Here is a 62,248-nt window from a genome sequence, read left to right as displayed (position 1 = left end):
TGGCAGGCTTGCTGACATCGCTCTCACGATTGCTGCCTCTTTAAGATGATTCAGTGGAAGTTGATGCTGTGTGTGCTGTTTTTTGTGAAGTTTTATGGTTGTGGATACTATGTTGGTTAGTGGATGTCATGATGCATAATGGGGTTGATAATGAGGGGGGCAAGTACTTGTGGAGCTCACTGTTTGGTCTTGTACATTGGATTTGCGTATGATATCGTGTGTTATTACTTTTTGTACACATGATTGCAAAATGCATAACGAGGAAATCTCCATAAACTATAGAAAAGAATTGGGTTATGAAGTCATTCCTTTCGTTGTAGACTATGATTTGTGAAAAAAAAATGCGGTACAATTAATTGACTTCTGGCTTTTTCAAAGAGAATGGTTGATTGGGCAGTTATGATGCTTCACATGAGTGTTGACATGCTAAACTTAGATGCAGATAAAGACACTAGCAGCATATAAAAGAGTGGTTGATGAGTTCTGGGAATTATATATACAGGCTGGCTCAGCATGTCACGGGCGTAGCCGACCTTTTAGAGCAGCGACAAACTTGATTTGGGGCTGTTTGGTTCATGTAAGGGACAAAAGTTTATGAGCGATTTAGATTCTCTATCACTTCAAATTCACTTTTATACTCATAATTATCTATTGTTTTGTCCGTAAGTGTAGTATATCCTTGGAACTGGTTGCTTATGAGGTAAAAATGATCCGCAGTAAACTTCTCAAACTCAAGGATATATAATACACACACATCTCCACCTTATATGCTATATATGTTAGAGCTTGTAATGATTTACACCTCTCCTCACCTCGTAAGAACGTCTATTTACTGAGAGGCTTATATAATTTTATCGCAACTGTATTTGCAATGCAAGTATTCATTACATGTAATTGTGCACCGTTACAATTGCTTCACATGCTTCAATTGCCTTTTTTGTTGGTTCATCTTTGAACTTTCATGGATAGAGATCCTCTACATTATTAGAGAAACTATATAATTCACAAATCGAATCTCTTACTAAGTGGACCCCATGAATGATATTAATTATTTTAATTATATAAAAAATATTTAATTTTGGGGCCCACTAAGATACACCTATAGTATTAGTCCACATAGTTAATCGTAACCTTTCTCCACAATCAACATCGTAAAGAATCGGGACCCCACTTTTACGACCTGCAATTTCAATTGCAGTTATAGATGCTTACCTTTAATTGCAACTTAGGGGCTATTTGGTTGGTTTCCCTAAATATAGGAAACCCATTTCCAAGCTTAGATATTGATTTCCATGTGTTTTTATAGGTTTCTCAAAGTTTGTTTGGTTCAACACAAAATAGGCTTCGAAATATATTTCCTCACACATCCATTGTTGTTTCACATCTAAAAAAAAGGAAACTAAGAATAGAAATGTCACTTCTTATTTTCTCTAGTTTGGATGGAAGAAGCGCACAATGAGAAAAACAAGATGTGCTCATCATAGTGAGGTTACCACCAAAAAGAAACACGCACATAATAAAAGTTCATATTCATTTCAACGATCAAATTCTAACACCACTTTAGAGCTGCTATAATTTTTTTTGCAATCAATCTTAACAAATAGTCAAAGGCCATGTTTTTCAATAAAGAGTTACAACTTAAATTAACTTTCTAAAACTTATAATTAAACCACATAACAAACATAAATTTACATTTTATAATTGCTCATACTAACAACGAGGTAAAACCCAAGCATTAAGTTTTATAAAAAAATACAAATTTCATGAGAAGTCGTGCCTCGAGTTACAGAACTCAGTGATGAAATAAAACCTGAAAGAATTCTCATCTTATATGTGAATTGGAAACAAACATGCCAAAAATGTTAATAACAGATACAAGATCAATTTGTACAATTCAAAGAAATATAATGTTAAAGCAAACATAAGGGTAAATTCATAACAACATAAGCAACTTTCCAGGTGAAGCTTAAGCAACAATTCTAAAAATGGCTTCTGCTATGACAACAGTAAAAAAACAGCAAAGTTAGCACGAAATCCACGTAACATATTCTAATTCTCTTTGGACCAAAAGAAGGATCATCTGAGAGACTCAATAGTTACAAAAGTAATTCCAGAAAAAGAGAACCACAACATTATGCTAAATAATGGTAAGAAGAATGATGGTAACAAGAATGATAAATATGATTCAGTTTCTAACTTATAGGAATGATTTAATACAAATCATCATAGACATATGTAAGCTCAGAACTTGAAGATAATCATAAGTGACATCCATCCAATACTTAAGTGCCCATGTAGTGCTTGATGTGTAAGAGCTTTATCAATAACATTATTGATAGCCATGCTAATACATGAGAGTTCATGTAGGTTGTTAAATCATAAATATTGATCAAAAGCATGATTCACATCTACGACATACATGAGTCTCAATGTAGGTTGCATATCATAATATTTTTCATTATCATCATTGCTTGATGTCTTAGATAGTATCTATGCATGAAAGTGTCATGCTCTATAAGGAAAACAAGTATATTGGCAATTGTTAAAATTTTCAAAATCTAATGAGTGCTCAGAAAATGACCAACAAACTACAAAGATAGTCATACCAATACATGAGGTCTAAATGTAGGTTGCTATCCTTTAAAATTGGCCAAACATCATAGCAACAACTCATGTTGATGGATAAGAAATTAAATATTTGTTGCTTCCGTTGGAGGATCCTGCAACAATGAGCCAGGATTATTAGATAATATATTCAGATTTATAGCTTAATTTCCATACATGGGCTTTTTGGTTTGTTTCCCTAATTATAGGAAACTCATTTGCAAGCATAAATATTCCTTTTTATGTGTTTTTAAATATTTTTTTAAAATTTGCTTGGCTCATCACAAAATATCACTTCTCATTTTCTCCAGTTTGGATGGCAGAAGTGCACAATTCTAAAAAGTAGATATGCTCACCATAGTGAGTTTACCATCAAAAAGAGAACTAAAAGCATTGAAAAGAGGCTCACATTATGAAATAGGTAAAATTTTGGATACAGAAAACTTAAAGCATTGAAAAGAGGCTCACCTTGCCAAATAGGCAAAATTTTGGATATAGAAAACTAAAAGCATTGAAAAAAGAACTAAGTGGTTGATTATCGCTGACAGTTGAAATGAACAGAAAACTTAAAAGCTAGTTCAAGATAGCAAAAGAAGGCTCACCTTGCCAAATAGGTCCTAAATTTTGGACCAGAGAAAGAAATCCAAGCACTGAAAATGCCCTGCTACTGAAAAATTGATTAACATATTTTATTATATTTTACACCCTCATTATCTAATTATTTCAAGAAATAAATCTACTAATATCGACATTTTAGCTTAGTTTGTACAAAAACATGTAAACCCTCAAATTCTCTCTTTTCTATCTATTATTTCAGAATTGTCAAAGCCAATGAAACTAAGAAACCCAAGAAGAGAAGCCCAAGAAGAAAAGCCCATGAAACAAAGACCAAGATAAAATCAAGTCAAATGCAATATAATTTTGAAAACCCCATGAAGCCAAAGAGTATGAAGCCTATGAAGCCAAAGAGAAAAAAAATCAAATATTTCTTCCCTATTTTTGAGAAGCCCATGAACAAGAAACCCAAAGGAAAAGCAAAAACCAAAAAAAAAATGAAAAGCCCAAAAATCACTTTGAGATCATGGTTGCAATCCATGGGTTTTTTATTTTTATTTTTTGTAAAAAAATGGGTATGTGTCTTTGGATTGTGGATAGGCATGGGTATGAGTTTTTGGATTGTGGATAGGATATAGTATGGGTTTTGGATTGTGGTATGGGTGTAGTATGGGTTGAAATATTATATTTTAATTATGAGGATTGGATATTTTGGTGTATAAGTAGAGGAGAGTATGAGAGTTTGAGGGGGTGAAAGTTTTGTATGAGGAGTTTACTCTTGATTGAGAAACCCTCAAACTTGTAATTTATTTTACATTTAATATAATCTTTGTTCACCGGAATTTAAGTTCAAGGAGAGGAAAATCCCCATGAAGTTAAGTTTCTATTTTTCACTTTCTTTTGTATTTCCTTTCGTAGCTTAGATTTATTTCTTGCTTTTAATTCATGTCTTGTAATTTCATTCATAGATTAGATTTTTCCTCTCTTGTACTATTCACCTTGAGGCTAGAACCCTCTTGCGTTTAGTTTTTATTTTTGTTTATTTTTCATTTTCTTTAATTCACCTCGAGGCTAGAATCCTTTAGGGAATTGCATTTTCTTTTTTTTTCCTTCTTTCTTGTATGATTTTATTTATTTATTCTTCTCCCCTCTAAATCAAAGTTTTATTTTGGACATAATACAACAAACAACAAATCTTCAAAATAAAAAAATGTCTCCTTTTCATTTACTTATTTCTAACCACTCCTAATTGCCGCACACAACATAAGAACCGAATCTAATTATTTCTTACAAACACCTTTATCGTGGAATCAATAACTTTTTATACTTAAACTTGATTGGTTGTGCACTTGCAACATTTTGGTACATGTTTTTGTTCCATCAAGTTTTTGGCGCCGCTACTGAGGAATGGTGTTTAAGTAGGATTTTAATTATTTTGGTTCTTTAACTTGTGTATTTTCTTGTGAAGGAACCACTTTGAGCTTAAAGATTACAGATCGGAGATCGAGGAATTAAAGATTTTCTTTTAGTAACTCTTCTTTCTAGTATTTTCAATTTCACACTTTTTGTTAGCTCTCCACAATTAGAGACAATCAGGACCTAAAATTAAAAAAAATTGTTAACCATAATAAAAAAAAGAGAAGAATTTTTTTACCATCCTTTTTTAGTTGCTTTTAATTTCTAGGGTTGCATTGCATATAATAGTAGAAATTCTCCAAAGTGATTTGAGCATCTTGATTTGGCACACACTTAAAAATATTTGTAAGGCAAAACCCCCTAATCAAGATAAGGTGAGGGATTTCATCACCCTTTCCTTAGCCCAAAAATCATTAATTCCTCACTACATAAACTCAAGCCTTTTTAAAACTCATTAGACGTTGGCCCCTAAGGATTCGAGTTTATTAAGGAACAAGGAATCCCTAAGTGAACCGATTCAAGTTTTCTTGGATAAGTTGGTGTCTAAGGCAAGGTTTAGGGGTTGCGTAAGGCGTGCTGTAAGGAACGAGGTACTTAATTGATCTTTGATTACCCTCTAGTACTATCCTTACCTGTCTAACTGACTGAGTAAAATTTTGATCTTTTAACTTAAGGAATTTTTGGTTAGGAGCCGGTCTAGCTGAGATAGGCTTAACACTAGAGTTAGAGTTATTGAAAATTTATTGTTGTTGATTTATTTTAGTTAGGTTTTTCCTTTTTCTTCTCATAACAAAAAAACTAAAAGAACTAACTTTTGATTTTTCTTTTAAAAAAAATTATAAAAAGAATTTGTTTGGTGTATACAAACGTGGATTAGGGATAAAACAAATCGCTTAATTCATTTTGAACCAATTGTAGAAATGACTAATCCACCAGTTCTCCAAGATATGTGCTATCCCATAGGAATGCAATCCCTTCATGCATTAAGCTCATCGAGGTAAATGGAACTAACTTTGAGCTTTGACCGTACTACATAAACATGCTTCTCAAATTTCTAGGAAATAAAACTGAAGATGCAGTCAATTCAGATTTATTTCATTTTCTCTCAAGGACAAGGCAAAAAAATGGTTGTATAGATTGCCTACAAATTCCATCTCCACTTGGGATGAACTTGTCATCACTTTTCTCAAGAAAAATTTCCCAATCCATAAAATGGTTAAGCTTAGAAACATCATTCAAAATTTTAAAATTGTCATGGGGGAGCCATTCTGGAAGTACTTTGATAGGTTTAAGGATCTTCTCATCCAATGTCCTTATCACGGTCTTGAGAAATAGCGATTATGCGAAGTCATCTATGAAGGATTGGACTATTCTTCAAAGACTTCTTTAGAATCTATGTGCCAAGGGGATTTTATGAAAAAAACACCGACGAAGCTTGGGAATTTCTAGAGAGTCTTTTAGGGAAAACCATGCAGTGGGAACACTGTGATGATATGGTTTCATCAGTTGTTCAACCTAAGTATAGTGGTCATTCCCTAGAGTCAAACATTGCTGCTGAAGCAAAGATAGCAATAATTTTGCGAAGGTTAGAAGCCTTAGAAGTTAAGGAACAAGCTCCAGCTCAAATCAATCATATTTCTGCCCAAGGTTGTCACAATTGTCATTCTCCTGCCCATGTTTCAGAGGAATGCCCTCTCCTAGGAAACACCTAAACTTTAGAATAAATGAACGCTATATTCCAGCATCCTAGGAATGATCCATTCTCTCCAACCTATAATCCGGATTGGAGAAATCACCCAAATTTTGCATGGAATCAAGGAAACCCCACCGGAAATCAAAATTTCATTCCCACTTCTAACCAACAATTCCCTAGAGGAAAGATAACCCCATTTAATGCACCAAACAACTTTCAATCTAATCTACCTTTTCCTCATCCTCACCAACCCATAAACCCTTCAGGTCCTAACAACAAAAAACGTCTTAGTGTCTTAGTAAAGGGTTTAGAGGCGATGATGAAAGCTTCTACACAAACCAACAACATTTGACCCAATCATCCACCACTTTGAATTCCTTCATGCAAACAACTGGCCAAGTGCTCAACGCAAACACCCAAACCATAGCCAGGTTAGAAACCCAACTTGGGCAACTAGCCAATGCCGTGAGCGAAAAAGAGAGAAAAATTTCCAAGTCAACCTGTTGCGAACCCTAAAGATAATGGATCCGGTTCAAACTTGGAGAAATCACCCAAATTTTGCATGGAATCAAGGAAACCCCACCGGAAATCAAAATTTCATTCCCACTTCTAACCAACAATTCCCTAGAGGAAAGATAACCCCATTTAATGCACCAAACAACTTTCAATCTAATCTACCTTTTCCTCATCCTCACCAACCCATAAACCCTTCTGTTTCTGACCACGAAAAATGTCTTAGTGTCTTAGAAAAGGGTTTAGAGGCGATGATGAAAGCTTCTACACAAACCAACAACATTTGACCCAATCATCCACCACTTTGAATTCCTTCATGCAAACAACTGGCCAAGTGCTCAACGCAAACACCCAAACCATAGCCAGGTTAGAAACCCAACTTGGGCAACTAGCCAATGCCGTGAGCGAAAAAGAGAGAAAAATTTCCAAGTCAACCTGTTGCGAACCCTAAAGATAATGGATCCGGTTCAAACCAATCAGCCCATGTGAATGCAGTTCACACCTTGCGATCAGGAAAGCTGATAGATAACCAAGTTTGAATGCCACCGGATCAAACTCCTTTTCCCATCCAACACACTCCTTCTGATAAAGTGACTCCTTCCGATGACCAAAAAGCTGAACACGAGAGTGAGCCTAATATAGATAGGTATATGCATGTTCCCCCCTTTCCAGACAGACTCAAACCTAGGAAAAACTCCCCATAGGTTGAAAAAATCCTAGAAACTTTCAAACAAGTCAAGATCAATATCCCTCTCTTAGATGCAGTTGAACAAATTCCCTCTTATGCAAAGTTCATAAAAGATTTGTGTACTAAGAAAAGAACCACCAATGTCCCCAAGAAAGTCTTTTTAGCTGCCAACCTTAGTGAAATATTTTCTAAACCCATGCCTCTGAAATATAAGGACCCTAGTTGTCCCACAATTCCATACGTCATAGGAAATACTCACATTGATAAAGCACTTCTAGACTTGGGAGCCAACGTAAACCTCCTTTCTTATTCAGTCTATCAACAGCTAGGTGTAGGAGAACTTAAACAAACACGATGCACCCTACAATTAGCTAATAAATCCGTGAAGATTCCTAAGGGAGAGGTAGAGGATGTTTTGATCAAAGTTGGAGAGTTTATTTTTCTTGTTGATTTCATTGTCTTGGAAATGCAGCTTATTTCCAATCTCAAAAGTCAAATCCCAGTTATTCTAGGAAGACCATTCTTAGCCACCTCAAATACTTTGATCAATTATAGGACCGGTCAAATGAAACTATCTTTTGGGAACATGACTATTGACCTTAAGATTTTTAACCTAGGAAAGCAGCCCAGTGATCCATCTGATCAACCCATGGAAGTGAACTTCATCCAAGGAATATCCAGTGAGTAACAAGAGGGAGAGTGTGAGTCAGATTCATGTATATCTGACTTAATTTTTAAGGAGTCTTTTGATGACGAATTAGGGTTAGATCCGCTGGTCAATCATGTATCTACAATTGGCTGGCAACGAGAACCTTTAGAGACAGAATACCGAGTCCAACTTCGCTCATCTGTTGAGAAACCCCCTAAGTTAGAGCTCAAACATTTACCTGAAAATCTAGAGTATGCCTACTTAGGGGAGAACGAAACGTTACCAGTCATCATTTCTTCTGACTTAACTTCTAATAAAAAAGAAGCTCTCTTAGATGTTTTAAGAGAGAATAGGAAGTCATTGGCTAGACCATGGCTGATATCAAGGGGATTAGTCTAACCATTATTCAAGACCGAATCCATTTGATAGATGATGCCAAACCTTCTAGAGATCCTCAACGTAGGTTGAACCAGGTGATGAAAGAAGTGTTAGCCTCTTAGTTTTAATGATATTTAACAAACAAATTATATCTAATATTGTTTGTCTAGTGTTTGTGTTTTGTATTCATTGTAGACAAATAATAAGTTGGAGGATGGATAAAATCGAGCATTTACGATCAAATCCAATGGAGGTTGGCGGAATAGTGGAGTGAAGCTACGCAATTCAAGTTAAAGATTCAAGTTCAAGCTTCATTCATAAGTGTACCAAGTTGAGCTCATCGAAGACCTATAGCTTGGGTAATCTAGTTTAGGAGTTTATATTATGTGTGTTAAGTACTTTAAGCTCAATCATATATACACACTTTAATTGTGGTTTCTATGTATATATATAGTTATATATATACATATATGTTTTGGTTTGATAGTTTTCAAGTTTTAATATGAAACAATTAAATACAATTAAAAATACATTTCTTGTTTCATACTTATATGCATATATATGATTTCATCAATATTAATTTTATTTAGTTCAATGAAATCATATTTATTGTTTTTGAAAAGTTTGTAAAATATGCAATTTTGTGAAAATATTGTATTCTTAGTTTTTGGACTTAACAATAATCATATACATCTTTTATTAAGTCTACACAATTATTTTGTATTGTTTCAAAACATGGTTAAGCTAAAATGTCAAAACTCATGTGTTTACGTTTTTATGTTTTGGACATATTTGCAAAATGATGATATTTTACAAATGGGAGATACTTTTTGAAAACTAGTTTTTGTAACATGTGTATTATCATTTTTACGATCATTTTCCAAAGTTTTATAATTTTTGGAATTTATTTGATATTTTTTAACAAGGTTTCAAAGTTGAAATTTTCTGTGTACATGTTTATGAGTCGACTCATGAACAGTATTGAGTTGACTCAGAAACTGCTGCATGGTTTACAATTTATTTCTGATGAGTCGACTCACAGCATCATGAGTCGACTCATCAGGTTGAGTCGACTCATGCATGTCATAAGTCGACTCACAAACTGTGCTGGAAAATGAGTTTTGTTTCTGATGAGTCGACTCATGATCTTATGAGTCGACCCATGGTTTATGAGTCGACTCATGACTTTTATGAGTCGATCCATAAGTTGGTTTTTAGCTTGTAATGGTTACTTATGAGTCGACTCATGAACAGTACTGAGTCGACTCATAACACTGTAACGGCTATATTTTCAGACTGTACTATTTTTGGGTTTTTGGTCTTTTTACCTTATTTTCTCTTGGCTTTAGGATTCCTATAAATACCCCCACATATCCTCGATTCTATATCCAAGAAAAGTTTAAACAAGTTTTTAAAGGGTGTTTAAGTGTGTTTAAGTTTGGTTTAAAGTTTGTTTGGTTTGTGAAGAAGCTTTCACAAGTGGAGGAGATCAACTATATTGTTTGAGCTCCATTTTAATCCATCCATGCATCTTGTTTTTCAGAGAAGAATTTCTAAACTCAATACTAGCTTTGTATTAATTATTTATTGTTTATCATTTTTATCAAGCTAGGGTTTTATATTAAGTTATAATTGACTTTCCCATTGCTTACACACACAACTATTGAGCTTATTGTATTTGCACATATTGTGTAATTGGGTTATGGGGAGTTGTATCAATTGAGAGTGAGCTTAATTGAGTTCTTGTCCATTGTAGAGAACAACCAAAGTTGTATTCATGTCTAATTGTGTAGATCACCTTATAATACACTTATACATCAAGAGAAGTGTGTGGTGAGAGACGGGGTCGTCCCAAGAGGAGTGGGGTAGGTAACAATACCTAGAGAGAGGGGTCGTCCCAAGAGGAGTGGGGTAGGTAACAATACCTAGAGAGAGGTTGTAATTCCTAACACTTGAGGAAGACACGGACTAGAGACCAACACTTGAGAGGGTGTAAAGTGGGATTGCAAGAGTGTGAGATTGTAAAGTTTTCGGTGAACTAGAAAACTGAGTGTGAGGTGTAAACGTTATTCAGGTGAGCGTAGAAAACCTGGTTGTTATAGTGGAGATCTCCTCGAGGTGAGGAGCGGAGACGTAGGTCGTGGGGACCAAACTCTGTGAACATATCATTTGTTTGTGATTACATTGGCGCACTTATCTTTATGTTTATATCTTATATCATCTTTGTATATTACTTGTTATTTATATTCCCCACTATCTAGTTTAGATTATTTACCCTTATGTTGTTTGTATATCCTCGTATATATCTCATAGTATATCTCATTGCTAGGATATTTTTCTTTGTTCATATTGCATATTCTTACTCATAACATATTGTATATCTATCTTACAAGAATAATTTATTAATAAGTTTTAATTAGCATAAAATCAGATTAGATTAGCACAAGATCCTAATCACCCACCCTCTAGGGTCTAACAAGAAGCTATTAGGAAAGATATTCTAAAATATCTTGATCATAGGATCATTTATCCCATTTCTGATAGTTTATGGGTAAGTCCGGTTCAAGTTGTCCTAAAGAAATCTGGGATCACCATGATCCAAAATGAGGCTAATGAGCTGATTTCCACTCGTACCAAACTGGATGGCGAGTTTGCATTGACTAGCGAAAACCAAACTTAGCCACTCAGAAAGATCACTTCCCTCTTCCCTTCATTGACCAAATGTTAGAGCGATTAGCAGGACACGAGTTCTATTATTTCCTGGATGGATATTTAGGTTACAAGCAAATCCCTATCGCTCCAGAAGATCAGGAGAAAACCACATTCACTTGCATATATGGAACTTTTGCATACCGACACATGTCTTTTGGGCTGTGTAATGCACCTGCCACATTCTAATATTGCATGATCAGTATTTTTTTCGACATGGTAGAGAGATTTCTCAAAATTTTCATGGACGATTTTTTCATTTTTGGTGACACATTTTCTGAGTGTTTACATCATCTCAAACTGGTCCTAGCATGGTGTAGGAAGAAAAATCTGACTCTCAATTGGGAGAAATGTCATTTCATGGTCAAACATAGTATTGTCTTAGGACATGTAGTTTCCAACAGAGGGATCGAAGTAGACAAGGTCAAGTTAGATCTTATTTCTAACCTTCCTCCTCCTAAAATTGTCAAAGATATTAGATCATTTCTTGGTCATGCTGGTTTTTATCGACGTTTTATCAAAGATTTCAGCAAAATGGCTAGACCCTTGACCAATCTTTTATCCAAGGATATATCATTTGTTTTCTCTCTCGAGTGCCTCAAAGCCTTTGAATATCTAAAAAAGGAGCTAACCACAGCTCCTATCATTCATGCACCAGACTGGACCTTACCATTCGAACTGATGTGCGATGCATCTGATTCTGCAATTGGTGTTGTCTTAGGACAACGGATTGATGGTAAACCGCATGTGATCTATTACGCTAGTAGGACTCTGAATGATGCCCAGCAAAATTACTCTGTCACTGAGAAAGAGTTTTTAGCTGTAGTCTTTACCTTAGAAAAATTCAAGTCTTATCTTATCGAGTCTTTGACCAAAGTTTTCATAGATCATGACGTACTTAAGTATCTTTTAACCAAAAAAGATGCAAATGCACGACTCATTAGATGGATTCTCCTACTTCAAAAGTTTGACATTCAGATTCTTGATAGAAGAGGAGTAGAAAACCCTATAGCTGATCACCTCTCTAGACTTCCAAATGCACCAACATCAACCATCCCTATCAACGAACATTTTCCAGATGAACAACTCCTCCAAATCCAATATGTTCCATGGTTTGCTGATATTGTGAATTACTTGGTCATGAAATAGATCTCTTCTTATTGGTCCAAACATGATAGATCTCGTTTTCTTTCCCAGGTGAAATACTTTTACTAGGATGATCCATATCTATTCAAATACTGTCCTGATCAGATCTTTAGGAGGTGTGTTACTTTTACTAGGATGATCCATATCTATTCAAATACTGTCCTGATCAGATCTTTAGGAGGTGTGTTCCCACTGAAGAAATTAGGAGTGTTCTATCCATCAGATCTTTAGGAGGTGTGTTCCCACTGAAGAAATTAGGAGTGTTCTATCCTTCTGTCATGAGCAAGCATGCGGGGGCCACTTTGGCCTAAGAAAAATAGTTGAAAAAATTCTCCAGTCCAGGTTATACTGGCCCACTATTTTCAAAGATTCATTTGAGTTTTTTAAAACATGTAACCGCCGTCAACTCTTAGGGAAAGTTACTAGAAGAAATATAATACCCTTACAACCCATCTTAGCTGTTGAACTTTTCGATTTGTGGGGTATAGATTTTATGGGACCATTTCCAAATTCTTTTGGAAATATCTACATTCTAGTAGCCGTCGAGTACATGTCAAATTGGGTTGAGGCAGTAGCTTGCAAGACTAATGACAATAATGTTGTTGTCAAGTTTTTGAAGGAGAATGTTTTTGTGCGGTTTGGAGTGCCCCGATCGATCATTAGTGATAACGGTACACATTTCTGTAACCGTTCTTTTGAGGCTTTGATGAGGAAATATTCAATCACACATAAACTGTCAACTCCTTATCACCCCCAAACCAGTGGTCAAGTAGAGCTCATAAATAGGCAGATCAAACAAATCTTAGAAAAAATAGTTAATCATAATAAAAAAGATTAGTCTATAAAATTGTGTGATGCTCTGTGGGCATATCATACAACATTCAAAGCAAATTTAGGGATGTCACCGTACAGGCTCGTGTTTGGAAAAGCTTGTCATCTACTAGTGGAGTTGGAACACCGAGCATTGTGGGCTATCAAACAGTTGAATTTTGACTTAGACTCGTCAGGTAAAAACAGATTGCTCTAAATAAATGAGTTAGAAGAAATTCAAAATGATCCATATATAAACTCAAAAATTTACAAAGAGAAAACAAAGAGTTTTCATGACAATTCAATTTTGCGGAAAAATTTCACTCCATGATAAAAGGTTTTACTCTACAACTCAAAATTACATATTTTTCCTAGAAAATTAAGATCAAAGTGGTCAGGTCCATTTAATATCAAACAAGTTTTCTCACATGGGGCTGTCGAGATAGAAAATCCTAAAAATGGTCATATTTTCAAAATTAATGATCAACGCTTGAAATCATTTTTAGAATATTCTACGCTCGGAGAAGAGGAGGTTTTGGTTCTCCATGAACCACATTATTTGTAAAAAAATTGTAAAAAAACAAACAAAAAAATTAAAATAAAAAAGGTATATATATTAAAAAAATTAGTTTTATTTTGTTTCCTTCATCCTCACCATAAAGGTAATTGCAGATTTTTATCATCATTGTTCTTGGTCGACCGAACAACTGTAAGTACTTTAACTCGTATCTGCTTTACTTTGTGCATCATGGAGTTTGTATTGAGGACAATGCAAAATTTAGGTGTGGGGGTGGGAAGTAGTTACTTTTTCCTCTTTATTTTACCTTTTTGTATATTTTTCTTCTTTAAAAAAAGTGTCATTTGCCAAATTAACAGAGTTAAGTAGTAATTGATCTATTTGATATAACTTTAAAATTTTTTAATTGGACATTTAATTAAAACAATAGAATTTTTGCATGCTTAACTTGGAGTTGAAAATATTTTTTTTCAAGTAGCCATGATTTACATATTTTTCACATACACACACACATATATATATATATAAACTAACTAACTTTGCAAAAGAAGAGTGCGGAAAATGGGCACCAAAAAGAAGAAAAAGACTCTTGAATTCAAAGTGATTCTATCTTATAAATCCTAAGTTGACCGAGTAATTAAGCCCAAGAAGTATTTCCATATTTAATGATCTAAGCCTAATTGGGTTGGAATCCATTGGCCCAAAACTCGTTAAATGGTCACTTAGAAAACCCGACAAAGTGGAAAAATCACCAAGATATAAAAAAAAAAAAAATAAATAAAAATAAAATAAAATAAAAATAAAAATACTAACAATGTTTTTATATATATGTGGTCTTGAAAAATAATTTTTTATTAAGATACTTGAAAATTATTCAAAACAAAAAGTTAGCATGTTCTTTTTAAAACTTTTAATTTAAATTTCTAAGTTTGACTTGGTTTTGTATTGTTATAATAAAAATATTTTCTAGGAGATTTACCTTAGAGTTATATATAAAAATATTTTCTTAAGTACTAACTAGCTTCGATTAGACTTTTTAAATTTATCAAGTAAAATCAGTTATTTACTGACTTCCTTAATTGGCAAGTTGACCAAATTTTGTGGGTATATTCACTGCAAACCCTCACGAGACTACAACTCGTCCTATAGGGTAACCTAGGGGTTTTAAGGCTTATTGAATGCGCTAAATATAACCGCGATTCCTGCGAAAGTGAGTTAGGATTTTTAATTTCTTTCTTTGCTAGAGTACTAGCAAAAGTTTAAGTGTAGGGGTATTTGATTAACATATTTTATTATATTTTACACCCTCATTATATAATTATTTCAAGAAATAAATCTGCTAATATCTCATTTTAGCTTAGTTTGCACAAAAACATAAATAAGTATTATTCAATATAAAAACCCTCAAATTCTCTCTTCTCTATTTATTATTTCAGAATTATCAAAGCCCATGAAGCCAAGAAACCCAAGAAGAAAAGCCCACGAAGCAAAGATCAAGAGAAAATCAAGCCAAATGCAATATAATTTTGAAAAGCCTATGAAGCTAAAGAGCATGAAGCCCATGAAGCCAAAGAGAAAAAAATCAAATATTTCTTCCCTATTTTTGAGAAGCCCATAAACAAGAAGCCCAAAGGAAAAACAAAAGCCGAAAAAAATAAAAAGCCCAAAAATCACTTTGAGCTCATGGTTGCAATCCGTGGGTTTTTGATTTGTTTTTAAAAAAAATTAGGTATGGGTCTTTGGATTGTGGATAGGCATGAGTATGAGTTTTTGGATTGTGGATAGGATATAATATGAGTTTTGGATTATGGTATGGGTGTAGTATGTGTTGAAATATTATATTTTAATTACGAGGATTGGATATTTTGGTGTATAAATAGAGGAGAGTATGTGAGTTTGAGGGGGTGAAAGTTTTGTATAAGGAGTTTACTCTTGATTGAGGAACCCTCAAACTTGTAATTTGTTTTACATTTAACACAATCTTTGTTCACCGGAATTTAAGTTCAAGGAGAGGAAAATCCCCATGAAGTTAAGTTTCTATTTTTTTTCTTTATTTTTCACTTTCTTTTGTATTTCCTTTCGTAGCTTACCCCATGAAGTTAAGTTTCTATTTTTTTTCTTTATTTTTCACTTTCTTTTGTATTTCCTTTCGTAGCTTAGATTTATTTCTTGCTTTTAATTCTTTCTTTTGTATTTCCTTTCGTAGCTTAGATTTATTTCTTGCTTTTAATTCATGTCTTGTAATTTTATTTATAGATTAGATTTTTCCTCTCTTGCACTATTCACCTTGAGGCTAGAACCCTCTTGGGTTTAGTTTTTATTTTTGTTTATTTTTCATTTTTTTAAAATCACCTTGAGGTTAGAACCCTTTAGGGAATTACATTTTCTTTTTATTTTCCTTTTTTCTTGTATGATTTTATTTATTTATTCTTCTCCCCTCTAAATCAAAGTTTTATTTTGGACATAATGCAACAAACAACATACCTCCAAAACAAACAAACGTCTCCTTTCATTTACTTGTTTCTAACCACTCCTAATTATCGCACACAACATAAGAACCGAATCTAATTATTTCCTACAAACACCTTCCTCGTGGGATCGATAACTTTTTATACTATAACTTGATTGGTTGTGCACTTGCAATATTTGGTACATGTTTTTGTTCCATCAAAAATGCAATCAATAAAGGTGTTGAAGGATACACAGTGCCGAGACTAAATATTTCAAATCATGATCCAATCCAAAAAATATTTATCCTCTCAAAAAATAATTAGTTCAACACAAGCCAAATACCACCAAGAGACGAGATTCTGTTCACGCATCTCACATAACTTTCTTTCTCAATGTAATCCTCAAAACACATGAATGCTCAGATTTTAAAGTATTACCTAACTTCAACAACTAAGATAGCTACGGAAAGTGTGAATATATTAAAAGAACAAGTCTTGGAGTGTAATACCTAAGTGCTCAGATTTTAAAAAAGAGCCTCTATAAGAATCCCTCATTCAAAAACACTATTTTCCAATTTGTCAAAATACCATGACAATGAAAATCATCATAGACATATGTAAGCTCAGAACCTAAAGATAATCATAAGTGGTAGCCATCCAATACATAAGTGCTCATGTAGTGCATGATGTGTAAGAGCTTTATTAATAACATTATTGATAGCCATGCCAATACTTGAGAGTTCATATAGGTTGCTAAATCATAAGTATCGATTAAAAGCACGATGCACCTCTACAACATACATGAGTCTCAATGCCGGTTGCATATCACAATAATCATTTTTATTATCACCATTGCTTAATATCTCAGATGGTATGAATGCATGAAAGCATCATGTTGTATAAGGAAAACAAGTATATAGGTAATTGTTGAAATTTTCAAAATCTAGCGAGTACTCAGAAAATGACCAACAATCTATAAAAATAGCCATACCATTACACCAGGTCTAAATGCATGTTGCTATCCTTTGAAATTGGCCAAACATCATAGCAACGACTCATGTCGATAGTTAAGAAATCAAATATGCAAGTTGCTTCCGTTGGAGGATCCTGCAACAACAAGCCAGGATTATTAGATAATATATTCAGATTTATAGCCCAATTTCCATACAAATGTTCACATATAACCCAAGCAGGTGAAGGTACAGTTAAGTGGTGCAACAACATTGATTAATATTAAAAATAAAATTAAAAAGATAAGTAATCATCGACATATATGCAACAAAGTCACATGTTAAGTTATCAAGTCATATATATATCATACACATAAGCGGCTAGAAATCTAAATTTATGAGCATCCATCACGCTCAAATACATCACACAAATTAGACATATTGTTTGTCTCAAAATTAGCTTAACTACAAAAATAAGTCAAAAGTATGGATGTAGATATCAGTTAGTACCCAAAAAATGCTACCAAAATAAAACTAGTGCCATGTTACTAGTTCTAGACTTGCTTCTCCATAAACTTGTCCAACAAATCCCTTTGTCCAAAGTCAGTCTTTCCAATAAATCGCCTCCTGTCGAGTTCACTTTCAACAAGTGTGTCATAAAACCTCTCAAGTATTTCAATAGGATAGCTTTCTTTGTGGGCAAAGATCGCTTCGGACAACTTTTCAGTCCAATGCATGTTAACATTCTTGATAGAGGATGCAATTTTTTTTACCTGATATATCATTTGTTGCATGAATTCATTATCAATATCAGACCTTCCATTACCATTTCCCTTACTAGTCCCTCCCTTTCCATTCTTTTCATTTTGCAAATTAGTTGTAGGTTTGGCTCCTTTGGGAATAGAGGTTTCCTTAGCTTGAGTTGGTGAATCATCTTCATCCACATTATGAATATGAGGTGAGTGTTAATTGGATAGAGGACTGGCACCATCATCTCCAATATTAATTAGAGCACTACCACCAAAATATGTGTTAAAATCCTTGTTGTAGTCTCCTTTAGCTTGATCGACACCGATAATAATTACAAGGTCCTCATAGTGAACTAGGGGCTTGTTGATGTATTTTTTAAGCTTGGAACTACTCAAATTTTTATCCTGCATAATACAACATGTATTAAACTCTATTTTAGCAAAATAACATTGTAAAAAATATGAAAGGAAGATAGGGTGTAAAGTTTAGAAATACCTCACTCCTATCAAAACAGTCTTTATCCATGATGATAGTACTTGTAGATTCATCCCATCCAGCCCCACTTAGATTGCGATAGAATTGCATATCATGGAATCTTGTTCGAAGACTTTTCATATGGTTGATAACATGCTCAATTGTAAAACCACCGTCAAAGTGTTCATTCATATGAACAACCGCCATATTGAAAGCGGTCCTCTTAAAATTTTTGTCAGCTTTCTGCCCAAACTTTACCATTTTTGTAAGAAATGGAATCAAAATATCATCATGTTTACTTTGCCAAAACTTGTGTGAGCCACTTTTACCTTTAACAATAGGCTCACTTCTTCCCTTTGAAGCATCATTCCTTTTTCTTCTTCTTCTTTTTAGAAGTGCCCATTCTCTTGCTACCCCTTTATTCTAAAATGGTTCCCCTTTCAGTGTGTGGATTGATATGAACCCCACTAGATAATGGAGTATGGCACTGTTGTTGCATGGAGGTGGGACCACTAAGTATGTGAGTAAATGAGATTGGTGGATGTGTCATATGAAAGTAACCACCATCATAATTGACCACATTATGAAATACATTTGAAGTATTACCAAATAGTGGTGATTTGTAGGGCATGAACCCCATATTGAAACCACTAGTGACTAGAATAGTCGGAGTTCTAGGTGGTGGGGATGGTGTGGCCGGATTGCTCTTGTCAATCCCTTCAAAACTAGTATTCTCAGCCACTCCTATAGAAAATTAGAGACAAATATAAAATTTAAAATATGGAAATGAAGCATGAGGATGAGAGAGACTAATAATAAGCAAGTCAAATAATAATAAAAACGCATTAATCAAACACATTCACCAACACTTGTAGCATTACATAAACTAATCGCGACACGAGAATATAAATAATTTTACAAGCATAAGTAACAAAATGTATTTACCGATAGAATTAAAAACAAAAAGAAGGTACTTGACCCAAAATATCACTAGAAAGTATTCCTAATTAAGTTCGCATGCCAATTTCAGTGATGTTCCCACGACGGTGGCGTTCACAATAATCAATCCACATCTTCCAAACTATTTGATCTCTACGATTCTTCCATTCGGTTCTTAATTCTACTTGCTCTCATTAGGTTTGAGTTTGAGAGAAGTCAAGAATATTGTCCTCTTCTTCATTTTCCATTTCACTAGCCTCCTCTTCAATTTGTGTAGGTTCATTGAGGATATCATCGTTTGGATCAACAGTAGCAATATAATTATGAAGAACTGTGCAAGTCAAGACAATATCAACCTGTGTCTCAAATGGGTAATTAGGTTTAGTGGCAAGAATCTTGAAACGATTTTTTAATATTCCAAAGGCAGATTCAATCTTAGATCTTAAAGACGAATGTCTAAGATTGAATAGCTCCCTTCTATTATTAGGCGTTTTCCCAATTTGTTCTTTCAAATGATATTGAACACCACGGTAAGGGAGATAAAACTGGCATGGTTGTGTAACCCGTATCACACAAGTAGTATTTACCTAAAATTATGATGATGAAAATATGTACATTAGGTCATGTTTATTTTGAAACTGTGTTCAAATATTCACACGTATTTCTATAAAGTTAAAAAGTGGATGAAGTTACCATCAAAGACTCTCAAACCATGAGGTTATGGTCTAGATAATGCATCTTGTAGGATCCTATAGTCATTTGCGGAGCCTTCCACCCTGCCAAAATATATGTGAATAATTTATTAGGGGTACAAGCTGTCAGAACATTTTGTGTGACTCCTTTACAACCACGAAAAAATACAACAAATCTAGCCGGAAGCAAAGCATCAATATGGGTCTCATTGATCATACCAATGCAATCTTAGAGAGTATATCGTCAAATAAATATGAAAGCATTTTAAATATAGAGTTAAATAAATATATACTTATTCATAAACTATAAATGATATACCTTAAAGTAAGGGTAGTATCTATGGTTGTTAAGGATCTCCTTCGGTACTTCATTTGGCGCTTGTCTCATATACCATCCACGTATGTGATAAATTGCTTCAAGCATTTTGTTAAAATATCTACTTACGATCTCTCCGGATCTAATAAAACATGACCTTATGATGCGATTTTTGGTTTTATGACCCAAAATATTCAACGTCGTGGCAAGTTGTTCCTCTACCGTAACATGCTGGGAATCTTTTAAAAGTTTATTTGACCTCATAATTCTTGCAAGATTGTGGAAAGTCCCACTCCGCATTCTGACATAGGTTTGATAACTATCTAAATATCCATGCTCTTTGTAGTGCATGTGGTCAAGCCTCCTTTTTTTAAATTAATTTTTCAATAGTTGGACTGCTACATATTCTTCTACGTCTAGCTTGCACCCTACGCATGAATGTAACTAAGATCAATATGATAGATAGTGTAGCCCCAGAGACAATGCTCACTATCATTTCTTCATCAACATATTCCCCATCCATCTACAATATCCATATTAAATCAATTATCAGTTTGAATGAAAAATAAAGTAGTACACATGTGACAAATATTTATAATGTACTATATGATCTGAAGATTAAACTGCAGTATTGAGAACCAAGTTTTTGCTATAAAATCAAAACAATTACTAAGTAATCTTATCTAAAAAGCTATCTTTATATTCATGACTTGAACCAATTTCATAGCTGGAACCAATAAGTAATGAGATCACAATAATCATTTTCTTCCTAAATAGAGGATTTAACATAAAGATTAGAGCACTAAAATCATAGTCAAAATAGAAGATTTGAAGCAGTATTATAAAATCAAGATTTTGAAGAGCATGAGGCACTATACGCAGTTGTTTTGAACATGTCTTTGTCGAAGATGAGATAGTGAGCCCATGGTCTGCACATACTTAGGATATAACAAATCTATTCTATATAACGAAAGAGGAGTACACGCGGAACTAGTATATATAATGCTTGGCATATATAGGAAAATTAATAAATTATATAATTTAAGAAGTGCTCAAAACTAATAAGTTACCACTAAACGGATAACACACCATTCTTCCATAGCCCATGCATTCTCGTAAGTTCTAACGACACAGACATTGGAGATCACACATCCTGTATCTATATTGAAATCCCTCATACTATTTGCATAACCCATGCATTATCACGGTCACAAGCTACCCCTATGTATAAATATGGTGTCATTTTCGGTGGTAACCTATGACATGATCGGATTCAACATGCTTTAAATGTTATTACAGATATGTAAATTCTTCCTCGTAGATAAAATCTTAATCATGAAAACAAATAAATAACTCGCTAGCTCACTAGAACCAATATTTCCCTAGAAATAGTTTCTTACCTGCATCTCATACATGTCAACAAACAAACAACCAATTTAAATTGAAAAACGACCAAAATCCTAAAATTAACAGGAATACATAACGAAAATCATTCTTAGAACCCCCAATTAGTTGTTGCCGATGAAATGTATAAATATGTACTCAAACAGCATCAGGAAAAGCTGCAGTTTTGGGTTGGAAGCAAATTATACTTGAGAAAGGAATATTGCTACATTCTAATACATTAAAAGCAATAATTTTTATATGAATTTCAGAATAATTAAAACTTATTAAACAGAATAATGCATGATCACTTGGTCCACTTTGGAATTTAAAACAGAAAAAGATTTTTAATACAAAAAACTATTGCGGTTATTAAAAAGAGGTATTTTTTGCATGTGAATGTAAAAACTTACTATGAAAAAAATAAAGATAATAATAAGAAAAAACTAAAATTGTTAAGAAAATTACCTTCAGAGATTTTTTAAAGTAGCTCGATTAGGTTTCCAGAAGGATTAGCCCCAAATCAGTTAGATCTTAGAGAGATTAAGCAATCAAGAAGGCAAAGCAATGAATCGACCTTTAAAATAACCCAAATAGAAGGCCGCCAAACTTATAACCCAGATTTGAAGATTCTTTACCAGTGAAATAGCCAATTATTTAGCCCAAACAAAGCTTGAGTTTCTATTGAAGTAGCAAGAGAAGATTGACAGTAGACGAGGGATCAATATCAGGTAGGATCAATGGAGGGATCAACTGACATATTTTCCCTCAGTTTTTTTGGCGGAGAGAGGCGGTGGAAGGCACGAGAGAGGGGGGAAAGAAAATGAAGAAGAAGAGGAAAGGAGAGAGAGATAAGGCGGTGATAATAACAATCACCTTTTGTTCCCATTGTTTTCCAGTCGTTCCCGCGGTTTTTAGCTGGCAAAAATATTATTAACATTGTCCTTCTCCATCCCATTTCTGAGCTTAAAAAACAAAAATGGGCTATTCCATTTTTTTGACGTGGCAGATGATTTCCAACAAATTTTTCCTTAAATATGAGGTTGAACCAAACTAGAGAATAGAAAAACTACATGGGTTTAGATTTCCTACTGTCACTTGGAAACCGATTTCAGCCTATTTTTTTGCCAACCGAACAACCCCTTATTCTCAACTGCGACCACTACTTTTTCATCACATGTTATACTGCACATAACGCATATGTTTAGAACATATAAGCCAAGGGTGCTCTTTAATAAAGCTAAGCATCATAGAAGACATTATGCATGACATTTTACTTTTTCCTTTTTTTTCTTTTTTACTTGTTTCATGATTTTGTTTTATAGCCATGTGCCAATTACATAGTTGCTGATTCAGATCAAGTAAAGTGAATTTTACGAAAGATTGAGAGATTGAACTTTACTCACAAATGGAAGGGAGATTGCTGGATATTCATGTCTGAATATAGTCTCACATCCGATAGGATAAGAAAGAGTGGTGAGTTTAAAATAAAAGTTGGGGTGAATACCTAGTAGCTATAGCTTTTAGATTAAAATTAATTCCTAGCATTTGTTTAAAACTTATTAAATCTAGGTTGAAGTTTAATGCGAAACTCTAGACATTTGGTCAATTTAACGGAAGCGATAAGGTCTAGTTAGCCGACGAGCGAAGCGGTGGAAGATCCTAACGGAAGCGATGGAAGATCAATAGAAGATATATCCATCAACTCTAAGTTGAAACCGATTACTCCCCAGCAATTTTGCCAATAGGTCTGAATGAAAAATGGTTTTTTTCCCATATGCAAATCAACCATATTTTCTTATTTAACCTCAAAATCTATATATACGTCTCAACCGGCCTTTCCGCCCCACCACCCGCCGCCAACCACAGTAATAAAATTCCCCAGAATGCGGGGAAACCGTTACCCAACGCCCAAAAGGCGGAAAACCGAGGGGGAAATCCCAGAAGCCAAAAGCGCTTCAGCCGAGCTCAAGCCCCTCAAAAATCCCTAAACCCCCCTAAAACCCCAGAAGACTGTCTGAATCAAAAAGAAAAAAAATCAGAATAAAAATAAGAAAAATGGCGGACGGAGAAGAGCCTACCTGCCCAACGCTTAAAAGACGTCCAAGACTAAGCCTCGATCCACGATTCGCTCCGAGGCGAGACCGATTTCTCTCTCTGCCTCTGGCTCTATCTCCCCATTTCCGCTCCCCCTTCTTCCGTCATCATCCATCAGGTTTTTTTTTATTTAAAAAAAACCCTAATTCCCTCGATTTCTGTGTCAATTTTTCACGGTGCCCATTGAGTTGGAAAGTTTTCTGCGTTACTTATTGTGGAGATCGATTACCGTGAGAATATTGAGTCTTCCTTTTTTGCATTGGATTTGCTTTATATTGCGATGTAATGGATAGAACACATTGTCACTGGGATTTGCATTGATAATGTGAAAATAATACGATGACGAATGAGAGGAAAAATAATCTAGAGAATTCTCTACATAATCGTATTAATCCTTCTCATTGGGTCCTGGGATAAGGTTTTTGTCTGTCTTATGACAATTTATTGTGGCCCAGACTTGCGATAGGCTAAAACGCGGGTGGATTCACTGGCGAAATCGGATCTCCTAGCTTTACCTTTCTTTGGCTTTGACTCTTGAGTGAATGGGGTATTGGCTACTCGTATATATCTGATTATTTTTCAGAAAGGACCAGGCCATTAAATCAGGAGATTCATGGTTCTTTCGCAGTTAATTGTCCTGCTTTAACTTTGACCTACCGCTTGTAGAAGCTTTGAAGTGGACTATAGCTGTTTTTGTTCGAGCCTAGTTAGGATTGTGGTGTATCTGCAAAGCTACAACTACTCAGGGCTGTGGCCTATATGCAAATCGAGGACAATTACTTGATCCTCTCTTTCTCCTTGATCACACTCGTGCTAGCATTAAGATCAATTTGGGATTGCGACGCCGTTAAATGAATGAATTCATCTCTGTTGGGAAAGGATTTGGAAGAAGAAAGATAACAAGGTTGCTTTCTCATGTTCCTGACATATAATCTTCATTACCGTTCTTTTCCAAAGTTCCTTCTCGTGTACTATGCCGTCTCAAGTTGAGATCCTAAGCTCTAGGTGCCAGCTTCCTCTCAACTCATTTTGTTGTGCAACATCTAGGGGTGGCCAGTACGTGGATTAACTGGACATTCTTCAATGTCATAGGTCTGGAAAATTTATAATGCTTTTTCTCAAAAGAGATTGGATGTTCCGGGGACATGTAAACACATATGTATGCTCAAAAGAAAAAATGAAAAGGTATGCACTTGTGGTGGCATAACAAGGAGCAAAAATGCCATTAATATGTTTTTTTCAGATGGATTTCCAAATTAATGACACCGTAATTGACATACTATTATATAATTGAGAAGTGTGAAGATAAACCTATTGATGGGATTGCCATGTCATATTATCAATAGAGAATAAAATCAAGTGGAGAACAATGACAAGTGCAGAGGGTTATGCAATGTCTGGATGCATAAATGTATATGACATGCAAAGCTGTCATTTTTCTTTAAGGACACTATATTTGGTTCTGCAGTGATGAATGTATTTATTTTTATATGTTTAGACCACATGTTTGACTATGACTTAGGCAAATTTGGCTTTTACAAATTTAAAGAGTCATTGAAACAACTGCCTACTGTGAGTAGGATTTGCTAGGCATTTTCTCACCAATGAGTTGCACACAATATGTGTGCTGCATTTAACTCGGTGAGAACTTAAAGATTTGCCCAAGATTTTCTTACCAATTGGCCGATTGTATATGAGGATAACACTGCATTTTGCTAGGTGAGAATTTAATTGATCCTTTCACCCAGATTTTCAGATTTGCACCATCAAACATCATATCATTTTCTTATAGTCTTATCTTTATTCAGGTAGATACTAGCAGTTGATACTTTCTTTTCTTCTGAAGTCTGCTAAGGTGGTAAAGGGTAGGCTGGGTGGAAGCCTGGAAGTAAATTTCAAGTTCAGGTTTAGAGGGAAAGAAACATCAGTCACAATTTAACAAGGTTATCGATAGCGGATAGCGTTGCGTAGCGGTGAGGCATAGCCAAGGCTATTTGGGGCTATTGCGGTAAAATAGTGGTAAAAAGCGCAAAGTCAAATAGCCGGTCCAATTTAGATATGTATAAATATTTAAAAAAATCTAGAAAATCTAAAAGTGCATATGTGATGATTTAAAGAGAGAGACATATAGTCATTATATAATACCGAAGATGACTGGAGGAGGAGTCAAAGAGTCGTTGTCGTCGAGAAGAGGAGCTGAGCAGTGAGAGGATTGCAGTAGGAGGAGCTCACGGCGAGAGGAGGTGAGAGGAAGTGTTGAGGGAGGTGCCGAAGGCTATGGGAGGCGACAGAAATATGTCGAAAATCGCGGGAGGCAGTGGGATGCAGTGGTTGCAGGTAGGGTTTAATTTTTTTTAAAAAAACCTCAAATCACTTTTAAATAGCGGTAAAAAAGCGGATTTTGCCTATAATCGTCCGCTATTCACCGCTATGGCGCATTATTGGCCGCTTTTGCGAGTGGAAAGCGCATATTCTGCAACATGTCACTGCTATTGGGTGATAACGTAGCGGGAATGGACCGCTAATGCTATTTTTACCGCTATTTATAACAGTGCAATTTAATTTCGTTTTCTTCCATTTCAGAATCTGTGTGACGTGTTGAGGATTAAACATGGAAGTGTGCCATCTTTGTGTGTGTGCGTACGAGCGTGCGTGCGTGTTCGTGTGTGTTTGTATGCACGTGCGTGTGCATGTGCGGGTGCGTGTGATATTCTGACCCTTACCAAGAAGCATGGCTAGAATCTAGATTCTCTTAAGAGACACATCTTGGCTAAATGCCTCCATTCCCCACCATTCTATGAGATACAACTTATGACATGCAGGAATTGTGTCTCCACATGCAGGAATTGTGTCTCCTCATATAAGTAGTCTCTTCGATTAATTTTCACCAATTTTATTTGCCACATCTTTTGTTTGTAGAAAGACATATATAACCTGATGCCAGTTATTTCTTATCCTTTCTTTTATGTTTCAAATTGATTTTCTAAGTTCTCCATTTCTTCTCTTTTTCAGAATGTACAAAATGAATCATATTATCAATGTGACATCTGATCTATTACTCATAATCACACCTCTGCATTAATTAGCCAAGATGACCAAAATGGAAGTTCTGGATCATGTCTACATGTATTCTTAAAGAAATTTGTTCAAAGTGCTATTTTCTTCTGAGATTTTCATAAAAATCATGATCTTTTTCTGCCGGCTTGTGTGTTTATGAAGGCTGCGATTTTCTTTTCACTTATATATGAACTTGTCGACATGTATGTTTACAAAAAGGAAGTTTGCCATGCGTCAACTTAATTGTAATAACTGAGCAATTGAAAATTTATATCCTTTACAGGAAGCAGGAAAGAGGATAATAGTACTCAAAGATGTTATTCTATGCGCCTCTTTGCTAATTAGTTTCTCTTTATTTTGATCCACGTAGAGCAGTACGCTTTTCAAGAAAGTAGATCCCTATAGTTAGCTAGAGTTGTTTATTGATCATTTTATCCATCATGCAGATGACTTCTGAAAGAGATTGCAAAGTTCCATTCCTTGCTTTGAATGAGGAAAACAAACTAAGCCTCTTCCCCTTGATGTTCTTACACACTGACACAAAAGCTCAATCACCTGATAGTTCCTCTGTGTGGATGAATATTCCACACATATGTACCGATATTGATTGTGCGCGGGAAAAATGGGTTCATGTTGGATGTGAGGTATGTTGTCTAGTAACTGCTTCAATCAGGTAGGTAATAAGAGATTTTACATGAAGATATTTTTTGTACTTGCACTTGAAGCCTTCATTTTTCTGGAGATAATATCCTCACAAATAACTTCATCAACTTACTGTCAAGGTAATGGCTGCCTAGTTTTTAGTAATGAACAACTGTATAGTGAAGTATCATATGTGAAATGATCGAATGTGATGGATCATAAAATTGCAATATGTTTGTGGTTTATTGTTTTCCCCCTTTACATGATCTTATGGTGAGGTTGTGCTAAATTTAGCATCTAATCCTGTATGCTTAATAGTACAAGCATAAAACACTACACTGTACTAATGTAATTGGTGTCTGTATATTTAGTACAAGCATAAAACACTACACTGTACTAATGTAATTGGTGTCTGTATATTTTAAAAATACCTGTGTGTCCAGTTAATGATTTTCATTGCATGTCAACATCAGGTAGCTGCAAATCGTATGCGTCTTCATGTTAATGGAACTCTAGTCAGAGAAAAAGCTCTAAGTGTTTTGTCGAAGGATCAAAATTATCAGGATAATGTAAAAAAGATAGCTTTGGTTGGTAACAATGGAGACGTTGAGAAGCTTCATGCTTATGTTTATGATCTTCGACTTTTACCTATATCAACATCAACAAAGGATCATTTCATAAAGGTGCATACGAGGAAAGGAAATTCTCATTGATGAGGTTTATTTATGCTTTTCTTGTTTATTATTCATTGCCTTTGCTTGCATGTAACTAAGAATCACATTTTATTTTCTTTCAGAATCCACCAGTGAAATTGACCCTTGACGACTCATGTATCGCTGATGGAATTGAAGAGGGAAGTGATGGCGTCTGGAGCATCGTTGGCGGAAAGGTTAGAAAACTTTAGGTACTCATAATTTATTGAGAGAATTGTTCAATCTCCACTATGTTGAGCAAAAGAAGACAACTAAATTCTTTACTATAACAACTAGTTCATGATTCAAACTGGATATTCGCTTTAAATATTCAATATTGACATATATCTTGCATCACTAAAATCTTCCACCATAATTTTTATTCCCTCGCATATAGTAGTAGTTTTCTTGTTAAAGTAGCTGAGAAAAGTCTTGTAGGTAATCATATTTCACTAAACCCATGTTAAGGCTTAAATAATATCATCATTGATAGACAAAACAATGCTCCTATATCTATAATTTTCCTTTTGAAATGTTGTAGCTTGCTCACCTACTCTATTAAAGAGATAATACTGAACATTTGAGTGCTAAACAGGGAAGGAAAACTTGGCTTTGAGACAACTTCATCATGACATATAAAAACATAAGCATCTATAACGTAAAGTAACAAAGCAATGTCAATACCCATTAATTTATAGGATTGGCTCAGAGCCTAATACTGATTTTCCGGGCTTTCAATGCAAAACACGAGTATATACGACTAGTTTCAAATGTGCTATGTGGGGCTATATTGGTGACAAGTCTGAAGTTTCTCTTAGTTGATGTTCACATGTTACGTGTGTGTGGGATAAACTAAAGAAATGTCTCTGAATCCAGATATAGATGTTTATATTTTATTAATTCTACTAGTAATTTTACTATAACTATACTTTTTCTCTTATTTGGTCTATATGGTAGAGTGGTTGTACCATTCTGTCGTTGCAGGAAGATTTAGGGAGTGTCAAGTCTTGGGTTGCGACTTTCTTATATCTGAGCGTGAGTTAATCCATCAAACAATAATACCAGTTATCTACAATATAAAATTTATCTGACACAGCTCACAAGTTCAATTTCAAGTGTTATCCTTGACAATAAGTAATATTTTCAACAGCCTATATTCTTGGGTTTTGACTTGTACATCCATTATTCTTGAATTCTGCATTCAAGAAACTTTAAAATAATTTAGATTAAACCGAAGCATCCGCTTGATGGTACTTGGCACTCAAATGCCAGTAATTTGATCTTCTGAAGAAACTCATCCCTGAGCTAAGTTGCACTGAAACAATCATTAATGATTTGAGCAAGCCACCGTGTAGTAACCAATTCTTTTGATCAGTAGCATTTAAGTCGTCATTATGTATTACAAACTCCGCCAGTGTTGTGCTTTATTTCATTGCCCGCATCGTCTGTCCCAAGCTAGGATAAAGGAGGAGGGTTGCATTAGGTAGCCGTCAACCAGCGTAAAACATAGTCGGATCCACATGAAAAATGAATTCTATAAAATATTTGTTGGGGTGTCTCCATTGCGACGCATTGCATCGATGCTATTCTGATGCAATGGTAAGTAAGCAATGGTGATTTGCTAGCGCATCCCCCGGAAGAAACTCGTTACATCAATGTTACCCTGATGTAATGACAAGTAAGCAAGGGTATTCTAAGAATCTACAATCCTCTAATAGGTTGTCAAATAGTATTAGGTGTAAACTAGAACAATGAAAAATAGCAGGAGACTTTTACAGGAGAATAGAATTAGGTTAGGTACTTGGAATATAGGTACACTTATCGGTGTCATGCTTAGAAGAAAGACGAGTAAAATTTATTTACAAGAAACTAGATGGATAGATGAAAAATCTAGAGAAATTAAAAAGACTGGATATAAACTTTGGTACACGGGAAAAGAGAAGAATAGGAACGGAGTGAGAATTCTTGTAGATAACATAAAAAAAGTATTGTCGATGTAAAAAGAGTTGGAGATAGAATAATACTAATAAAAACTATATTAGGGGTAGAGGTTATTAATATTATTAGTGCTTACGCACCACAGGTAGGCTTGCTCGAGAGTTCTAAAAGGGAATTTTGGGATAGCTTAGATGAATTGGTATAAGAAATCCCGTTAGAAGAGAAATTATTTATAGAAAGGGATCTTAATGGGCATGTTTGTAAGAATGATGACTGATACGAGAGGATACATGGAGGTTTTGAGTATGGAGATAAGAACGATGTGAGAGAATCTTTTTTAGAGTTTGCAACATCATATAATTTGATAATAACAAATACACTTATTAGAAAAATGGATAAACACTTAATAACCTTTAAAAATGATTTTAATAATAGTCAAATAGATTTTTTTCTTACTAGAATGGTGGATCGGTTAATATGCAAAGATTGTAAATCTATACTAGGAGAGAGTTTAAGTACACAACATAGATTGATGGTCTTAAACATATCTATTAAGAAGTGGAGTAGAAAAACTAACATGAACAAGCGACTAAGAATTAAATGGTGAAACTTAAAAATGAGAAAATTTAATACGTTTTGAAGATACATGAAACATAGATAATGAGACTAATATTATGTGGAATAGCATGTCTTCTTATATTAGAAAAGTGGCTAAAGATATACTAGGAGAATTTAAAGATTGTAGTTTAGACGGTAATGAGAGTTGGTGATGGAATGAGAGTGTGCAAAAGGTTATTAGAGAGAAGAAAACTTTATATAAAGAGTGGCAAAAGTATAGGAGTAAGAAAAACTCAGAAAATATAAACTAGTAAGGAAGGAAGCAAAAAGAGCGGGGTTAGTGAAAATAAATACAAGGCTTATGAAATTTTTATAAGAAGTTAGAATTTAAGGAGGGAGAGAAAGATGTATATAAGCTTGCTAAGATTAGAGAAAGGAAGAGTAGAGATTTGGGTAATATTAGATGTAGTAAAAGTGAGGATCAAAGATTTTTAGTAACCGACGTGGAAATAAAAGAGAGGTGGAGGAGTTACGTGTTAGACCCTAATGCCACTAGAAAAGAACCTTAGGGGGGTGAATATGGTTTATGTTAATCTAATCCGATTTAATACTAATAAAAACTAATTAACAAATATCCTAGTAAATTAGATATGCAACAAGATATATATTCAAGTATATACAAACAATGGTAAGTAAACTATAAACAAATACAAACAATATAGTGCATAAATTAGACAATGAGAGAATAGCGATAGAGATAAACAAAATATAAGTGCACAAGCCGAACTCAAACACACAAGAAATGATCACGGAGTTCGGACCTTTCGTCTTACGTCTCTGCTCCCCACTCCCGGGGAGAAATCCACTATCATATCGGGTTTTTAACGCTCACCCGAAAATGTTTACACCTCACACTCGGTTTTTTAGCTCACCGAAAACTTTACAATCAACACTCTTGTAATCCCACTCTACATCCTCTAAGTGTTGGTCTCTAGCCCGTGTCTTCCTTAAGTGTTTGGATTTACAACCTCTCACTAGGCTTTACTACCGACGCCACTCTTCTTGGGACGATCCCGTCTCTCACTACACACTCCTCTCGGTGTACGTGTATTACAAAGTGTATCATCACAATAAAAGCTCAATACAATAATTTGTTCTCTAGTATGGATGAGAACACAATGATACCTCACTCGCTAAGACACAAACCCACAACCCCAAATTATACTATATATGCAAATATAATAAGCTCAATCCTTGTGTATGAACAAAGAGAATCAAATATAAACTCAATGTAAACACTAGCTTAATGAAGATGACAAACAACAAATAATTAATGCAAAGCTAGTATCGAGTTTAGAAATTTTTCTTTGAAAAACAAAATGAAGAGATGGAGATTGAAGCTCAAACAATGAAGATGATCTCCTCAACTTGTGAAAACTTCTTCACAAACCAAACAAATACTAAAACAAAGTTAAACCCTTGTTAAACTTTTGTAAACTTATAAAAAATAATTTTTTTAGATCACTCAGAAGTTATGAGGCATGGGGTATTTATAGGATTATAAGGGAAACCCCACAAACCAAGAAAACAAAGCAAAAAAGATAAAAAAAACCAAAAACAGCACATTCTGTAAAACTAGCCGTTAGAGACCGCCAGTCGACTGATGAACAATATTAGTCAATTGATAAACAGTTTTAGTCGACTGATAAGCTGACCGTTACAGACAGTTCACAGCTCATCGGTCGACTGAAGAACTCATCAGTCGACTGATAGTTTATCAGTTGCAAAAATAAATTTTTTTAACAATTCTAGACGAGCTCATCAGTCGACTGATAAACTCTATCAGTCGACTGATAACAAGTTATCAGTCTGATTAAAACAGTAAATCTGATTTTTGAAGTGCTTTTAAAAATAGCAAATAAATTCTAAAAAATATAAAACATTGGGAAATGATTGTAAACATGATAATAAACATGTTACAAAAAGTATTTTTGGAATTGCACCTCCCAAATGAGAAATCTCTTCATTTTGCAAAAAGGTCCAAAACATGAAAGCTAAACAAGACATGTTTTTGACGAAATGTTTTAAACAAACTTTTAAAACTTTGTAAAATAATTTTATAGACTTGATAAAAGATATAAACTATAGTTGTTAAGTCTATAAACTAAAAACACAATATTTTTCAAAATACAATAGAATATGAAATATATGAATATGTATATGAATGTATTCTTGTTTCATATCTATATAACTAAACTAAAATAACTTATCCACATGAAAACAAACATATTTGTATATAAACATAAATTTATTTGTTAAAAAAACTTTATTTGTGGATAAAACCCAAAACGGATAAACTTATAAAATGTGTGTATAATATTGAGCTTGAAGTATTAAACACACATAATATAACACCTAAACTAATTTACCCAAGCAATCTTGATCTTCAATTTGAGCCCATCTTAATAAACTTTGCGGATGAAGCTTGATCTTGAATTGACTTGAATTGTATATGGCTTCATACCGATATTCCGCCAACCTCCATTTGATATGATCGTTATGACACAATCCATCTAACCTCCAACTTGATTGTTTGTCTAGAATAAATATAAAAACACAAACACTAGACAAATAATATTAGTTAATTATTTGTTAAAACTTCATCAAAACAAAAAAACCAACAATCTCCCCCTTTTTGATGATGACAAACAATTTATAAAAAAAGATACATAATATGCATGATATCGAATGAATATTCAAATTGTAATACTCATGCATAAAACTAACATAAAGAAATACTCACAATGCATGATATCGAATGAATATTCAAATTGTAATACTCATGCATAAAACTAACATAAAGAAATACTCACAATCCACTTGTTTCTCCCCCTTTGGCAACATTAATACTCATGCATAAAACTAACATAAAGAAATACTCACAATCCACTTGTTTCTCCCCCTTTGGCAACATCAAAAATAGAGAAAAACCAAAGAATAAAGAGCAAAAGCTCTCCCTACATATAAGCATAGGTGAGTATAACACAAAATAGGGACACGAGCTCCCCCTATCAAAATGTCTTATGAAATATATGAAGTGAATACTAAGACAAACATGTGAGCAAACATAGAGAAAAACATGCTAGGCAAAACTCACATACAAAAAGACAATATGAACACATATAAATATGTCATTGTGAAAATAGTATCTCATTATACAAACATAAAAACATTATATAAATAGATTTATGATAACAAGAGAATCATGAAAAAAGTTTTCAAATAAAAACAATTCAACCAAATAAAATCATAAATCATAAGTAAATCACAAAAGAAGCAAACCCATATATCAAAATGGCTAGAGAGACAACTATATCAAGCTCTTAAGCTTGTTCCAACCCATATAAAGACTTTTAGTACCCGGTAAACATAATTTGGGAAATAACACCCAATAAACCCGGGGGTTGCTCAAACACAAACTTCTCATGACAATCAAAACCAAAAATCATGAAAACAAAAGAATTGATAAAAAATTTATTTTCATATTCAAAAAATTTCAAAACACATTTTTCAAAACCAAGAAAAAAAAAATTAAAAATCTTGGTTTAAAAGGATTTTAGCACCCAAGCATTCTTGGTGCCGGATTGTTTAAGAACATGACCCCTATTATTAAAGCTCAAAGCCCTAGGATAATGATCCCGTTTGGGCGCATGTGATGCACGAGATTGGTCATAGTAATAATTACTCAAATAAACCATCCAATTGTAATAAGTGCAATGAAAAGGGTGCACTTGCTTATGTTGATCATTTATTTGTACACGTGTAATATTTGCAAACAAAAATGGTTTCTTAAAATTTTTTTGCAAATGTGAAACACTATTTAAATCAAAACAATATTTGGCTAAATGATCAAATCTTCCACAATATTCACACTTAAATACATGAGCATGCTTATGATGAACAAAAAGTGCATGTTTATGTGAGTGTGATGAGAAAACTTGATGAGATGCACATGGAGCAATAACATTAATATTCTTTGGTTTATGCGCATCATAGCAAAATTTAGCTAAATAACCTTTACGATCGCAATTAGAGCACTTATAAACTTTGCTATATATATGTGCATAATGAGTGGATGATTTTGACTTATTAGACTTAGCACACATATTCGCAAGCTTCTTATGATTCTCAATGCATGTAGTAAGGGTTGAATCTAAGGACGAAATGCAATTTTTAACATGATTCAACTTATTTTTTGGCACATATGCATTAGAAATAGAAGTAGAAAGAGCATGATCATTCTTAAATAAATTAAATTCATTTCTAATAGTTTCTACATCTAGCATAACATCAATCTTAGCATGAGATAGGCTAGCAATTGATGATGTTAAATTTTTTATTTTTTAAATTTAATATATCATTGTTTTCTTTAAACTTTATATTCTCTTTTTAAATGATATCAAATTTAGAAGCTAGCGTCTCATGATCGGATTTTAAATTCATATGTTTGCTTTTAAGATCAATAAAATTATTATGCAACTTAGTGTAGGCATACATTAACCTATCATATGCACAAACGAGTTCATTAATGGATAATTCACTATCGGATTCCGAATCGCTTACCACATTAGGGTTATCTCCTAGTGATCGTGTGCATGATAAAGATGATGTTCCAATAGAACTTGAAGAGGAAGCCGTCAAAGCTCGTCGGATCGCCTCCAAGTTCCCTTGATACGCTTCTATGAATTTCCATAATGTGTAAGCGCTATCAAATGAATCAAGCTTGTTAGAAAATGATGAGTCAAAAGTATTATGTAAAAATTCTAACAAAATCTTATTCATTGTAAACATTCTTTGATCATTTTTATTCCACTTGGATTTCTCCGAAGTGGATACAATATAAGCACCATCAATAATTTTCCATAAATCAAAATGTCTAGATCGAACAAAAAATTTAAATTTAACACACCATTGAGCATAGGAAAAATTATCTATTCTAGGAACAATATTAATGGCATAACCTAAACTAGGAGCACCGTGCATACCCATGATCAAAAAGTGCAAGCAAGATATAATAAATCTTAAAACTAGATTAGCACAAAAAGATAACTTGGATCTTTAACTCAAGACGATTAAACCTTAAATCAAAGAGCATCAAGCTCTGATACCAATTGTTAGACCCTAATATCACTAGAAAAAAACCCTAAGGGGGGTGAATATGATTTATGCTAATCTAATCTGATTTAATATCAATAAAAACTAATTAACAAATATCCTAGTAAATTAGATATGCAACAAGATATATATGTAAGGATATACAAACAAGGGTAAGTAAACTATAAACAAATACAAACAATATAGTGGATAAATTAGACAATGAGAGAATGACGATAGAGATAAACAAAATATAAGTGCACAAGCCAAACTCAAACACACAAGAAATGATCATGGAGTTCGGACCTTCCGTTCTATGTCTCTGCTCCCCACTCCCGGGGAAAAATCTACTATCATATCGGGTTTTTAACGCTCACCCGAAAACGTTTACACCTCACACTCGGTTTTCTAGCTCACCGAAAACTTTACAGTCAACACTCTTGTAATCCCACTATACAACCTCTAAATGTTGGTCTCTAGCCCGTGTTTTTCTCAAGTGTTTAGATTTACAACATCTCCTTAGGCTTTACTACCGACGCCACTCCTCTTGGGACGATCCCGTCTCTCACCACACATTTTTCTCGGTGTACAAGTGTATTACAAAGTATATCCTCATAATAAAAGCTCAATACAATAATTTGTTCTCTAGCATGGATGAGAACACAATAAAAGCTCACTCTCTAAGACAGAAACCCACAACCCAAAATTATACTATATATGCAAATACGATAAGCTTAATGCTTGTGTATGAACAAAGAGAAAATCAAATATAAACTCAATGTAAACACTAGCTTAATGAAGATGACAAACAACAAATAATTAATGCAAAGCTAGTATTGAGTTTAGAAATTCTTTTTTGAAAAATAAGATGAAGAGATGGAGATTGAAGATCAAAGTCAAACAATAAAGATGATCTCCTCCACTTGTGAAAACTTTTTCACAAACCAAACAAACACTAAAACAAACTTAAACTCTTGTTAAATTTTTGTAAAATTATAAAAAATAATTTTTTTAGATCACTCAGAAGTTATGAGGCATGAGGTATATATAGGATCATAAGGGAAACCCCAAAAACCAAGAAAACAAAGCAAAATGACAAAAAAACCAAAAATAATACTCTGTAAAACTAGCCGTTAGAGACCGTCAGTCGACTGATGAACAATATCAGTCGACTAATGAGCTGGTCGTTACAGACAGTTCACAGCTCATCGATCGACTGAAGACCTCATCGGTCGATTGAAGACCTCATCAGTCGACTGATAGTTCATCAGTCGTAAAAACAAAAACTTTTAACAATTCTAGGCGAGTTCATCAGTCGACTCATAAACTCTATTAGTCGACTAATAACAAGTTATCAGCCTGATTAAAACAGTAAATCTGATTTTTGAAGTGCTTTTAAAAATAGCAAATAAATTTCAGAAAATATAAAACTTTAGAAAATAATTGTAAACATGATAATAAACATGTTACAAAAAGTATTTTTGGAATTACACATTCCAAATGAGAAATCTCTTCATTTTGTAAAAAGGTCCAAAAATGAAAGCTAAACAAAACATGTTTTTGACAAAATATTTTAAACAAACTTTTAAAACTTTGTAAAATAATTTTATAGAGTTGATAAAAGATATAAATTATAGTTATTAAGTCTATAAACCAAAAACACAATATTTTTTAAAATACAATAGAATATGAAACATATGAATATGTATATGAATGTATTCTTGTTTCATATCTATATAACTAAACTAAAATAACTTATCCACATGAAAACAAACATATATGTATATAAACATAAATTTATTTGTTTGAAAAAAAACTTTGTTTGTGGATAAAACCCAAAATGGATAAACTCATAAAATGTGTGTGTATAATATTGAGCTTGAAGTATTAAACACACATAATATAACACCTAAACTAATTTACCCAAACAATCTTGATTTTCAATTTGAGCTCGTCTTGGTAAACTTTGTGGATGAAACTTGATCTTGAATTGACTTGAATTGTATATGGCTTCATACCGTTATTTTGCCAACCTCCATTTGATATGATCGTTATAGCACAATCTATCCAATCTCCAACTTGATTGTTTGTCTAGAATAAATACAAAAACACAAACACTAGATATATAAAAACATAAACACTAGACAAACAATATTAGTTATAAATTATTTGTTAAAACATCATCAAAACAAAAAGACCAATATTTTGTTTAGCAATTGTTTAATGATAACCAAACAAGTGAGTAAAATAGAGATTTTGACCACATAGTAAATTATAAGAACTATAGATATTGTTAAAAAATTACGATTAGCGAGGTTAAAGATGCTCTAAAAAAATAAAAAGTTAAAGAGCCATATGGCCGGACGATATCCTTATTGAAGTTTAAAAATGTATTGGAGATATAAGCTTAAGATGGTTAAATAAACTATTTAATAAGATTATCGAGTCGAAAAGAATGCCAGATGAATGGATGATTAGTACTTTGATACCGATATATAAGAATAAAGGAGATATATAAAGTTGTTCAAATTATCGAGATATAAAACTCATGGGTCATACTATGAAATTTTAGGAGAGGGTAATTTGGCAAAGACTAAGAAAAGAGACAAGTAAATCAATTTGGTTTTATGCCTGAGAGGTCAACTATGGAACATATACATATTTTGAGACGGTTGATGGAGAGATGTAGATAGAAAGAGAAAGGATATATATATGGTTTTTATCGATCTTGAAAAAACTTATGATCGAGTGCCTAGAGAGGTAATATGGTGGGTGTTAGAAAAAAATATGTATCTAGTATATATATTGATTATGATTAAAGATATGTATGATAAAGTAACAACTAGAGTAAGAACTAGTGAAGGGGAGACTAAATCATTTTTTTATTACCGTAGGTTTACACAAAGGGTCAGCTTTAAGTTCTTATCTTTTTGTATTAGTTATGGACCAACTTACTAAGCACATTCAGGATGAAATCTCATGGTTTATGTTATTTATCGATGATATAGTATTAGTTGATGAAACTAGAAAATGCATTATTTCTAAAGTAGAAAGATAGAAATAAGCTCTTGAATTTAAATATTTTAGAATTAGTAGAACAAAAACAGAATATATGGAGTGTATTTTTAGTAACACTAGGAAAGAAAAAGAGCCTATGGTACATATTGATGGCCAAAAAATACCTAAAAATAATCATTTTCGCTATTTAGAATCAATCATTAGGCATGATGGTAAGATAGAGGATAGTATTATGCATCTAATCAAATCGGGATGGTTAAAATGGAGGAGTGCTTCAGGAGTCTTATGTGATCGTAGAATATCAATGAACTATAGGACGGTTATAAGACCAATTATGCTTTGAGTTAGAGTATTGGGCAATTAAAAAACAACATGTTTAAAAAAATAAGTGTAGCAGAAATGAGAATGTTGGGTTGGTCTTGAGGGTATACATTAAAAGATACGATAAGAAATGAGTGCATCCATAGTAAATTAGAGGTTACGCCTATTGAGGATAAAATAAGAGAGAATAGATTAAGATGATTTGGTCATGTACAACGGAGACCCCTTAGTACACCGATTATAAAAAATGATAATATTAGAATTCACGGGGGGTAGGAGATCTAAAGGTAGACCTAGAATGACTTGGTTAGAAGTAATTAAGAAGGATATAATTAAGAGTAACTTAACGAAGGAGATAACCCATAACAGAATGGAATGAAAAAATAAAATTCATGTAGTCGACCCCAAATATTTGGGATAAAGGCTTGGTGGTGGTGGTTTTGTTGTACTTAATAACGTTTAAAAGTGGTTTTAACTGTAGTCAAATAGACTTTTTACTAGAAGGGCGGATAAGTTAACATACAAATATTACAAAATTATATCGGGAGAGAGTTTAACTACACAACATAGGAGTAGAAAAACTAACATGAACAAGAGACTAGGAACTAAATGGTAGAATTTAAAAGGAGAGAATTTAATGTGTTTTAAGGATAAAGGATAAGATAATGAAGATATATATACAATATAAATAATGAGACTAATATTGTGCGTAGTAGCATGACTTTTTGTATTAGAAAGGTGGCTACAAATATACTAGGAGAATCTAAATGATGTAGATTAGATGGTAAGGAGAGTTGGTGGTGAAATGAAAGTGTGAAAATGTTATTAGAGCTAAGAAAACTTTATATGCAGTAGTAAAAGTACAGTAGTAGGAAAAACTTGGAGAAATATAAGCTAGTAAGGAAGGAAGCAAAAAGAACAGTTAGTGAGAATAAATACAAGGCTTATAAAAATTTCTATAATAAGTTAGAATTAAAGGGAGTATGGATTTGGGTAATATTAGGTGCATTAAAAGCAAGATCAAAGAGTTTTGATGACCGACGGAGAAATAAAAGAGAGGTGAATGAGTTACTTTCATCAATTGTTTAATGATAACCAAATAAGTAAGCACAATAGAGAATTTGACCATATAATGAATGATAGGAACTATAGATATTGTCAAAAAATTAGGATTAGCGAAGTTAAAGATGCTCTAAATAAAATAAAAAGTGGAAGAGCCGTAGGACCGGATTTTATCCCTATTGAAATTTTGAATATCTTGAAGATATAGGCTTATAATGGTTAACTAAATTATTTAATAAGATTATCAAGACAAAGAGAATGTCTGATGAGTGGAGGATTAGTACTTTGATACCGATATATAAGAATAAGGAGATATACAAAGTTGTTCAAATTATCGTGACATAAAACTCATGAGTCATACTATGAAATTTTGAGAGAGGATAATTGAACAAAGACTAAGAAAGAAAATAAGTATATTTAAAAATCAATTTGGTTTTATGCCCGAGAGGTTAACTATGGAACCTATACATACTCTGAGACAATTGATGGAGAGATATAGAGAGAAGAGAAAGGATCTACATATGGTTTTTTGATCTAGAAAAATCTTATGATAGAGTGTTTAGAGAGGTAATGTGGTGAGCTTTAGAAAAAAACATATGTTTAGTTTATATATTGATGTGATTAAAGATATGTAGGATAAAATAACAACTAGAGTGCGAACTAATGAATGAGAGACTAAGTCATTTCCTGGTATCATAGGCTTACACCAATGTTCAACTTTAAACACTTATCTTTTTATATTAGTTATGGACCAACTTACTAGGCAAATTTAGGATGAAATCCCATGGTATATGTTATTTACAGATGATATAGTGTTAGTTGGCGATACTAGAAGATGTATAATTTCTGAAGTAGAAAGATGAAAAGATGAAGACAAATTCTTGAATCTAAAGGTTTTAAAATTAGTAGAACAAAAATAGAATATATGGAGTGCAGTTTTAGTAAAACTAAGAAAAGAAAAGAGCATATAGTGCATATTAATGATCAAGAAATACGTAAAAGTAATCATTTTTGCTATTTAGGATCAATCACTAGATGTGATGGTGAGATAGAGGATGATGTTGTACATCGAATCAAATCGGGATGGTTGAAATGGAGAAGTACCTGGCGAGTCTTATGTGATCATAAAATATGAATAAAATTAAAGGAAAAATTCTATAGGATGGTTGTAAGACTAACTATGCTTTCATGGGTCTAAGTGTTGGGCAATTAAAAAACAACACGTGTAAAAAATGAGTGTAGCAGAAATGAGAATGTTGCGATGGTTTTGTGGGTATACATTAAAAGATAAGATAAAAAATAAGTGCATCCGTAGTAAATTAGGAGTTGTTCCCATTGATGACAAAATGAGAGAAATTAGATTAAGATGGTCTGGTCATGTACAATGGAGACCTCTTAATGCATCGGTTAGAAAAAGTAATAATATTGTAGTTAATGGGGTTAGGAGATCTAGAGGTAGATCCAAAATGACTTGGTTGAAAGCAGTTAGGACGGATATGATTATGACTAACTTAACAAAGGAGATGATCCGTAACAGAATGGAATGGAAGAATAGGATTCATGCAGCCTACTCCAAACATTTGAGATAAATGCTTTGTTGTTGTTGTTGTTGTTGCATTATGTAGTATTACAGTTCATAATTTTGGTATAAGAGAATCATGGCAAGCAACCACTTTATGTTATTTTTCATAGGCATATGAGTGTAAATTTAGAAATAGAAACTGTATGCACTCCTAAGTACATGTAAAATGATGCATCCTTTGATACATAACTCTGCTAGTGTAAAACTGATAGTGATGATCAGTCCATATTTATGGTAGGCAATGAAAAGAATCAGAAAGACCGTAAACCATGATATGCACAAAATTTTTTGAGGCGAGAAATCAATATGATTCATGCTTCTCAGTGTGCATAAAGGATTACTTCCCTATTGTGACTTTTACTTGTACTTTTGAGTGGTCTTCTTGATGCAGAATAAGGAAGGAATTTCTGTATATTGGTCTATTTGAACCAATACTTTAAATCCTTTCAGGCATCATGTCGCAGAAATTTCTCTCTGGATGTTGTTCTATTAGATGCTCTTGGTCGATCGGTGCACAAGGAGATGGAGGTCTCATCTATAAGCTTCTATTTCTTTTATTCCTTTGCCCTCCTGTGATTTGTTTAAAATTTTTAGTTGTGTTGATGGGTTCCTGGTTGTATTTGCAGATCTTTGCTTCACTTGTTTATGCTGACAATCGAGCTCCTGTTGAGAAAACTAGAGACGATAAAGAGGATCCATTGTTGACAAGTTGTGATGGACTCGAATTCCCTACAGTAGATAAGCCGGTCATCCTTCTCCGTGGCCGTGCAATTTTTAAGCTTAAAATATCTCAGGTAGTTTATGATAGAGGCTAAACATACTGCGTTGTTTTTGGAATATGTTCTTGCTTGAAAGAATAACATTATTATCACATAAAAGAAGTTTCCTTCGATCACTTTTAAGTGCAATGTAGATTCTATAATTTTCTTTTTGCTGTTACAGCTGCATCATGGATTGAGATCTTCCAAGTGACCAATTTTTCCCATCAGTGTAGACATGGGTTGAGAAAATTGACCTGATCCACAAATTGGAGTACTGATTGAACTAAACTCTATCTTGGGTCACCCAAACCCAAGTACAACCAAATACTTGTGTGTGTGTATAGGGAGAGAGAATAATGAGTGTCGTATGTCATATGAGGTGATTCTCTCATATACAAGATGTGACTCAAATCTCAACCAAGTGTGGCTATGAGGGATTCTCTCTCTCCTTTTACTTGATTGACATTGAGCTACATCATTGTACATGATAGAATCCCCTCATATGACAAGGATACCCATTATTTTGACACACACACAAATCCATGCATGCATGCGTGCACAGTCTTATGCAGATACATAGACGCAAACACAAAGGGAGGGAGGGCTTCACCACATTTAATAAAATGATCTGCCACCTCACAACCATCAAATGAGATTTTGTCCACCCAACTTCTTAACCAGTTGTCTATCAACTCTACCCCTCCCTCATTAAATGAGGGCTACCATCTCTCATTAGATGTTGACATATCTTGGTTCGCCCAAAATCTCATATCGAACTTGAGGCCACATTAGACTTTTTAACCGTTGGATGAATTTGATACACCAAGATGTATCAACTCTACCCCTCCCTCATTAGATGTTGATATATCTTGGCTCACCCAAAACCTCATATTCAACTTGAGGCCAGATTAGATTTATGCAAGGTATAGATATCAGTTTGAGTTGGAATTGCATGTCCAACCTGCCCGTGTTGGAACCTACATGTTATACTGTCCATATTTTAAGTTTTTGTGGTATGTAGTATTTTAGGACATTGCTACAGTTAGTGTCTGAATCATGAATGATCAACTTCTATTTGTTTCTCTGCTTTGTTTAGTTAACTTCTTTTTGCTGTCATCTTTACTCATTGGTAAGACTAGACTTTTATTGAGCTTCGTAGATGACATTTATATTTCTGCTTGTTCCAGCTCTCTTCTAAGTCTGACAATAGGCTTTTCCTTGTTCGTTTCAATGCAACTGGTAGTCAAAAATATCCATTTCTTGAAGCATATTCACGCCCAATTCGTTGCATATCAAGGAATCGGAGTTTCCGTCCTTCTGTAGTTGGGAGAAGGCCATTTTCTGGATCAACCCTTCCTGACGGAACTCATTCACCAGGAGGAAATGATAGGCCCCATGTAAGTCATAATAACAATGAAGGTGGTCCCTTCAGCATATCAAGCCAGAGTGAATCAAAGTGTAGTCCGATGCCAAAGCGTTTTAAAATAGGTCATGACAATTCGTCAGCATTTCTTGATGTTAGCGAGCACTCCAAACTGGTAAATGACATGGAACTATCACAAGGTTTAATATAATGTTTCATACATCAGCATGTTTAGATTTTGTCTATGCTGACTCATAAATATATAATGATACAGGACGATAGTGCATCAAATAGAAGTGTAGAAATAAAAGCAAATAGCCTTGAAGGAAGAGATACTGCTTTATCGGATTCAGATAGCACTTATGCAAGGAAGTCAGAAGCCAGACAGACAGTGCACACAGGAACTCCAATTTTAGATGCAATCATTTTCAGATATTGTTTAGAAGGCATACATGAGCGTACACTGCTGCTCAGAGAGATCACACATTCTGTCAGCAATGAAGATATAGTGAATTTTGCGGAGGAGGTTTGCCTGTACGCTGGATGTTCGCATCACCGGTAATAATCTTATATGAAAAATTTCTCTGAACTGAGCATTTCTTAAATCTTCAGATGTTTGATTAACTGGGTCATCATCCCTTTATTTAGGTACCAAATACTAATGTCGAAGCAGTTGATCCAAGAGTGCACCGATACTTGGAATTCAATTTCTGGCAACAGCCATTCTGTTCTTTGGACGAATGCAATTCCTGAGATAAATAAAAGGTTCATGAGGATTTCCCGTTCTGCTACTCGAAGTTTGTCAGGAAAGGTTGCAAGCAAATGTTTTCCCTTGTTCTCTGCAGTAGATGTTTCTAAGAGTATTTTCTAAGAGCACTGATTCATATTCCTTATCTAATGATTTAGGATTTGGAGGTATTGCGTGGAATTGCTGGATGTGGTGAGGACTTGAGCCGTGAAAACTTTGAGAAGATGTGGTACTGGTTATATCCAGTAGCCTTTTCTTTGTCAAAGAGTCAAATACACACCTTGTGGGAATGTACAATGCCTTTATGGATAAATGGATTGATTACCAAGGAAGAGGCTGAATATGCATTGAAAGGCCCTAGAGGGCTGCAAAAACCAGGAACATTTGTAATCAGGTTTCCCACATCTCGGAGCTGGCCTCATCCAGATGCTGGTAGCCTTGTCATTACCTATGTTGGGGCTGATTCTACCCTTCATCATAAGCTCCTTTCTCTTGATCTTAGGTATGTTATGTTTTGTATCTAAGCTAATCTTTCAATATGTTTACGCTGTTATCTTTAGTTTTTCTAAGAGAACTATCTAATTATCCTTGCTTATCTGCGGAGAAACTACATGAGGGACAGCAATCATGAGAAAGGAAAGTTTTTTACTTTCTATTCTTGATTTTGGTGACTTGAAGAGTTAGAATGACGGAAGCTATATGATTTTTTCACTAGATCATCTTAAGGGTAAATAACACTAAACTGCCCAGAACTTTCTGGATTGTAAACCCCCAATAACTTTCAAAATCGCACTAAGCCCCCAATAACTTTTGCACAAAGCCCCCAATAACTTTTGCAGAGTACCCCCAATATCTTTTAGAGAAGTTACAATAAACCCCCAGTAACTTTGAAAATGCCTTTTTATGTTGTTTTGTGGTTGTAATTTATGGTGGTTATTTGCAAAACATAGAAACTTATTGGGGTTTTCTGCAGAATGCAAAAGTTATTTAGTGAGATTTTGAAAGTTATTGGGGGTTTACTGAAATATGCTGAAAGTTCTAGAGGGTCTAGTGCAATTTACCCTAATTTTAAATTCCTTCCCACTTTTAAACTGTTAAATTAAATTGCTTGTTTTTCCCCTTACAAACTGAAGAAAAGCGAAAATTTGTTTCTTATTTGAAGAGGAAATGCTGCTTATCAAAACACTTTTAACAGAGGCTGAAGAGACCCTTAATTCTGTCTCTGTTATACATGTTTACTTCGATCACTTTTGAGATTAATTCAAACCCGGTATCTTTCTGTTCATTACCAAGCTTAATTTCATGGCATTAAGCAGTCTAATTTTTTCTTCACTTCTTATCCCATCATTTCCAGTAATGAAGACAACAGGCAAGGAAATCCAAAGCAACTGCAAGCGCTGCTTTTGGAAGAGCCTGAACTCTCACAACTGGCAAGGTAAATCTCTTCATCCATTTCAATAATATAATTTGCATATAAATTATATGTTCTCTTCATCCATTTTGTTAGAAGAAGAGAGTATTAGTTTAGTCCCACATTGCTTGTGAGACTAACTTGTAACTAATCCATCTCTATAAATAAAGTATAGAGTGAGGGGATAACTCTCCATTAACTTTCTCTCCAAACTTTAACATAGTATCAGAGCCTCCTAAATCGTAACCCTAATTCTCACCGCCACTTGTTCTAACCCTAACCCTAATTCCTAAACCCTAACCGTCACCTCTCCTCTCTCTCGAAACCCTAGCCGCCTCCTCTCCTCTCTCTCGAAACCCTAGCCACCAAAGATCAAATCCGTCGCTGCATGCTTCGTCCGCCACCGTCGCCACTTGCTTTGTTCGTTGCCATTTGTTTCCTTGACAACTTGGATATCTTACCTTGCTCGGTGTTTCCTCCAGTTCAAACTTAGATTTGATCTTGAGAAGAGTGTTTATCTTACATTGCTAAGATATGCACTTCAGTTCTTGTTTCCATAATCAAAACATCAACGTCAAACCTCCTTTATGTCCAACTCGGATTGTTGAATCGGTGGTCCACGGAGGAAACTCCAGATCTAGATCCACTTCACCGATCAGATAATCCTCGACAACTCCCACCTTTCGTCGATGATTGCTGCTGCCATGTCCCTTTGTTTTCAGATCTGACTTAGATCTGTGAATTGTTCTAAAAAAAAATTCGGGTTCTTGAATTTTAACCTTCGGGTTTCATGTTAACATTCGGACTCTTGTATTTTAACATTCAGGTTCTTGTATGATAACCTTCGGGTTCTTGCATTGTTAACATTCTGGCTCTTGGACTTGTTCAACTTGTGGAGGGTATCGTCTCGATCTCTACTCGTCTGTTTCATGATGGCCAGACCTGAGGAACTCAAAAATTTTGAGTTAACGGTCCAGACGAAAGTTTCAGAGATATTTTCTGGTAGAATCACTGACCGAAAACTTGATGGAATTAACTATTTCTAGTGGAATCGTGTTATTGAAATCTACGTGGCAGGCCGAGGAAAAACTGATCATTTGTTGACGGACCCTCCTACTCCGACACCGGAGTCTTGGACATTAGATGATAATATCCTCTTACATCAGATTCTTAATATTATGGAGCCTAAAATTTAGGATTTATTCCTTCATTGTATGATAGTGAAGGAACGTTGGTGTTTCTTATAAGATCTCTATGGGTGTAGCAGTAATATTAATCGAGCATATGAAGTTATTCAAGCGTCGTTCCGTAAGAAACAGGATGGTAAACCCATGGATGATCATTATGGTGAGTTCAATTGTTTGACTGAGGAACTTCATCAGATTTTTTCTATTACTGGGGATGTAAAATAGATGCAAAACTAATGGAACAAACTTATGGTACTCACCTACTTAGGTATCCTAAATTTCATTTACTCCTCTGCTCGACCACAAATCATGGGGAGTTCCGCCATTGGTTCTCTAGCTGAAACTTATCACTTTTTGAAGAACGTTATCCCTGCACAGTCACTTACATCCACCGCGGATCGTTCTGCGCTTGCCACTCAAAGTTGACAGTCTTATGGACGAGGGGGTCATACCGATGGTTCTGGAAGAGGTAAGGAACTTTGATGGAAGAGGAGGTTACCACACTGGTCGTTCTGGGGGCCGAGGTGGTCAACGAGGTGACCGTGGAGGTCCATCTCAAGACAAACATACTAATAGCGATGACTCAGTGAAGACTTGTAACTACTGTCACTAATCAGGACATTTTAAATATAATTGTCCTGAATTAGGAAAGAAGAAGGCCAATGGTGCTTACATGACCTCTCAGGACAACTTCACCTCATCTGATAGTGAAAGTCAACTACATTCAGTCTTTTAGGATGTGGAGTTGCACGTCAATTTCAACAATTTTAATTATTCCAGCAGTACCAAAGTTCACAACCATCATCCTCCTCTTTATCCACTACTCTTAAAAGTGCAGGTACCTCTTTATCTTTGCTTACATCGTCTTCGTCTTATACTTGGATTATAGATACAGATGTCACTGATCATATGACTAGAAATCAAGGTATCATGTCCTCTTTCTCTCCTACATCTAATTCAGTTATATTAGCTGATGGTTCACGTACACCTCTTCAGGGTGTCGGCAACACCAATCCTACACGTAGTCTCCGCCTTTCCTCTGTATTCTATCTTCTTAGTTTTTCCTATAATCTTTTATCTGTTAGTAAGATTACTAAATTATTAAACTGTACTGTGACATTCTTTCCCACACATTGTGTTTTTTAGGATCTGGTCACACGAAAAACGATTGGGACATGACATGAGCAGAACGATCATTATAAACTAAACTTGGGCGCCAAACATTTAGCTTGTATTGGAAACTCATCAGCTCTACAATACCATTGTCAGCTAGGGCATCCTTCTCTGTCTGTTCTTAAGCTTCTAAATCCCCAGTTCAAATCTCTTTCCTCTTTAGAGTGTGAGTCGTGTCAACTTAGCAAACTCCATCGTGTATCTTATCCTAATTGAGTCAATAAGAGGGTTGCAACGTCATATGATCTTGTTCATTCTGATGTTTGGGGGTCATGCCCAATAACTTCTAAATTGGGATTCCTGTACTTTGTCGGTTTTGTGGATGATCATTCTCGTGTTACTTGGATTTATCTTCTCAAGTCTAGGTCTGAAGTCTTTTCTACATTTAAACTCTTTTATTCTGAAATAGTCAATCAATTCAAGACTTCGATAAAAAAAATTTCGATCTGATAATGCAAAGGAATATTTGGATGGTAACTTCACTAGTTTCCTTGAACAACATGGAATTCTCCATCAGTCTTCTTGTGTTTACACTCAACAAAATAGAGTTGCTGAATAAAAGAATAGACATCTCCTTAATATTGCTCGAACCTTGCTATTTCATCGTCACGTTCTCAAAGAGTTTTGGGGGGAAGCTATCCTAACAGCATGTTACTTGATTAATCGAATGCCCTCTTATGTTCTGCAAGATAAAATTCCTTTTAAAGTTTATACCCCAACGATGATCTCTTTTCGCTTCCTCCAACATTTTTGGCTCTTTGTGCTTTGTTCATAATCACAGGCCAAACAAACAAAAGTTTGACTCTCGGTCTATTAAAAGCATTTTTCTTGGCTACTCTCGAAAACATAAATGTTACAAGTGTTCCTGTCCATCACTCAATCGTCTTGTGTTATCTGCTGATGTAACATTCTTTGAAGACAAACTTAGTTATTCTAGTTCTCCAACTCCATTATCATCGGATGAGTATGACTATTTAATCCCATAAGAGTCATTGGTTAACGATGGTGGTTCATCCACTGACAATACTATTTGCGCTACTGGTAAAGATTCCGCTCGGTTTAACGACCCAATTCAAGTTTATCATCGGTCTTAACACCACGTCCTCCGCCAGAAGAACCAGAATCAGTAAGTACAAATTCACCCCCTTCTGCGGAAGACCTTCATATTATACTTCGAAAAGGTACACAAACTTGTACTCAACATCCTATTTCTAACTTTGTCTCTTATGATCGCCTCTCCTCCACCTTTCGATCTTTTGTTACTTCCCTCGACTCATATTTGATTTTCAAGAATGTGTCAGAAGCTTTGTCTATTCCAGGTTAGAACCAAGCGATGCAAGACGAAATGAGGGCCTTGCGACAAAATGAGACTTGGGATTTGGTCCCACTTTCACCAGGAAAGCGGTCCGTCGGCTGCAAGTGAGTGTACACTGTCAAATTGAATCCTGATGGAACTTTGGCACACGCTTGAAAGCCTGACTGGTTGCTAAAGGCTATACGTAGGTGTATGGCTTAGATTACTTAGATATATTCTCTCCAGTGGAAAAAATGACATCTGTTCGGATTTTTATCTCATTAGCAGTGACAAATCACTGACCACTTCATCAGTTGGATATCAAGAATGCATTTCTTAATGGTATTCTAAATGAGGAGGTTTACATGGAGCAACCACCAGGTTTTGTTGCTCAGGGGGATAATGCGAAGAAGTGTAGGCTGAAGAGATCACTTTATGGTCTGAAGCAATCTCCGAGAGCCTGGTTTGGACGTTTTGCATCGGTTATTCAGGAATTTGGGCTCTGTCGTGCACAAAAAGATCACTCTGTCTTCTGACGATTTCAGAATGGGAAACGAATTCTGCTTGTTGTCTATGTGGATGACATTATAATTACAGTGGATGATGCTTCTGGTATTGACAGTCTGAAGAAGCATTTACAGCCACATTTTCAAACCAAAGATCTTGGTTCCCTAAAATACTTCCTAAGCATTGAAGTTGTAAAGTCAACGAAGGGTATTCTTCTGTTATAAAGAAAGTACGTCCTGGATATGCTTTCAGAAACTGGGATGTTAGGATGCAAAAGTAGTGATTCTCCAATGGATGTGAACTCAAAACTACTACCAGTTCAGTGGGAGCTTCTTGAAGATATTGGATAGTATAGAAGATTGGTGGGGAAGCTAAATTATCTGATGATGATCAGACCTGACATCCCATTCGCAGTCAGTGTTGTGAGTCAGTTCTTGTCCTCACCAAGTACTACTCACTTGGATGCAGTAATGAGAATTTTGAGGTACTTGAAGAAGGATCCAGGACAAGGAATTCTCTACTCATATCAATGACACACTAGAGTTGCAGGCTTCTCTGATGCAGATTGGGCTGGATGTCCTTTTGATAGGAGATCAACTACTGATACTGTGTCTTTCTCGGAGAAAATCTAGTGTCATGGAAAAGTAAGAAGTGTTGTATCTCGATCCAATGCAGAATCACAATACAGAGCTATGATAAATGTGATACTAGAGATGGTTTGGATCAGAGACCTATTGACAGAAATTGGTCTCCCTCCAGAATGCCCCATGGATCTATATGTCGACAATAAAGCAGCAATTCACATTACTGAGAATCACGTGTTTCATGAAAGAACCAAGCACATTGAAGTCGACTATCATATAGTCCGCAAGAAGCTCGAGGATAAAATCATCATGGCAAAACATGTATCGACAGTAGATCAGTTGACATATATTCTTACAAAACCACTTGGTCGAACAGGGGTTGACTTTATTTGTGACAGGCTGGACATGCATGATGTATATACTCCAGCTTAAGGGGGAGTGTTAGAAGAAGACAGTATTAGTTTAGTTCCACATTGCTTGTAAGACTAACCTGTAACTAATCCATCTCTATAAATAAAGTATAGAGTGAGGGGATAACTCTCCAGTAATCTCCTCTCTCTCCAAACTTTAACACATTTCAAGAATATAATTTGCATATAAATTATATGTTCTCTTCGCGATAATTTTACATATAAATTATATGTTCTCTTTGAGATAATTACTTTTTGAATTTCTTATATTCTCTAAGGGTTGTCAGCCAACTTCTGGATAGAACAAGACAATGAGACATCATTCCTCTAGACTCTAGCCATTTATATTCAAGATAGCTACCATCAATATGTTATCCTAGAATTATACCAAACTCTCCCCTTTTTTGAGTTCATTAGTTTTATTCATAGTCTCTTGATTGTTTAGTCTTTATAAACTTATTAATGTAACTATATAATGTTATCAACCTATGTTATGTTGTCAAAATCTCTCTTGATATAATTTTACAGTTTTGCAATATATATGCTTATATTCAACTTACTTTTAAAAGGTTACAAGCACACATCTTTCTTTTTAAAATATGTATTTTCTATGGAAACAACATTGCATTCATGGCCGATGCTGGAAATATGATCAAATTTTTGTGTAAATCACCTCATTTGCAAGCCACTATGGCCATCACAAACACAACCCATAACCAATAACTTTCTAGTTATGATCAAACTGTTGTGTAAATCATCTCATTTGCAAACCACTATGACCATTACAAACACAACCGATAGCAAATAACTTTCACGGCTGGATATGCATTTCGCTTTGAGACTAATTCTGGGGCAAGCAAAACTTACTTGAGATTTTTGTCTTTTAACCATAGTTTTACCCGCATTTATTTAAAAAACCCACCCATTTCCATAAACACTCATATCTCCAAAGTATCTCATATGACTTATTTTCAAACCAAATTTGTGACTTATTTTTAAACCCAACTTGTAGTACACTCAAAACTTTATATTGGATCTCCCAAGACATATTCAAAATTTCCCTTTCCTCTCTTCTTCTAAAAAACAATCACGTTGTACTCCCATTGCATTAATGGTGATGAAGGGTGAAATTTATGTTTGCATGTTGCTCCCCTCACTCCCCAAAACCCAATTTAGTATGTTTATCTTCTTCAAAATCTTTCTTTCCTCCATTAATTTCATCTCTCTTCCTAAAAAGTCTCTCTTCCTTTAGTATTTCTCCTCATAAAAGAATAATTTGATTTTAATATGATTTCAATTTGCAATCATTAAATATTTCTTTTCTGTGGCCCCAAAATCAATAAAAAGCTATACTAGAGCGATGAAAAGATACACTTTAGTCGTAAAGAGTTATATTTCTGTATATGGTACTATATTTTGCTCATAAGAAGCTATGTTTTTTAATACAATGTCATACTTTGCTCAGTCAAAAATTAGTAGCTATTACAATACAGTTGAATCATAAGAAGTTATGTTTTTTAATACAATGTGCATAGTAAAAATTAGTAGCTATTGAGATTTCATATTTTTATGTTAATTAGACCAATGGATACTAAAATTTCCCCTATTTTCTCCAACAAAATTTTTGACAACATAGTACAAACTATTAATTTTTTTCATGTAGTCTCATAACCAATAAAGAGATATATTATAATAATAATAATGATAATAATAATAATAATAAGTTATACTTTAGTCATAAAGAATTATATTTCTTTGTAAGGTGTTATACTTTGCTCATAACATACTATGTTGTCGTATGAAGTGCTATACTTTACTCAACTTTAGCGAATTTTAGGGATTGGCTACACCTAGAATTTGGGGATCAGTTCTTAGTGTTTAACGTTTTACGAAACGAGGGAAGAGAAGGGGGGAGGGGGGAGAGAGAAGCGCTAGGTTTATTTGGGGAAGAAGGGAAATTTTGATATTTGAGGATTTTTTTGGAGAATACAGTATAAAGTTTGAGGGTATACTAAAAATTGGGTTTATAAGTAAGTCACATGGTGTAGTTTGGATGTGTGGGTGTTTATGAAAGCGAGTGGGTTTATTAATAAATGGGGGTAAAACTTTGGGTTAAAAGACAAAAACCCAACTTATTTTCCATGTCTCCCATTTATCACACTTACCCTCACAACTCAAAAACTCTATGAGACCAATGAGGTTGGTGGAATAACAAGATCTGAGTTGGGATGAATGCTTCTAGAGGAAAGACAAAACTTGACAATTGACATGTTGGGCTCAAAAATTCTTAGAAGACGATTTTGGTTTACTTGAATTGGCTTTGAGATCTAGGAGAAGCTTGAGAAGATTTGTTTTTTAGTTTGAAACTTTTCTGCGGGTTTTCGGGATCAAAGGGAGAGTAAAAAGAGGTGGCAAAGGGCTTCTCTTGCCTATAGTAATATAGTATAAACCTGATTTGCTCCAGCTTTAATTATTATGTTCTCCCATGGATGATTGCAAGCCTGAGGAATCCAATGTGGAAAAGATAGAGAACACCGTAAAATATGGGCAGCATTATTAGCAATAATCTATAATCCTCACATGAATAAGTATTAACACTTTTTATAACCTTTTGCTGCAAATAATGATACTGGAAGAATAATGCAACTGAATATTGAATTTTGTCAGCTGCTCGAAAAATAGTGTTAAATCTGACCGACTGATTGTGCAGGGTTAATTGACCAGCCGTGCTGCTTCCAGGAGCCAACAGCTAAATGTAGAAATAGCTTGTGACTTGGTGGTGAGAGTTGCTGCTTGGAAAGTCTTACCACTATGTATGTAAGATCTCATAGTATGTCTTTTAAGTTTTTTAAGTGAGAGCATCATTCTCCCTTCAGTTTTCCACAAACACAAAATTAATCAATATGCAAGCTTTATCGTTTTTATATCCTCTCTGCGGCAATGCTCAACTGATCAAAGTCCGCTCATTCTCGTAATATTTGTTTTGACATTGATTGATTTTTTTTTTTTGGCCCATAACAATGATATGGAACATTGTAAACCTTAAATGACTACTTAGAGCATGGTTGAGAACCTTGGATTATAATCCGTTTGGATTACAATCCAGTTAATAATATAGTGTTTGGTAAATTTAGTAGATTCAATACTAGAGTGCTGGGCAAAGAGGTGTATTATAGTCCTTCATTGTTATCAAAATGATCAAAACAAACATGACTCTAAATTTAACCTTTATGGGTGGGACTTAAATTTCGTGAAATGATGAGGGGTGTGAGGGTCAAACCTTATGGCTTATAATCCATCAAAGAATATGTTTTGGTATCCCAACTTATTTTCTCTTTGAAGCTAAAATAAGCCACTTGCCAAAACATCTCAAAGTGGCTTGTAGATCTTTTTTTTTTTTGGGTTTATAAGTCACTTTGACCCCTGCCAAGCATGCTTTTAGTCAGCTAACTATGTTTCAAGATTTAATAGAAGATACCATGTTTGATAGGTTTTTTTCTATATTAGTCCACCAAATCTTATATATTTTGAAATTAACCCCAATCATCATATTTTGAAATTAGTATTCCAAAATTTTAAGTATTTTGAAACTAGTCTCCTCATATCTTCGTAATTTAAAATTATTCCCCCCGTATCTTCAAAATTTGAAATTAGTCCCCCAAATCTTTCAACTTGCTGCTAACTAGAGTGACTAATTTTAAAACGCAATATAGATTTGCGGGCCAAGTTTAAAACATGAAGATTGGGAGGACTGATTTTAGAACACTTAAAGATTATGAAATAATTATTATTGTAGGATTGGAACCTGTCTTTAACTATCCGGTAATAAGGGCAACTACGTTCATATATATATATATATATATTATATGGAGGGTACAATTTTAAAATACCTATGAAAGTGTCTTGCTTTTAAGGCATTCCTTAGTGTCTTGATGCAGAGGTAATAATTGATATTTTTTGCGCAAAATTTGATCATGCCAAGTCGGCACGATTGAAGCAAAATGGGTAATTTTGGATATATATTTCAAGATGTAACTTTGGAGGACGATATCTTTTGACTCGCTTCGTCGAATCCTTATTATAATATGTTTTCGGAAAGCTCGGGAAGTTCTCTACACATAAAATTGATTATGAGTTTCAGAAAAGCTTCAAGGTTAAAGATATTCGTCTTCAGGTTAGCTGCGCGTGAACATTTTGGTTGAAGTCTCTTTATTTTACTAGTCTTTTTATTTTAGGAAGTCTTTTTGTTTTACACCCTATATAAAGGGGGTGAATTCTATGTTATTTTTGATTGGTTATTATTATTTTAGAAGTTTCCTATTCTTAGGGTTTTCTAGGGTTTGTGACGTTTTGCTCATACGATAACAAGTAGTTATCTCTTTTGGTTACGCTTCCGTTACATCACGTTTTGATGGTGAAAGTATAGGTTGGATTGTTTGATGGTGAAAGTATAGGTTGGATTAAAATGCAATCGTAGGATAACAATCCGCATTAAGACGAATTGTTCTGATCCATAACGATGGAATTTTGAATTGTTTCTCTACTTTTCTCTATTATATAGACTTCTGAAAGAATTTGCATCTTTTTGTATTATAGATAATTTCAAATGCATGTTTGAAATTCATTTTAGGACTTTTTTTTATATTCATCACTCAAATGATATGTTTGTCAAATAGCTCTTCTAAACTATCATACGGTAAACGTTTCAATTTATGTAAGATATGCTAAATATGTTCCTCTAGTGAGCATATATTGTTTTAATTTAAATTTTTCTTCCGATTGTTTGTTATTCGTGTTATGTTCTTAACTTCTTCATTTATATGTGCTGTGATTATTGATAATTGTTTTTGATATTGAGTGTGAGGAGAGAAGTTGAGGTCACCACTCACCAGGGATAACCAAACCTAAACCAAAAAGGGATTAGGATCTTCTACTAAGGCATAGTGTCTCTTAATATCTTCTAATGCATCTCAACCTTTCATTGGATAGTACCTCCTCGTATTTTGTGCTTATGCACTAAATGAAAGGTGAAAATGCATTAGGAGAAAGTAAAAGGCATAGTGTCTCTTTATGCTTAGTTAGCAGGTAATAATTGCTAAAAAAAGACTGCAGCACAAGCTGTCACACTTCTTAATGTTGAACCACATGAGGGGAAAGTAAAAGGGCTGCAGCACATGAAAATATTGCTTTCGGGACATTTACACAATTTTCCATAAGTTATAATGAACTATAAAATTGAAGAAAAGAATTCCTCCAAATTAAAAGGACTCAGATAAAGCAATATCCACTTCCATTCTCTTTCCATCCAACCAAACACACGAATTAGAAAAGCATTAACTATCAGGCGGCCAAGACAAGAATTGCACGCAATTATAAACACCGACTTGACCAACGAGAGTGAGAGAGGAGCAACTTGCAAAGGAGAATTCAGGGGGGAGGAAAAGATAGACAAGCAAAAAGCTCTCTCTCTCTCTCTCTCTCTCATGGGTGATTGGGGCTCTGCAGGATCCTCCTTTACAAGGTCAGAGGTCAGTTCCTTCCACCCCTGCTATAGCTATTTCGGATTTTATTTAATAAACGAACCTCTGTTAATAAACAATAATAGGAGATTGATCATTCATAGAAGAAAATGATCAAAACCCAACTGCGAGCTCTCAATATTTTGTAGCATGTCGTATCGAACCCATAGGCCCACTCTAAATTTCTAACCCGGAGGAATATTTTGCACCGGAAATTTGTGTATTTCATGCTTTTTATCGTAGAAAGTAGACAAGCCTCATGTAACATCAGAGGCATCAATTTGGCGGAATCTTCAACTGATATAGAGATGAGCCGTGTTGTCAAAAACCGTTCGTCGAAAAGGAATTAAAGGAGTCCTATATTCCTTGGTGAGTTGATTTCAGGTGTTCCCACTTCAGAGCTGAGGAATCTAATTCCCCTCGCGAAAGGTGGATGTACATTTCCTCTTCTCTAGCTCGCTCACGTTCTGTGGTTGAAATGGGAGCATGTTTTGGAGAATGCGACGTGGGGTTATTGCGTTAGTGAAGAAAACAAAGAACTCTAGCTACAATTAGCAATGTATTGTTTATAAGGCAAGATCCGTTGCTAATTACCGGGTTAATTATGTTGCGCGCCGTGCGGAAGCGTGCGCGACAACCAAACGAGTCGGTGAGCGATGAGAGAAGAGAACCAAACCAAATTACGAGTGCAATTCAACAAAATACGACACAAATCAAACCAAACACAGAAATTTACATGGTTCGGCAATTGCCTACGTCCACGGGGAGAGGATGAGGAGATTTTCACTATATGAAGGAGAAATACAACGGGTTACAACTCACAAAATTACTCAAATATAATCCTAACCAAAGCTATCAACTCCTCACAATATCCCCCTCTCAAAGTGCTCAAAACAATGCTAATTCTCTCCTTAAGAAACCCTAAAAAACGTATTTCTATTTATAACAAAACACAATCCCAAACATGGTGAGAATCTGAAAACGAGTCTGCCACACGCGGGTGTGGCACGCACCACACCCCTGAAAACAGGACAGATTCTATCATACCCCTGACAACAGGGGCGGATTCTGCCACACTTGGGTGTGGCAGACACCACACCCTGCCGAATCTTTATGTTTGCCAACGCTTTGAACAATTTGACGTCGTTTTCTACAAATTACGTAAACAACCCCCCTCCCACCCAACCCCCACAATATAGAGGTGTAGCCACTTATTAGTTCAAGATTCTTTTATTACCCACTTTGACTTTTCCGATTATAAACGAGGTCATCTCGGCGTTAACTATAGTGGGTGACTTCTTTCTTCTATTTTTGTTTTGGCATATTTTTGTATTTTTTTGGGATGTTTCCGTTGCTTCCAAAAATCATCATCACATTCCATTGTCTGTATCAGCTAGTTGCTCTGCGCACCGTAACCTCACCTCGAATCTAACAACTTGTTCTTTCACAGCTCCAAAATCCCCAAAAGGAACAACGACGACTCCAACAATCCCTTCTCATCAAAACTCATCAGCAAATGACCACAAATCTCAGCTGGTGGGTCGCCGTATCTGTCAACATCCTCCTCCTCCTCGTTGGCCAGGTCGCCGCCACTCTCCTCAACCGATACTACTATGATCAAGGCGGCAACAGCAAGTGGCTCGAAACGCTCACTTTCTCCGTTGCGTTTCCAATCCTGTACATACCTCTACTGTTCTTCAACACATCAGTGAAGAACGCTTCGATGCAGCAGGATTGTTACCGACCTCCATTTCTCAGTCTTGTGCTTGTCTACGTTGGTATCGGTCTTATTACTGCGGCTGATAGCCTAATGTACTCTTATGGCCTCCTCTACCTCTCTGTTTCTACTTACTCTCTTTTATGTGCTACTCAACTTGCGTTCAATGCTGTCTTCTCTTACTTCATAAATTCTGAGAAATTCACTCACCTCACACTTAACTCTGTCGTCCTGCTCACCTTCTCTGCTGCCGTTATTGGGATTCGCCATGAATCTGACTCGTCGACCGTTGATCCTAGAAAGGGTAAGTATCATAGATGTTTTATATGAAGAAATCAGTTGTTTTTAACTAGTGTTATTATAGAGTAGAATACTTTAGAGATTCTTGTAATCCTTTTCGCTCCTCCTTTATAAGTATTTTCCCTCTTAGTAGAATTAATTAGGTGACTTTGCACTAATTCCTGAAATGTAAGATTCAAAGGGGAGGGGAATAAAGGAGTCAAACAAACTAGGACCTGTCGCTTAGTGCAGAGGAAGAGATAACCATGAATTTTGAAGTTTGAAATTTCTTAAATATGTTTTCCCCTTTATTTTAAACTTCACCAAAACTAATGTCTAAAGTATTTCCCTTAAAAAAATGTCAGGAACTACAATTTCGTCCGTACCATAGATTTAAATTGTACATATTTTTGTGCTCGAGAGACCGAATTTTAATCCCACATAATCCTTCAAATGAAGTCATATTCTTTGCAAGAATCTTGATAATAGAGGGGCTTTCCATTAATCCTATGTGTGTTATACTCCTGTATTTAAGCTCATAAGGTCATGATTCTGGAGTAATCCTCCAAATTCACTTCAATTTTATAAGCTTAACAAAAAAATAGGAAGGGAGGGGAGGGGGGGTGGGGTGTGGATGGGGATAGGACAAAACCTTTTATCTTCAAACATGTATTCTTTGTATTGGATTAATCTGAATTTGTTGCGCTGTAGGGTAGCACTTATCTATGCTACTATATAAAAAGCCAAATAAGGGTAGTGCAAAGGTGGATGAGTGGTGGACAAGTTCTTCTTTTCGGTAGTAACTAAAATGGCAAAAATGTCATTTTACAATAAGTGGTATTTTCTCTTTTCTTTTGTTTTTGCTTCTAGAATATTCTAGATGATTCAATGTCATAAGAAAAAGGAGCCCACACATTTGAATTGAATGTTTTCTTCACATGATTTATTTATACTAACGCATAAACAAAACCAATGTAGGATTCTAGGTTTAAAGAGTTAAATGCACACTCTTACTCTTTAAATTAAGGAGTTACCTTTGTGTTACCGGTATATGTCACATGTATACATGTCACATGTGTATACGTGATGTCACTTTGCTGCAGAGCAATCACGTATCGCGTCCATTTAAGCATAAGGTCTGAGTTCCACCCCAAAAAAAAAAATTTATAGGTACTATGGCTACCCCCTACAGTGGAGGATTTTATCTGCAATTAACCCTTTCACATTTGCAACTAATTTAATTTTGTATCCTTTCAGCCCCTCTTGGTTTCTTCCTCACACTGGCGGCCTCCGCCACATACTCCCTCATCCTTTCACTGATGGAGCTATCTTTCGACAAAGTCATCAAGAGCCGAAACTTTTCTTCGGTCCTCAACATGCAAATATATACAGCCCTAGTATCCACAATCGCCGCATTTGCAGGTCTATTCGCTAGCGGAGAGTGGAGGTCTCTAAAGGGAGAGATGGAGAGTTTCGAGAAAGGAAAATTAGGATATCTGATGACTGTTATATGGAGCTCGGTAGCTTGGCAAGTTACAAATGTTGGACTTGTAGGGTTGATATTTGAGGTGAGCTCATTGTTCTCTAATGTCATTAGTACTCTGGGGATACCGATAGTGCCCGTGTTTGCAGTGATTTTGTTTGGGGATAAGATGGATGGAATGAAGGTGATCTCGTTATTGTTGGCTTTGTGGGGATTTTTTTCCTACTTCTACCAGCATTATATTGATTACAAGAGTCAGAAGAAGGGTAGGGATGTTGAAGGCAAAGATGAGACTAGCGGTGCGTAATGAGATGTGAAATGTCTTAGAAATTTTAGCATAATTAAAGAAGATGGAGATACTAACTCTGGTATGCTCTGTGTACATATATGTAAGAGAGATGATAAAGTTACTTATATGGGTAATATTGTTCCCTAAATCTTTTGTGGAAGTTTTGAAATTATAAGCTATATTAAACGAATAACGCATGAAAAAGTGCTCTTGTTCTTTATTCAAATCTAACGCAACAAAAATGTTGGTGAAAGAAGAGAAGAATTTAGGAGAAGGATCCTCCAAATTTGATAAAAACAATTATGATCGCATTTATTAGATGAGTATGCAGCTTCACTTCAGTATTAGTCGCACCAAGAACAAGTTACCTTATTTTCTCATGATTAATAGAAAAAAGAATTTGTTTTCTGTGGTTTAAGTTTATATATACAATACTTCAATAGTAATTGCATTACAGAATGATTATCTTGAGCTACAATCTTCACTTTCCTCTTTAAGCATCTACATTTACAAATGCACATCCATGTCACACATGCACAATCACATGTTCTGCCTCAAAAAGGAAATCTGCTGAATCTCGCAAAAATGCCTAATCAACAGTTAAACAGTAGGCGCACTATAACAGCAAAGTTAACATGATCAGTACTCTCCTTAAAAAAAAAACGGAACTCCCTCCCTCAAAATAAAGGAGTCTGAGACAGTGCTAACAAGTGGAAGATCTCCTAGATGTAACCGCATCAAAGTCATGTTTTAATAGATTTTGTGGTTATATTTTTCTTCAAGTAAATTAACAGGCTCTCACGAGTCATGACAGCTTCATTAACAAGGCTGAAGCGTGTCACCAGAAGTGCATTTTATCTAGACATTTTTCATTCACTTGATAACTTCTCGACGCTATTTTGGTGATACTATCCTGTGTTTTATCATTCAACATGTGTTGCTGATGACTTTTTTATGTTTAATGTATCACGTCATTGGGTTTGGATTAGTTTTTCTTAATGAAAAATGTAGTTTGGGAAAACCCTAGTGAGATTATTAGCTCTCTCTAGGATGATATTTATAGTGTTTAGGGAAACAAAGAAGTTTGTCTCTACCCGATGTGGGGCTAAACAAAAGTAAACACTATTCTCAACACTCCCCCTCAAGCTGAACATACATATCGTACATGCCTAGCTTGTTACAAATAAAATTCACTTGTGTTCTCCCATGAGGTTTAGTGAGAATATTTACAAGCTGATGGTCTGATGGTATGTACTTGGCTCTAATGATTCTCTTCTCCAACTTCAGAATCAAGTGGCAATCAATCTCTATGTGCTTTGTCCTCTCATGAAACACCGGGTTCTCAGCTATGTAAATGGTGGCCTTTTTATCTCTATACAAGCTCATGGGACACTCCGGAGGATAACCAATCTCTGTTAGTATATCTCTAACCGAGATTAGCTCGCAAGTCAAATTTTTCATGGCTCGATACTCAGACTCAACTGTAGATCGAGAGACTACACTTTGTTTCTTACTCTTTCATGATATAAGATTCCCTCTAAGAAACACACAATACCCAGTAGTTGACCGTCTATCCTCAGAAGATCCTACCCAATCTGCATCTGAGAATTCTACAATTCTCGTGTGACCGCTATCTGAATAGATTACTCCTTTTCCTAGAGTTTTCTTGAGATACCTAAGAATCCTTTTCACAACTTCCATATGAGGTTTCCTAGGTGCCGAGAGAAACTGACTGACTACACTAATAGAATATGCAATATCTGGTCTCCT

At 34.8% G+C, this 62,248-nt stretch overlaps 3 protein-coding genes across 6 annotated transcripts; 2 read left to right on the top strand and 1 right to left on the bottom strand.

The window, feature by feature from the left end:
• On the bottom strand, positions 19,436-21,445 carry LOC109838448. The gene is made up of 3 exons (XM_020406895.1): positions 21,320-21,445; positions 20,677-20,772; positions 19,436-19,828 (listed from the first exon to the last, which is right to left on the bottom strand). Exons 1-3 carry the CDS (start codon positions 21,443-21,445, stop codon positions 19,436-19,438), a joined length of 615 nt encoding a protein of 204 aa, XP_020262484.1.
• LOC109837104 lies at positions 23,734-54,304 on the top strand. Its single transcript, XM_020405189.1, has 12 exons — positions 23,734-23,847; positions 27,233-27,430; positions 27,902-28,111; positions 28,225-28,317; positions 42,204-42,281; positions 42,380-42,547; positions 43,702-44,052; positions 44,152-44,435; positions 44,526-44,688; positions 44,784-45,127; positions 45,980-46,060; positions 53,902-54,304. Exons 2-12 carry the CDS (start codon positions 27,233-27,235, stop codon positions 53,909-53,911), a joined length of 1,980 nt encoding a protein of 659 aa, XP_020260778.1. The 5' UTR covers positions 23,734-23,847; the 3' UTR covers positions 53,912-54,304.
• On the top strand, positions 53,916-60,672 carry LOC109837105 (probable purine permease 11). 4 transcript variants are annotated; one of them, XM_020405191.1, is made up of 3 exons: positions 53,916-54,004; positions 58,161-58,731; positions 59,964-60,672. In XM_020405191.1, the coding sequence occupies exons 2-3, from the start codon at positions 58,227-58,229 to the stop codon at positions 60,494-60,496; spliced, it is 1,038 nt and encodes a 345-aa protein (XP_020260780.1). In that variant the 5' UTR covers positions 53,916-54,004; positions 58,161-58,226; the 3' UTR covers positions 60,497-60,672. The 4 variants fall into 4 exon arrangements, with proteins under 4 accessions (XP_020260780.1, XP_020260779.1, XP_020260781.1 ...); XM_020405190.1 differs by lacking the exon at positions 53,916-54,004 and adding an exon at positions 56,560-56,719; XM_020405192.1 differs by lacking the exon at positions 53,916-54,004 and adding an exon at positions 56,563-56,712.

The sequence above is a fragment of the Asparagus officinalis genome, chromosome 4 (assembly GCF_001876935.1).
Source record: "Asparagus officinalis chromosome 4, Aspof.V1, whole genome shotgun sequence".
Lineage (NCBI taxonomy): Eukaryota > Viridiplantae > Streptophyta > Magnoliopsida > Asparagales > Asparagaceae > Asparagus > Asparagus officinalis.
This window is presented reverse-complemented; position numbering and strand designations above follow the sequence as displayed.

Bases quoted from the DNA above. Each gene is read 5' to 3' on its own strand.
- LOC109838448 (XM_020406895.1), bottom strand. From the start codon at position 21,445: ATGGGTTATGCAAATAGTATGAGGGATTTCAATATAGATACAGGATGT. The intron at 20,773-21,319 runs GTAACTTATTAG...TGGATATTGTAG, and splicing joins GGTGTGTTATCCGTTTAGTG to ATGGATGGGGAATATGTTGA. The intron at 19,829-20,676 runs GTGCAAGCTAGA...TCATAATTTTAG, and splicing joins TAGTTACATTCATGCGTAGG to GTAAATACTACTTGTGTGAT.
- LOC109837104 (XM_020405189.1), top strand. From the start codon at position 27,233: ATGACTTCTGAAAGAGATTGCAAAGTTCCATTCCTTGCTTTGAATGAG. The intron at 42,548-43,701 runs GTAGTTTATGAT...TGCTTGTTCCAG, and splicing joins TTAAGCTTAAAATATCTCAG to CTCTCTTCTAAGTCTGACAA. The intron at 45,128-45,979 runs GTATGTTATGTT...CATCATTTCCAG, and splicing joins CTCCTTTCTCTTGATCTTAG to TAATGAAGACAACAGGCAAG.
- LOC109837105 (XM_020405190.1), top strand. From the start codon at position 56,675: ATGGGTGATTGGGGCTCTGCAGGATCCTCCTTTACAAGGTCAGAG. The intron at 56,720-58,160 runs GTCAGTTCCTTC...GTTCTTTCACAG, and splicing joins CCTCCTTTACAAGGTCAGAG to CTCCAAAATCCCCAAAAGGA. The intron at 58,732-59,963 runs GTAAGTATCATA...GTATCCTTTCAG, and splicing joins GACCGTTGATCCTAGAAAGG to CCCCTCTTGGTTTCTTCCTC.